A 67,895-nucleotide genomic window follows, 5' to 3' on the forward strand; every position below is an offset into this window, starting at 1 on the left:
TGTCCTAAATAATTATATTGACACTAAAGTTGTTCCGACAAAATTTGAGGACTCTAAGTGTTATATTATCTAAAATATACGGATTCAATATTTTCTTAATATTTAATTTTCTTACATGTTCACATGAATGTCAAAGTTCTTCATGTAAAATTTGAAGATTCTAGTTCTAATAGTTTCTCAGATATAGAAATTTTTATATTTAATTCATATGGGGGTGCCAAGCCCCCCTTGATGAAAATCCGCTCTTTTTTCCACAAAATGTTTAGATGAATATTAAAGCCCTACGTGAAAAATTTTAAGAATCTGGTTCTATTAATTTCCCAGATAAGCGAATTTTTGCATATAATTCATGTGGGAGGTGCCGCTCTCCCCATTGGTAGTCCGCCAATTTATTACCCAAAATGTTTATTAAGGATGTTAAGGTTCTTCGTGCAAAATTTGAAGATTCTAACCCTAATAGTTTCCAAGATAAGCGAATTTTTGTATTTAATTTATATCAATTAATTTAATTTATGTCAATTTATACTTTTTGCCCTAAAATCATATTGACACTAAAGTGGCTCCCACAAAATTTGAGGACTCTAACTGTTATATTTTCTCAGATATACTGATTTAATATTTTCTTCAAATGTAAGGTGCCACGCCCACTATAACCATTCCGCCCATTTTGTCCACAAAGTTGTTCGTAAAAGTTGTCAAAGTTGTTCGTAAAAAATTTTAGGGCTCCATCTGTTGCAGTTTCTGAGATATGCAACTTTTAAGACTAACTTGGCACTTCGCCTACTTGAAATTCGAAAACAAAAGGTAGCCTATAGTTCCTTACAGACAAACAGGAAGACACTGTGGAAATTTTAGGAAAATCGGTTCAGCCGTTTAGCAGTCTATAAAGACCAAACAAACATACAAACACACATTCATTTTTATATACATATTTATATAAATAATGTTTTATTTCTCAAATCGGACGATATGTTAGAAAATTATTTAAAAATTAGTAAAATGTCATAAATTATTCAATGCTATAGCAATGAGAATAATGTACTATTCTCAAAACGCAGTTTTTTTATTTATGTTGAGCGATATATAATTTTCTTCGGATATTATGTATACAAACTTAAAGATGTTAAAATTCACATAAAGAAAAGTAATCATCCAAAATGTTCAATGATTTTCAGTTGGCGTTTGACACATCAGTCATATGCACTTGTTGTGATGAACTAAGGAAATTAATGGTGGATAATTTCATTATGCATACACTAGTGTTGTGCCGAATCACCATAGTACATTATTAAAAATAATATTTGATATAATTTTCGATTTTTTTTTTAAATTCTTAATTTTTTCCATCTTAAAATTTTAATTTCATTTTTCCATATCCAATAACATTTCAAATATCCGAATTTAATTCCTAAATTGTTTCTACATCTAATTTTATTGTGTTTTTCTATGTAATGACAAAAAGTTTGGAATATATTTTCATAGGTTTTCGAAATTTTGCACATATCTCCGTTATTTATGGATCGATTTTGGTGAATATATCTAGAGCCTTCGGAAAAGTGATGTCAAGACACATACAAACAGACGGACAAATTGACTCCGCTATCTATAAAGATCCAAAATATATACTTTACAGGATAGAGAAATTATATTGTGAAAATTAAGTACAAACGGAATGACAAACTTGTATATACCCAAAAGCTAACCATTTTGCTTATAAAATACTATTCAGTTTTTCAATGTGATGTCATAGGAACGAGTCTGTACTCACACACTATACATCAGTTTCAGTTAACCAGAAGTTACCTCAAGATGAGTTAGCTTCTAGTGCATAAATAAAAGATCAGCTGTGAGTTACCTGTGCAATTTTCTTATATTTTTATACTATTTTTAACAAATTGTTAGTGATTATAAATGCGTTCAATATGCAGCAACATTTCCTTCCTATATACACCATTATCTATGTCTTATATTCCTGAAAATGTTAATTTAATAATAATAAATTCATTTTTCATTGCTGAAACAAATTTTCATTTTCATAATTTAATTTTTTCAATACAAATTGTTTGACAAATTTGATACGATATTTTTTTTATATTTTATTTTTTATTTCAAATTTTATTGAAATGTTTGTTCATTTCCTCGATCATTTTTGAGTTACTTTGAAGCTAGTCATAAGAAGTTATCAAATAGTTAACTTGATTTTTAGTTAACTCACAAAATCCTACAGGGTAATATTCAATCATTTCAAAGCATACATGTGTGTGCAATGAACATTAGGATGCTTCCAACTATAAATGTATTTAGCTAATGTTCAAAATTGGAGTTCTAATGTTTAACATGAGCATCATATGACAAAAAATTGATTTAAGAGTAAGTTCAACCATATTTTTAACTATCACTAATAATTAGTGGTAATTTAAATTTATTCACTACTTTTATTTATGTTTAGTGATGAATTGAAAAATATAAGCCTCACTTAATAATAGTGATAGTGATATTTAAAATTTTTAACTAAAAATATTTTAAAAATAGTTAAAATATTTACAGCCTAGTGAATTAATTTTTTCTACACTAAATTATTAGTTCAAAAAATATTCCTGCACTATTTTTTTTTTTTCAACAGAGAAATGTTTCACTCATTTGAAAGTTTAAGTTAACAGGTCAATCTAGAAATGGTTTAAGTCAACCAAAAACTCATTGGACGAATATTATTAATGAGTAAAACGTTCATTATTTACAAAGTTTCCAAGCAATTGCCTAAAAAACTTCCAGTAACCACATCATGTTGGCAACGCAGCTGAAGTGGCAATCGAGATACAAAATTGACCAATTAATTTTTTCTAAGAGGAAAGTTCATCATTCCGCTAAAGAAAAAAATCGTTATACTTGAGCAGAAGAAGGCAAAAGTTTTGGAATTTAGGTGTTTCAACCATGTCTATTTAAAGCATGAGATGTTGTTGGGGTAACTGCATACGTGGGGTCCATCATAGTGTCATCGCTAACAAAATCTGTATTTTTGCATTTTAATAGATGTATCTTTTAAAAAATTAAGTCATTTATTGTCTTACAAATTCTTTAATTTTCATAAAAAAATAGTGCAAAGAAAATTTATTGAAGCCTTTTGTTAGTGACTGTTCAAATTTTTAACTATTTGAGTGTAGGTAGTGCTTTTTTCTACACTACCACTCAATTGAGTTATAGTTAACAAAATAACATAATCACTAAAAAAATATTAGTGCTAAAAATATAAGCTTCACTGCCACTAACCTCCTGAAAATTTGTGAAAAATATATTTTTTTAATAATATTTAGTGCTAGTTAAATATTGATTTAACTCTTGTTTAAAACGAATTTAATTTAATCTCTGATTAAAACGAATGATTTTTTAATATCAGTACCGCAATTCTGTAATTTTTTAATTTTAATTACCGATATTGTAAAGTAACGACAAATATCGGTTGCATTAACGAATTTTCAATTCTGTAACTTTTTAACGAACTTAGAATATTTTAACGACAAACGTCGGAAAAATATGAGAATGTCAAAAGTTTTGTATTGAAATATTTTTAAAATAAATAAACTCCCATCGGAGCGAGACTGCTACCAACACTATGATCGGACGTGCTCGATCGCATACTTAACAAGAATATGTCGGGAACTTTGAAATACTGATCCTAGATAGAATCTCATGGCCAAGCGAACCAATGCAGCAAATACCCGTAGGAATCCGTCGCTACACGGATGGCTCTAAACTGGAGGACAAAACTTGAAGACCCATGAATAACAGAAATAGATTACCGTCTACCTATTCACAACACTAACTTCTAAGCAGGTCAGAGCAATGACGGAATGCGAAAATTGGATTAGATTAAATATCGGTTAACAGCTAAAAGCTAAAAGCAAAGCCGTTCAATACAACGAGGGCTGAATTAAAAATAGGGGGAGAGAATGCCATAAGGTCACTTAAACAATGAAACGGTGGGTAGAACCACAAAGATCCTTACGATAGCAGAACTAGAAGCCTCCTCAAAAAGAGCAGGACTGATGTAAGTATAATGATACGTATGTATTTTCCTATTCAGACGAATGTAGGCCATGTGGATAGAACAGTGAAACCCTGGAACACTTTATTTGTCACCGCCACGAACACGGATTGGAAATTTCTTAGGAATTACATCCAGGAAACTGAGTTTTTGAACAGTGGGTGGTAATACCTTAATTGATCACAATATAAGGTTTTTGTTTTTACCAACAAACATTTTTCATGAAAAGAAGCTCACAACAGGACCGATGGTGGCCTATGTGTATTTTTTCGGATTTTATATTGTATACATTCTCCTATTAACCTAACCTAAGTTTAAAGTGTCCAGAAGTCAATTTGGAAAAGTTTTATCTTATTTCACTCTAGCTCCTATATAAGGCTGCCTTCCTAAATTACTATAACTTATTAACAGAATTATATCAAACAGCTTTCCAAATATCGATTTATCGTCATTAAATAGATTACTTTTTAAATACATAATCCATCAAGACCATTAGTATCGGCATTCTGTTTTAAAGTTTATAATGTGTTCATGAGAATTCGTTCGTGAGTAATCAAACTTATATGTATACTTATGTAGATTTATTTGTTATTCACGCTTTTTCATGATCACGGCTAAGAAAATAATTTTACATGCACACCTCTAATGATAATGCGGATCTTACAGGTAATAAAATCGTACTTTACATTGTCTTCAACGCGCACCCAAAATATATCGTTTTGGTAGAATGATTTTTCATTTAATAAATTTAAAAATTACTATTAATAACAAACTCAACAATTATTTACAATGCAGTAGGAAAAATGTACATGTGTTTAAATATGTTAACGTATGTTCACACTTGTCAAATATTTGATGATAAACATAAATTATACAATACTGTGTGTATATAATTTCGAACCATATTATGAAAATATTTTAAAGTAATGTACAAATGCTACAAAGAAATAAATATTTTTGTTGTTGAAATTTTTTACAAAATATTTGACAAGTGTGAACAAACATTAAATATGTATATGTATGTACATTTGTATAAATAAATATGTACATATTTATAAATCATATTGTAATAATGAACAAAAATTACATACAAACATTGGAAGACGACAACCACTTAAATTTGTACTTCTTGGTTCAGAGTTTCTGCAAATTGTTTGTTGGTTACAAGTATCATTGTGATTTTAAATTGCTATAAATGTCTACATTATTGTTGAATGGAAATGACTTCAATTTAAGTATAAAAGGTTTAACACATCTCGCATTATTGTCAGTTAACAGCAGTTACAACAAGTGTTGAAATAAACATCCAAAAAATCAAAATACTAAAACAGAAATATTGTTAAAATTTTAAGTTTTAAATTAAAAAGTTACTAAAAGCTCTTCGAAAAAAGGATTAAATAAAATGTTTCGCATAAATTGTATATCGTTGTGTGTTTACGTTTGTACAATAAATTTTCTATACGGAAGTGTTTGCGCTGTTCCAAAGTATGACACAAGTGGAAAGTGAGTTGTCCAATAAAATGGTCTGATACATACATCCTTAAAAATAATTACAGAAAATATTTATTTATGTAAAAGAAAGTTATTACACAAAAGTGAATTTGATTTAAATAAAACTAAAAACATAATTTGATGAAAACACTTAATAGTGTGTAATAATTACAAAATAATTTCACAGTTTCAACTTGAATTAACACTACATCTTAAAACACAATAAATATTTTTAATCCATAGTTTGAAAATTCATTAATCAAAAAATATTCTGTGAGAAATTGTCAAAAAAAAAAAAAAAAAAACACAGCGTATATTATGTACTTTTTAAATTTATCCAGAATTATTATAACTTTTTCCAAATCAGTGCTATTAACTTTATTTTGAGAAAGTGATTATTTTTTAAAGAAAAGATGTAATATAATATTAACATTAACAGTATTTAAATACTATTAAGGATAGTACTGTATCAAAAAAACTAAAGCGATTTTTATTGTTTTCATAAAAAATATTTTCAAGCTTTTGTAATCTGTAGCAATGACAATAAATTCAAAAAAAAAAATAATTTCAGATCTTATAACGATAAAAATGAATGGAGTCGCTCATTCTATAATGAAAATAAAACACAACAATTCGAGCAGGACAGCTCAACAACTAAAGATCGTTTGCAAAGATTAGGATACACTACCGGATATGGAACAATAAATGTAAGTTATAAAGTTATTATATGTTTTTACTACTGTAAATAAATACCTTATAAATAATATTTGTAGGGCTACCCAGCAGGAACAGGCATTTCAGCGTATAATCCCATCAAACTTGATTTGGGAGGTGTGGTATTAGGAACATTGGTTGGGATAGGTGCTATCATTATTATACCTAAAATTTTGAGTGCATTCCACGGTGGATATGCTGGATATGGCAGAAGTATTTTACATTGACCTATCAAAGTATACAGGGGTGTCAATGGTCAATATTTCAAAAAGTCCAAAATAATTTTTTTGGGAAAGCACTTTTGAAAAGCGGTAATTTAATAAATTCAAGTTTCTAACGTAAGCAAAAGTCAGTTTAGAAAGAAGCCCATACTTATATGTATGTGTGTACATTTTCTGTCTAGTGTCACCCCTGTGTACATTGTAATAAAACCAATTCTGTATATTTTTATTGTAAAGTGCAGTAAAAATTAATTAATTCATTGTTTGTTTTAGGTGAAAATGAAAATGATTTGTCATCATTGACTAATTTTATGAATAAACTCGATGATATTTTGGGCCAAAATAATATAGATTCAACAAGTTGCATGCAACGTGCTATTTGCAGTTATGTACGTTCAACTGAATACAATATGAAGATGGGTGCATCTGATCAAATGGATGAATTTATTCACATGATGTCTGAGTAAGTTCTATAAAACAAAATAGAATACTGTGTATTAAATACTTACATATGTATGTATGTATTTGTATTTTCTTGCTCAAAAACGATACAAATTGAGGGTGTAACATTTGAAAAGTGGTTTATACAAATGAACATTAGGATGGCCCTGTTTCTTAGTGGAAAAATAAGGTGTCAATGTTCCCAACAAAAATTGAAGTTTAATTGATTCTAAGGTACCGTTTCTCAAAATTTTTGTTCTCACGTCAATATTTGGTGAGCTTGATCAAAGGATAAATAGGTCTTTTTTTGAGGTTTTTAATATATTTTCCATATATCATCCAAAGGTAAGATATGAAATTTTGGTATCATATGAAAGGTCCTTGAGAGACACTATCAATTACATATCATTGACATACAAACGGGAGCTCGCTAATGTATAGTATTAAAAATTGATTTTGACTCTGTTCTGAAAGGAATAACGATTCCCGAAATCAAAAAGTACCTTTTCCCGAAATATTACATCGCAGGTACGGTAAAACAATGAGAAGTATTGAGTGAAGTTGTTTTTCTATATTTAATGCTCATATATGTTAAACAGATTCTTTTAAATTCCTTTAATTTTTATACCCACCATCAAAAAAGATGGGGGTATATTAATTTTGTCATTTCGTTTATAACACATCGAAATATTAGACATAGACCCACAAAAGTATATATATTCTGGATCCTTATCTGTTGAAGCATGATGGGGTCCGAATGGAAAGAGGTAGAGAATTGAAAGTTTAAACAAATATTTCCTATAGATAAGGTTTGTTTGGTATTGAAAATGGGCACGTTTTCGCAAAGACCCCACACAAGTCGCCCCCCGGATAACAGTTTTAAAAACTCAATAATGTCCTTTTCAGAAAATAGCTTTAACGCTCATTGCTGGCTTCAAAATACGAGTGCAGCGATGAAATTCAACACAGACATGTTTTCGATTTTAATGCGATCGAAAAACCATCCACCAAATTTTATGATAATCGGTCCATAATGTACCTTTTAGAATAATACTTTAGCGCTCATTACTGGATTAGAAATACGAATACAGCGATAATATGCGATATAAGCTAATTTTAAACGAACGGTGATCTATCTACCAAATCTTTAGACCCCCTTTAGACAATATTTGAATGCTCATTACTGGCTTAAAATATTAGCGTAGTGATGGAAATCGGCATAAAAATGTTTCATACTAAGCGAAATCTCCCAAACTAATTGTATGAGCATCAGTCCATAACAGACTCTATCGCACATATAAGAAAATGACTTTAACTCGCATTACTGGTTTAAAAATACCCCTCTTTACCACAGGCTAAAAAATTATTAGTACATTTATGAATCTTAGAAAGAATAATTTGTTTATATTATTTCGAATTCCCCATCTCAATAGTTGCGAAATATCTTAATAATGTTAGTTGAACTCATTTATAATAAACATTTTTATAAAAAGGGTATCTCGATCAAATTTAAGCTTTTATTGCATGGAAATACCGCACTGTAGTCTGACAGATTTCATACCAATTTCAAAATTAACTTTACAAATAAGTCTATGTAATTTTTCGGAAAATTGCAATATTTCGTTTTTTTTTTTGTTTTTTAGCGGTATTTATTATACGGTTTCTTTGAAAGAAATATCAAAAATCACAAATACATATTGACGCAAAGATAAAATTTTAAGAAGCGGTTACAATAAACTTTTAATTAATTTTAGTTGGAAACATCAGAAACTTTTTTTGGGCTGCCATAATAAATGTATGTTTATATTTTTAAGCAAATACGTTTATCAATAAATAGTTCAGCATGAATCACAGGGAATATATTTAGTCTATTATAAGTTGTTTATAATTGTGAATTGATTGTTTTGAGGTTTATTTTTATAATTTTGTTTATAGAGTGGCATTCTAATAAAATATCTGTATTTTTTTGTATATTTCGCTTTTATTTTAGGAATTCGCTGGTCGATTACTTGTTGGATGGCACTGCTATTAAAGAGGCATTAGAACATGGCAAAAAAATTAATACGAAACCATGTGAAGAAGTCTATATTAATTGTCCGTTGGACAGCAAAAAGGTAACCAGCATGCTAATTAAATTGTTGCCAAAAAAGACAGCAACAACAATATCATCGACATCTACAACAAATAATAATCAATAAAATTGTACAAACGTATTTTAAAACATAAATTCCATTATTAATATTTGGCAGTATTACAGCTTTATGTACTTACATTTATTTTATTTTATGCTAAAGATGAATAAATACGAATAATATATTTAAAAAAAGCTGTGTATATATTCTGATTTAATTAATGACTCGACATACAGTGCCGGCAAAAAAATAGAAACTTGAAAATTTTTCAGTGGAAAATCTATTTTCTGCCAAACTATATGATAGAATTTTATGATCAATATCTCAAATGAAAGCTATTTATCTGTACTTTCTCCTGTTATTCAGTTATTATAGTTTTTTGGTCTCGAGAAATTTTTATTCAAATTTAACTGAAATTGGCGTTGGAAAAAATATTAGAAACATGTTATTATAATGCCTTGGGTAAGTAACAAAATATTTAAAAAATGTTTCGAAATTCGAATCAAATTAGCGTAGAAAATGATATATTTTATTTGAAATTCAGAAAACACAAATTGGAGTTGAGATTTTTCATTTCAATATCGGAAGACCCAAAATTCGGAAAGAAAACAATAGATAATCAGAAAATAATGATAATATATACACTTTATGTTCAATTTCAAATTGTTTTCCGAGTTTCATATAAAAACTTTAATTTTCACTTGTTATTTTCAAAATTTACAACGAAGAAATCTCATTTATAATTGATTTTTTTGAATATCAAATTCAATTGTTCTTTTCCGAAATCGAAATGGAAAATCTTAATTTCAATTGGATTTCTCTGAATGCAAAAATTTCAGAGTTTCAGTTATGATTTTCTGAATGCGAAATGCAATTTTAATTAAACTTCTCTGAATTCATAATTAAAAGTTCTCATTTTCAATTGTTTAAAGGTGTACGATTTTATGAATCAAATATGATTTGCTTTCTCTTAACATTGTTGTCTACTTAAATGTTTTAATATGTCCTCCTTACCACAAAGTTCATTAGAATATTTGTATCGTCGAAGCATCATTAAATTTTAAATAAACATGTAAAATAATAGAGAAACATATCGTCACTTCTCTGAATTCATAATTAAAAGTTCTCCGGCATAAGAAAGAAATTAGTCATTTTCACAAGTCAGAATGTTTTAAAAAGCATCACAATAGACAATGTCTGGAGTCACAATTATATTCAAACATGTTTCTTGATGTTTGGATATAATGCATTGAAGAGACATTTTTATAATAACAATAGTTATACCCTACACCACTTTAGTGGGGAGGGTATATTGGGTTTGTGCTAATGTTTGTAACATACAAAAATATTCGTCCTATACCCACCTTAAAGTATACCAATCGGCTTAGAATCGTTTTCTGAGTCGATAATTATACCTGTATATTGATAAAAAGGGGCACAACTAGAGATGCCAAACGGGAATTCCCGGGATTTTCGGGATTTGAAAGTACCGAAAACCGGGATTTGAAAAAATGAAATTCCGGGAAAAATTCCCGAATTTTTATGTGTTTTTCCGCTATTTTATACATTATAAAGTGTTAAATAATAGAATTTTAAAAGTTTTTAGACTTAAGATGCCTCTACTTACTTACAAGCTGAAATATCAAAAATAAAAAGGACAATAAATAGGCATAGATACTATCGGATATATAAAAATAACAAGTAAGAAATTATAGGCTGACGAGGCCGACCATATAACCCCCTACACCAGTTATGAGAGTAATATGTGATTTAGTTTTCATAATAAATCATTTAAGTTGATTTATACCTCGCCACCGATATATTTTAGCCATTTATTGTTAAAACACTATCTTTCCGAAATATGCTTGTGGGATGCCTTCATATAAGTCGATCCTCATAAAATTTGGAGGACGAATTTACAGTTACATAAAATGTGTTTATGCAGAATTTCATTGCGGCACTTCTCTTTTTAAGCGAATTGTGGACACTAAATTCTTTTTTAAAGCTGTGCTTTGTATGGGGGCTAGGATCAAAAGAAGCCCGATCATTTCAAAATTCATCAGGGTATTTAAGGCCAGTATAAAACAAAAGCACTACTCCGGAGAAACCCAATATACCCCACTAGGCTGGTGTAGGGTATAAAAAGGTCAATAAATAGGCATTGATACTATTGAATATCTAATGGGTGTATTAGAATCTATAATGGATGTCAACCTGTCAATAAGATGGCGAGATGATAATTCCCTTATTTGGGTTAGAGAACACGGGATATAACTAATAATATTGCCTTGGCAGAAGCTGGAATTACTATGGCTATAATTGATAGAAACCAGTTCTGTAGTATTTCCCTACTGACCATTAAAAACCATATATCCGATATTCAGATCAAGACGGATGGTCTCATGAGTACATAGGTGCAGTACAGGTGCACTATGTAGCCTCGTATGGATCCTCATTACACATGGGTATTATTTTATATTTATAATATATAAGAAGCTTTTGGTCAGAAGTAAGTTTTTATCCTACTATTTAGTACCTGGGATGGAAAGATTTTTATTCTAAGTACTTTGAATTAATTTGTTTTTCTTTTCACAAAATGCTTATTGGAAAGTAAGCACCTACTAAGTGTATTCATATTGCAATATGAAATAGAAAAGGTTATTTTTGTCGGTAAAATTTTAAGATCTTTTGAATTTTTTTTTAAAATTTTTCGGGATTTAAAAAAATCCCGGGATTTTTAAAAATCAGTCCCGATTGGCATCCCTAGGCACAACTAAGTTTTATACAAACCTTGATGACCTTGCCAAATTTCATAGAGATCGGGCCTCATTTGACCCTAGCTCCCATACAAAGTCCGTATTATCCAGGAATTCATATTATGCAGTGTTCACTCTATCCTGACTCCACTGTAAATGTATTTCTGAAAATTAAATAGACGTTTTGCTTAGATTTTTCATATTAAGTTGGTTTTATCAGTATTTTCTCGAGTATATGGAACCTGACAGCTGAATCGAGGGTCACTTTCAAAATATCTTAAATAACTTAAATATAAAATAAAATAAATTAGTAAAAGTATTAAAATCACCTATAAAACTATTTTTTGAAATGAGTTAGAGTTACCGATTTTTCAGAGAAATTGTTGACCATTTTTGCACTACTTAACAATTCAAACACTTTAGAATGGGCAAATGTGGAATTTAACATCAAGTATTTTGATGAAATGTTAAAAATATGCTAAAATAAGTAAAATTAAATATAAAAAGTTCAATAAGCATCGAAAATTCATGACAAATCATAACGCAATAGAGGGTTTAAAATTTGGAATTAATACCATCATTGAAACGACATATTCTATTATATAAAAATTAAAAATAAATATAAAAACCAAAATATTTGAAATAGTTTTCATTTGATTATATTTTTTAGAAATCTAATAAGCTTTTTTATAAGCAAACACCAGAGTTTGTTATTTAACCCTCGAAAATTTTACTCTTTTAGGTACTTTTTGATTGACATTTCAAGGTATTCGTTTCAATTGAATAATAAGTAACTGATTTTGGTTCTTCGATTATCTCATCATTGAACATAAATGCCAGTTTCAGTCGATCTATAGATATGACTTTGCTGGATCCGTATAATCTTTAGAGTTTTAAAGTAGGTCGCATGGTAGTCGATTTGTTGTACCATACGCTATTTCTATAGGCGTTGCATTTATATCTTATCTGATACTTGAACGAAGACCCATAAGTACATTTGGAAGTACTTCTAACCAGTTTTTGTTATTATGGCACATTAGAGAAGCTTTTAGGGAACGGTGCCATCGTTCAATCATTGCATTGGATGATGGATAATAAGCTGTTGTTCTTATTCTTTTGCAACCAAGAACAAGTGGGAGCTCTTTAAAAAGACTGGATTCGAACTGACGACCTTGATCGGTAGTTATAAATGATTCAGCAACCTTTCGTGCTGTCATATCCTCTAACGGAATGGCCTCAGGCCATCGACTAAATCTGTCGATGCAGGTTAACAAGTACTTATACCTTTAGTAGGCGGCAATGGACCAACCAAATCTATATTGATATGGGAAAACCGTTCGGAAGTTATAGGATACGTTCCAACTTAACTATGTATGTGCCGAGTTACTTTAGAACGCATTTAATAAATTCTTGGGTCCATTTGGTTTCTTCATGTTTGGTCATACAAAACGATCTTGGATTAGTTTTGTTGTTACTTTAGTGCCACCGTGTGACAATCCATGAAGTGAATTGAATACAATTTTGCGAAAATTTGACGGCACAAAGGGTCTTGCTTTATTTGTTGAGATATCATAACTGGCGGCTTATCATGTTGGACTACTATGGACTTTAAAATAAGCAAAGTTGAGTTATCATTTAGAAGCGACTGGAGTTCTGCATCATCTTCTTGAGATTTTCTTATTCTTCGAAATCTATAGATGCAGGAGCCTCAATCACAGATATACGAGAAAGTGTATCTGCAATTGTGTTTACATATCCGCTGATATGACGTATTTCAGTTGAAAACTGTGATATAAAATCAAGTTGACGAAACTGGCGAGGTGAAGCGTTTTCTGGATTTTGCCTAAAAGCTAAAGTTAAGGGCTTGTGATCTGTGAATATGATGAACTGACGGCCTTCCAGCATGTACCGAAAATATTTAACTACGGTGTAGATGGCCAAAAGTTCTGTATCGTAGGTGCTGTACCTCTTTTGGGTTTCTGTAAGCTTTCTTGAAAAAAACTAAAAGGAACCCAGCCAGCATCAGATTGTTGTAGCAACACTTCACCTATAGCATGATCGGAAGCGTCGACCATTACACAAATTGGTTGCTATCTATTGGATGGGCAAGGAGTGTAGCGTTGGCTAAATCTGTTTTACATTTGTTAAAAGCGTTTTCAGCTTCTGGAGTCCACACTATAGGAGTTTTGTCATTTTTCTTGTTGCCTTTTTTGATATTCGAGAAGCGGTATTTGAGTTTCATCAGCATGATGAATAAATCTGCGATAAAAGTTTATAATTGCAACAAAACGACGAACTTCTTTTACAGTAGATGACTTCGAGTAGTTTGTAATTGCAGCTACTTTGTCAGGTAAGGGATAAATACCACCGAGGAACTGAATTTCTGTTTGACCAAAGTGACATTTTGACAGATTAATCACTATTCCGTATTCATTGAACCGTTCAAATACTAGTTGAAGATGATTATAATGTTCCTCTACAGACTTGGATGCAATCAAGACATCGCCTAGATAGCTGAAGCAAAAGTCAAGGCCCCACAAATCTTCATATATGAATCTTTGAAAGGTTTGGCCAGCATTACATAACCCGAAGGTCCGAAGAGTCCAAACGGTGTTATAATGGCTGTTTTTGGAATATCTTTTGGCGCCACAGGGATTTGATTGTACACACGTACTAAACCAATCGAAGGAAAAATTTTCTTACCACTCAATCCAAATCCGAAATCAGCGGGAATTTGTCAGGAACAGTTATGAAATTCAATCGTCTATAATCTCCACATGGCCGCCATTGTCCATTCTTTTTAGGGACCACTTGAAGTGGACTGGACCAATTGCTTTGGATGGGCAACATATACCTTGATTCATCATTAATTCAAATTCACGTTTAGTGATTTCGAATTGTTCAGGTGAAAGACGTCGAGCCTTCGATGTTACAGGTTGACCTTTCGTCTCTATTATATGTTGCACATTGTGTTTTCGTTTGGCAGATGTTGTTGACGGATTTGTAGTATCTGGAAAAAGAGCAATTAATTCATGCTATGGAATATTATTGTTAAGGGTTTTTATTTCTAAATTACTAGTCTTTTTAATGAAAAATGATGAATTTAGTCCTGTGGAGTTGTCAATTAACTTCTCCGTTTTGAAGTCCACCAGCAAACCATAATGTTGTAAGAAATCTGCTCCAATAATGGGGTGGTTAACATCGGCTACAATAAACTTCCAAGTGAAACTTCTTCTCAGACCAAGTGTTGGGGATAGTAATAGCGTCACCATATGTGCTTATAGGTGTTCCATTAGCGGCAAACAGTTTATAGTTTTAAGGACTTTTCTTATAATTTTGATTTGACAAAGGTAAGACTGAGTTGTCAGCTAGAGTGTCAATCAAAAAACTTTTTTGAATTTGAGGGTCGAAAATAAATAGACGGTTTGTTGCTTGGCTTCGGTCACTAGTTGTGTTTAGTGACCGCTTTGGGAGTTTTCCGAATTCCTGGTAGAGTAGTAACAGGGTTGACGGCAACAGCGAGCGTTGTCACCAAACTTACGATGATAATAACATATATGTTGTGATGTGTTGCGAGGTTTTCTTGATCTACTGTGGGATTTAGAACGTGAACGGCGATTTTTAGGAATTTGGAGAGGGCGGAAATTTGTTGGCGTAACTCACTTATTACATTGAAACTTTGAACTGCAGCAATACTGGATACTTTCGTTAACCACGTTATGGTTTTCAAATTAAGCCTCCAACTGAGCAAACCAAATGGATGGATGTTTGTCCAAAGTAGTTTGGACACTTAAATTATAAATATTATAATTTTTATATTAATATTTTCTAAATTAATATAAGTATTTTGTACAGTGTACATACAACTATATTTAGTTGACATTTGAATTTGCCCTTAAAAATAAAAAAATAAAATAAGTTAACGAACACCGTTAACGGGTTTCGTTAACTGCAGCAATTGTAAAAAAGAAAACCGAGCTTTATAGCTCAATGTTTTAAAACGAGTTTTAAAAGGGCACTTGTTGTTTAGAAGCCAACCCAGCCGCATCCTTTATTTATAAATCAAACTAACATTGTACCCTAAATTTAACTACAACCTATAAACCTTTGAATTAAAATAAACCCTGAATTGTTTAAGAAAATAAATATTCTTATTACTGTGGAAAGTCTCATAAAAGGTGAGGTGTTGTTAATAATTAAGAATCAGCTACCCAAAATTAATTAAATTTTCTCTATATTTCTCTTTCTTTAATCCCACACCAAATCCCCATATTATAATTACTCTGATTATAAGGGTAATTATAATAATCATCTCTATTATAGATTGATATTATCCCGCCAAACCATCTGTAAGAGATTATAAAATACAAACCCCAATTGTATTCATGTAGTTGTAGGTGCAACATATTCTGAAGCGGTTTCTTGAGTTGCTTGCCTTGGCATCTTATAAATTTATGCCCCTATTATGGTTTACAACTCAACTCAGTTGAGTTGAAATTGAAACAACTCAACTTTAGAACAACTCAACTTATATTTGGTATTATGAATTACAACCAATTTCAGTTGTAATTGTGTTGATGTTGCCAACCTAAAAAGTGCTTTTTTGTCATAAAATTAAGTGAAAAGTTTATGAATTTCTGTTTTTCGTAAATGACAAACATCTTTTTATTGTAAATTCGCTTAAAATCAGTGATTAATGAAATTTAAGAAAATTTAAAAAAAAAACTTTACCTTGTTTTATTTTAAAAATTTATTCTAAACAATTGAGTTGTAATTTGTTACAACTGCTTTTGATAAGTTGTAATTTTTTTCAAAAAAGTTGTAATAAATTTCAACTTTAAATTTTAAGTTGTTATCGATAATACCAAAGAGCAAAATTTCAACTAAAGAAGAGTTGAGTTGTAAACCATAATAGGGGCATTATTTCTTGAATTTATATTTAAATAATATGCGCGAAGAATCCGGGGTCACCAATTATAGAATATCGTTTCCTCAATTCTTTATTTTTAAAACAACTAAAAATATTTTTTTATTTTTTCTATTTTCTACAAAAAATCTATACATAAAATCAATGCTAAAAAATTTAAAATTTATATTTTTAAGCAAGTGTTTTTATAGTGAAGTAGTATTTGCTCTAAACTGTTTGAATTGTCAAGTAGTGTAAAATTGGCCAAATTTTTTTCTGAAAATCGGTAAGTTTTCGATATCTATAAATGGGCCTCATTTCAAAAAATAGTGTTATAGGTGATTTTAATACTTTTAACAATTTATATTATTTTATATCCATGTTATTTAAGATATTTTGAAAGTGAGACCCCCGATTCATTTAACTGGGTCCATATACTCAAGAAAATAAAACCAAATTAAATGCGAAAAATCTAAACAAAAAAATCTAAAAAAAAAACAAATTTCCAGAAATAAATCACATCAGGTTTAGGACATAATAAATTTTGAAAAATTCCCGTTTTTTGCCCATTATTGGGACATTATAACAGGACTTAGGAACTTTTTTATAAAGTCTGTTATATTATCTGGAAGTCTAATCTGTTGACTTTAAAGTTTAATCTCCTTTATATCTTCTACTTCTTCAAGATATATTAACCTTAAGTTTGAATGAACAATAAATTCCCAAAAATTTCATATTACATATATTTTACAGCAAAAACTTCAACGGCCGATATCTTAGCAAAAACAAGAATTGTTGTAAATTTAATGTTGCTTCAAGCTTAAGCTTAATACATATATTTCGAAGAAGAAATAAGATGTAGCTGAGATTACATTTTTATAGATTGGAAATATGACAACCGATTTTAAATAAGGGTGCCTCAGTTCTGTTACAACGTCTCAAATATGGCCAAAAACGGGGTTTTTAATCTTTATGATACGACATCTCGAAAACCGAATTCAGATTAGGCTCTGATAATCAGCATTTAGCAGAGCTTAATCCTTTAAAAATGTATACTTCAGTCTCTGGGTTAAAAATGTGTTTGGTGGCCTGTGTAATCAAAGTAATTAGCAAACTGTACTTTACTAATTGAAACATTGTAAGAAAAAAACTAATTCACACAGGTAACTTCTAAACAATTATACTATAAAAATAACATCGGTCCACATTTGATCCTAAATATATAAAATTCTCTTCATAATATAACTTTAACACATCTTACTTAAAACTTCTAGTATATTGATGGAAATCGCCAAAAATAGTTTATATATACACAGTATTTACAATGGCGAGCATATCTGCATACATATCAATCAAATTATACATATTATAAAAACCTAATAAAATCCAGAAAATAAACAAAAAATAGATATTTGATTTAAAATAAGCAATAGAAGAATAACCCCCTTATTAACAAGCAGAATTTTTATTTTATAAACGGTTAATAAAATAGATTTTGTATGGAAATTTTGTTTTATAAGCCTTTTATAAAATAAAAATGTTGGTTGTGAATAAGGAGGTAAGACTTTTGCACGTTTAAAATTAATTAATCTAGCAACACAAATAAATTGAAAAATTGCAATGAATTTGAGTATTCCTACTTGATTCTGTAGGAAGATTTACGATCCAATAAATGTTTCTTATATCAAATTTCATAACTGTTCACGTATTTTTAAGTCAGCAATGATTGTTAAAGTAATTTTCATATGGACCAATCCTCAATACATTTGGTAGAGAGGTTTTAACTCGTATAAAACATATTTGTGTCGAATTTCATCGCTTTTCTGGCATTTTTAAGCCAGTAATGAGTTTTAAAGTAATTTTCTGAAGGGGTGCTTACAGGTAAATCATATGCAGATTCTCATAAAAGTCAGTAGAGAGGTTCTGACTCGTAGGAAACTTATTTATGTCGAATTTCATCTCCATACTCGTACTTTTAAGGCAGTAATGAGCATTAACTTAATTATCTGAAGGGGATCTTATAGGGGGTAAGATTAAGGACCGATCCACATAAAATTTGGTTAAGAGATTTTGGTTCGCAAGGAACTTACTTGGGTTGAATTTCATCGCATTACTCGTATTTTAAAGCCAGTAATGATCGTTTAAGTAATTTTTTGAAGAGGACCTTATATGGGGGGTAGGATCAATTATGGACCGAGATTTTGGCTTCATTTAAGCCAGTAATGAGCGTTAGTAATTTTCTAAAGGGGTCCTTTTATGGGGAGTAGAGTCAATTTTGGAAAAATCAACATTAAATTACGTAGAGAGGTTTTGGATCATAAAACACTTACTTATGTCAAATTTCATAGATATAGTAGCATTTTTAAGCTAGTTATGAGTGTTAAACGGTGGTAGGGTCAACTATGGACCAATCCACATAAAACTTGATAGAGAGATTTTGGCTTCATTGAAACTTATGTGTCGAATTTCGCTATACTCGTACTTTTGAAACAGATATGTCCGTCAATGCTGTTTTTCGGGGGTTCACTTGTATGGGGACTATCCGAAAACGTGGACCAATATTGCCAATTTTCAATACTAAACAAACCTTACCTATAGAGAATATTTGTAGAAAATTTCAATCCTCTAGCTCATTCCGTTCGGACTCTATCGTGCTTTCAACAGACAGACGGGCGGACAGACATGGCTAGATCGTCTTAGAATTTATTAAGGACCCAGAATATATATACTTTTGTGTGCTATGACCAATATTTCAATGTGTTACAAACGGAATGACAAAATCAATATACCCCCATATTTTTTGATGGTGGGTATAAAAATAACAAGTTTATTGGAAAACCAAACGGTCGAAATGACAAAAAATAATTACTGTGCTCGTCAAATTGCCAAGAAGTTAGGAATTTGCCACCCAACAGTGATACAAGTGCGAAAAAGAAAAAATTATAAGCACACCAGAAGTTAAAAAAGGTCGTTCGTGCTTGCTTTCGGAGAGAGATGCCAGAACTATGGAGCGTTTTTTGACATACAAACAGGTAAAAACACCAAAAACAGGCTCCTGTCGCCATAAATAAGCCCTTAAGTGAATGGACAGCCCGAAAAGCTCTTCGTAGAATTGGGCTTATATCAGAAAACACCAGAGTTATCAGAAAAAAATGTGAAGGATCGCCTTAAATTTAGCAAGAAGCTCAAAAATTGGAGTGTTGATGATTGGAAAAGGGTTATATGGTCTGATGAAACGAAGACTAATCGCTTTCAGTCTGATGACAAGGAATATTACTTGCACCGCCCTTATGATAGCTTAAAACAGCACCAAGTAAAAGAAACGGTGAAACATGGGAGTGGTAGTCTGATGGTGTGGGCTTGTTTCACTTGGTAGAATTTCGATCCTTTAGTAAAATTATATGGTATAATGAAAAAGGAAGATTATTTGAGCACTTTTAATCCAATATTCCAGATTTTGTAGAAGAATGTGCATATCCAGAGTCAGATGTTACACACCAACAGGATGGGGATCCAAAGCATACGGCAAAAATCGTAAAGAATTGGCTTTCAGCGCAAAATTTTATGGGCTTTGTTAAAAAAGTCTTCGCAATACGATAATGCACCAAAAAATCTTAATGAACTTTGGTCGAGAGTACCAACGAAGTTGACTAATATTCCGCACCGGACCATTGAGACCTTTGCCGAAAGTATGCCAAAACGCATAAAAAGTGTCACCAAAGCCAAAAGACTTTGGACAAAATATTAAAATTTAAGATTTTGTTAAACGTGCAAAAGTGGGTACTTTGACTTCTTTCATAAATATGTATTTATCTTTAAATTAATATGTAATTATAATGAATTTCATTTTGTTTTATTTCTATATTGTTTAACTGAATATTTCGAATTAAAAACTTCATTATTTTTCTTTTATTTTATGAGTTTTATTTGCTAACCTTGTGCCAGATTCGCTCGTCACTGTATATATATAATCTATTACATGTATGTATTACATACATGTATCATATGTATAATTAAATGTGGATCAGATCACAATTGACTCTACACAGAAAAAATTAATTTTAAAAAATTTTCAATTAAACGATTAATCAAAAATTTTAAAAGGGTTCAATTCATTTTGTATTTGATACATAAAAATGTATAATCAAATACGTATTTAACAACAACAAAAATAGAAAAAATAAAAATTTTGTGTACGAAATCAATTATAAGTAGTAATTGAATATACAATTTTTGTTATAGGTTGAACTTCAAAAAATAAAATAATTGAAAACGAGGTTTTGGTAATTGAAATCGTTTTTCAGTTTTTTCTGTGTAGCCTCAATCAATGCAAGAATCAACATGAATAATTTGTTGTAATACATTAATTGATCAATCAAATTCTATAGGGTTCAGTTCACAAATGTAATCTCTGGAATCCTATCCAAACCAGTCTGTCTCATGGATTAAGGAATCTATCTTACGTTAGGTCGTGCAGAAAATTGCATGTTCAATGTATGTTCAGCTAGGGCATTACATTGACAGGGAAAGTTATTGATCGGAATGTAAAGTAATGCTTGTGTGTGAACTTTGTGGGTTGTATGAAGTCCAACTTGAAAGCCATCACGTTGAGGAATGTCCAGCATTCGAGGACCAAATTTGATTTTGAGCATACATAACGTGATCACATGGTTTTTGAATAAAAGCGGGATCCGAGTGATTAAACAGCGGGATTTCGATGAAAATATTTTGAAAATTGCCATTCATTAAATCGGTATTTAATAAATCTTAATATCAGAATAATTAAGAGTGGGTTTTTGAGTTGGCAATCAAATGCCAATTAATAATCAGATTAGTTAATCTGAATACAAGATTAAACTTCGAAGTGTGCATTATTTTGTTATCAAAATAATGCATGTTTTATAAAAAAGAGGAAAATAATTGTAAATTTAATATGCAAATTAATGAATACTTAAATTTAAAACAAAAAAATATATTTTAAAGTCTCCATAATTTATACTAATCAATAAATCAAATATTTTAATGTTTATTTTTATAAAAATTGTATAATTTTTTGTTATGAGCTGTTTACACTTTTGCATTTCTTGCTCAAGTTTAAACCACCTCCATTGGGCGCTTAAACTAGCAAACAAAATTAACTGAGTACTTAAAAACAACTTTCGAGGATTAATTTAATCCTTAATCGTTCACCTAAAGATTAGCCCTAAAAGTGTTATATTCGACTAAGACAAATCTTATACAGTGACTGTCATTAATGTTCGGTTTTTTTATTGCGATATATTGATATTAAAATTTGAGCATTAATTTTAAGAAAAAAATAAATATATATATATATTTTTGTAATTAAATTAAAATGAAAAAAAGTTCGAAATACATTATTCTTGAGATATTTTTTTTTCTGATTGCTTTAAATTATCTCTCAAAATGGTTGTATGTATATAAATCTTTGTTCATGTTAATGTCGATAAAAACTAGGTTTTCGACTCCATTTGATAATATAGAGCCCCAAAGCATCACATGGCCTCCTCAGTTTTTTACTATGGGAGTAACGTTTTTTCCATTCAGCACTTAATTTGGTTTCCGCCACAATATTGTTCTTCCGACACTTCAAATATACTAAATGTGATCTTATCAAATAATATAACGTCGTCCCACCAAATTATATCATTATTGAGACTTTCATTTACAAATTTTAGTCGGTACGTTCCATCCTTATTATTTACTATCACCTTCTAAACGAGGATTTGTCTTGATCTTCCTAAGTCTGACGCTCCCCCAAAAAAGAACTTCCAAAGAAGCGAAAAAGAAGTAGAATTTACTCCATGGAAGTACTGAAAAAGGCCAGAAGAAGTGATGGTTTTAACTCAGGCTTGTCATAGGAAGGATGTCCTTTTTATTTGATTCCAAATTCACTACTTCTGAAGTCATTCTCAAGAAGTAATTTTAATGCTCTTTTTTGGAAGTTATTCGGAAGTGAAATTGTAGTATTACAGAATACAACTAATTTGACTTAAATAATATTAACATTAATTAGGGTAATAGAAACGTTTAATACAAAAGCCCAAATATAACATTTTTTATCTCATAACCCTTTTACGCACAAAACCAAACCGCTGGACTTTTTATGGATATGACTTCACCACACACTTTATTTTGACGTATATCGATCATTTTTGATGAAAAATGGAAAAAGTGTTTTTAAAGGATATCGCAAGATATTAGCATGTAGTGACATCAAATTCTATTCTAACCATTTGCTATAGCTGTGTGAAGTTATTTTATTTTATAAAAAGGTTTATTTATTATAATAACTTCTTTGTACAAAATTTATTTGTTGAATGAAAAATTATAAAGACAAGTTTGAAAATAAAAAAATATAAAACTTGATTTAAAAACATAATAACATAAAGTAAATAATACAAGTTTTTAAAAGAAATAGAAGTATGTAGTGATACACTACATTACTCCCCCACCAGTAATAGAATTAAAAGAAAAATAACTTATTATTGAATGTGGAAGGTTGTGTTAGGTTTATTATTTGATAGTTGTGTTGATTTGTCAATATGTGCTGGTTTTAGTAGATCAATTGAGTGAGTTTTAATAACATTACCACATTGGATATTAAAAGTGTTTTTATTCTTTTGAATAACTTTAAAGGGTCCTTCATAAGGGCATTCTAAACTGTTAGGTCTAAGTATTTTAACAAAAACATATTCACAATTCCAAAGATCTTTAGGTATAAAACAATTATTACTATTACTATGATGAATAACTTTGCTTTGAACTGTATTAAAATGTGATCTTAATCTTTCGAGTAGTTCATCAAAAGTTGGAATATTATTATTTTTAACTACCATATCACCAGGTAGTCTCAATGTTTGACCATAAACTAATTCAGAAGGACAACATTTGAGTTCTTCCTTTATGGTTGATCGAATTCCCATCAAAATAATGGGTAATTGTTCAGACCAATTTTTCACATTGTTACTAGATTTAAAAGCAGTTTTTAATTGTCGATGAAAGCGTTCAATCATTCCATTCGCTTGCGGGTGATAACTGGATGTATGGATTTTATGTGTTCCTAAAAGCTTCGTTAAATCGTTAAATAATTTAGATGTAAATTGTGTTCCTTGGTCAACCGTAATTTTAAGTGGAACGCCAAATCTAGGGATATAATTGTATGCGAAAGTGTTTACTATTGTTTGGGCTGTAATGTCTTTAATTGGGTATGCTTCCGGCCATCTAATGAATCTGTCAATTATTGTCAAAATATATTTATTTCCATTTGAAACTGGAAAAGGTCCGACGATGTCCATGTGTATGTGTTCGAACCTTGCTTGGGGAATATTGTTATTTAATTTATATATTTTTGCATCTATTTAATTTTTGCGTTAATTTATTTTGTTTTTAATATTGGTTCGCTATTTATATTTCATATAATTATTTGCAGGATCGCCAATGAAGTTATTTTATTTTATAACAAGTTAGAGTGCTATATTCGGCTATGCCGAATCTTAAATACCCTCCACCAGCAAGCTACTTTTTATTGAAACCCATCTAACTATCTAATTTTTAAATAAGTCGCCAAAATTGTTGTCGAACTAATTTTGATTAGGTACAGAAAAATTTAGAATGATTTTTTTATACACAGAACATACTTATGTCGAATTTTATCCGGATATAATAATTTAATAACGAATTGAGTGGTATTAAATGACTTTCAACAGTTAACCTTATATGGGAGCTAAGACATTTTATGGACCGGTCCGGAAAAAATTCCGTATAATGATTTATATACATATATACAAAATACACATTTATGTCAAATTTTATACCTACATGTGTATAAAATGTGCGTTTAAGTAATTTTCAGAAATGGCCCTTATATGGGAGTTGTGACCAAATATGGACCGATACAGAAAAAATTGCATACCTATGTATAAAACGTGCGTTCAAGTAATTTTCAGAAATGGTCCTTATATGGGAGTTGTGACCAATTATGCACCGATCAGGAAACAATTTCGTATAATGCAGAGAAAGATCAAGTATAATTTTACTCCAATAGGTACGTTTAGGTGATTTTAAGAAGTGGACTTTATATAGGAGCTATGAGCAATTAAGGGCCTATCCGGAAAAAAATTCGTAGAGTGATTTATGTAAAGAAAAAACATATAAGTCTCGAATTTTCTCAAGATAACTTTATTTGACAATGAAATATGTGCGTTTAAGTGATTCTCAGAAGTGGACCTTATATGGGAGATATGACCAATAATGGACCGATCCGAGAAAAAAGTGGTAAAATGATTTGTATGTACACAAAACTTATTCAAGTCGAATTTTATTCCTATAGCTTAAGAATTCAATGAAATATATGCGTGTAAGTGATTTTCGGAAGTGGACTTTATATGGGAACTATGACCAATTATGGGCCTATTTGGGAAAATTTCGCAGAGTGATTTATATTTGGGCATAACATGTTTGTGTCGAATTTTATCAAGATGGCTTTATTTGATAATGAAATATGTGCTTTTAAGTGATTTTCGTAAGTGGGCCTTATATGGGAGTTATGACTAATAATGGACCGATCCGTAAAAAATTTTGTAAAATGATTTGTACGTACACAAAACATATTCAAGTCGAATTTTATCCCGATAGCTTTAGAATTCAATGAAATATATGCGTTTAAGTGATTTTCGGAAGTGGACCTTATGTGGGAGCTATGACCAATTATGGGCCTATCCAGAAAAAATTTCGTAGAGTGATTTATGTTTAGGCAAAACATATTTGTGTCGAATTTTATCAAGATAGCTTTACTTGACATTGAAATATGTGCTTTTAAGTGATTTTCGGAAGTGGGCCTTATATGGGATCTATGACCAAAAATGGACCGATCCGTAAAAAATTTTGTAGAAAGATTTGTATGTATACAAAACAGATCTATGTCGAATTTTATCCCGATAGCTTTATAATTCAATGAAATATATGCGTTTAAGTGATTTTCGGAAGTCGACCTTGTATGGGACCTATGACCAATTATGGGCCTATCCGGAAAAAATTTCGTAGAGTGATTTATATTTAGACTAAACATATTTGTGTCGAATTTTATCAAAATAGCTTTATTTGACAATGAAATGTGAGCTTTTAAATGATTTTCGGAAGTGGGCCTTATATTGGAGCTATGACCAATAATGGACCGATCCGCAAAAAATTTTGTAGAATGATTTGTATGTATACAAAAGATATCCAGCCCGAATTTTATCACAATAGCTTTATTCATCAATGAAATATGTGCGTTTAGGTGATTTTCGGAAGTGGACCTTATATGGGAGCCATGACCAATAATGGACCGATCCGCAAAAAATTTTGTAGAATGATTTATATGTATACAAAAGATATCCAGCCCGAATTTTATCACAATAGCTTTATTCATCAATGAAATATGTGCGTTTTGGTGATTTTCGGAAGTCGACCTTATATGGGACCTATGACCAATTATGGGCCTATCCGGAAAAAATTTCGTAGAGTGATTTATATTTAGACTAAACATATTTGTGTCGAATTTTATCAAAATAGCTTTATTTGACAATGAAATGTGAGCTTTTAAATGATTTTCGGAAGTGGGCCTTATATTGGAGCTATGACCAATAATGGACCGATCCGCAAAAAATTTTGTAGAATGATTTGTATGTATACAAAAGATATCCAGCCCGAATTTTATCACAATAGCTTTATTCATCAATGAAATATGTGCGTTTAGGTGATTTTCGGAAGTGGAACTTATATGGGAGCTATGACCAATTGTGGACCGACTGAGATCTACGTTGACAGTATGATTTCTGTTCATATTATATTTATATGTACAAAATTTGGTGTTGATACCGATATATTTGATTGAGTTATTAACGATAAACTAATTTCCGGGAATATATACCTTTGTATGGGGGCTATGGGAAATATTGGATCGATTGTAAAGATTTTGAACATAATTGATCACTGCCCTAAAAAAATAAAGTGTGACAAAATTCATTGCAATATCTTTGGTAGTTTCTGAGAAAACTTCAAAAGAATTAGGAAAAAAACGTAATTTTTTTCGAGGTAGTCTGAAATTTTTACTCATAACTTTTTACGTTGTGAATCGATTTTGCTGATTTTCAATATGAATGAATGAATTTGGTTGATTTCCTTTACTTAGTTTTAACGTGAGCGTGTTTTACACAGACAGACAGACAGACGGACAGACGGACATAGCTAAATCGACTCAGAATTTCATAAGGACCCAGAATATATATACTTTGTTGGGTCTTAGATGAATATTTCTTGGTGTTACACACGGAACGACAAACTTATATATACCCTCTATCACCACTGATGGTGGTGGAGGGTATAAAAAGGTTTATTTATTATAATAACTTCTTTGTACAAAATTTATTTGTTGAATGAAAAATTATAAAGACAAGTTTGAAAATAAAAAAATATAAAACTTGATTTAAAAACATAATAACATAAAGTAAATAATACAAGTTTTTAAAAGAAATAGAAGTATGTAGTGATACACTACACTGTGAACTCAAAATTACGCTCTAAATCGAGAAAAAAATGTAAAAAATCTTGGGACACCGGTGTCCCGTATACGTAAAAGGGATAAAAATGTAAGAAAAAAAATATATATTTATAATTATTTTCGCTTCTTCGGAAGTCTTTATACATCACTTTCTCAGAAGGTAAAAAAATTCAATTAGTACTACTTTTGAAGTGGTAATAAATGTTATTCTTTCGGAAGTACTTCGTTTTATTTTTGCTGGGTCTTCTATATCTGTCAACTTTTTAGGCTACCACATTTTTTTCAATGAATGCGGCCTTCAATTTTATGCCTTTGTACAATATCACCGACAGTATTTGGCTTCATATGTAATATTTCACCAATATTTTTATAGGCTTTTTCATTTTCATAATGCAAAAATACTAACTTTTTCTAAAGATTATTTTTTTCCTTACGACCAATTGTTTTTTATTAAAGAAAAGCTGTTTCTATATGCTACTATATGATAGAAGCCTTGACTTAAAATATTTAAAATTTATTTTTCTATTTGTTAAAAAATTTTTGAAAATTTTTTTATTTCTTTAAGATTTTTAAATTAAAATCGATGAAATTTGCGCGTAATTTGCGGGCCTTTTTGAAGAATGGATGTTAACTATATTTGCTGATGATTTCCTGTTTTAGATTTTGTTTTTCAACATTTAAATTTCTATTTTTATTATACAAAATTCTATGCTTTTTATGTAAAACTGAAAAAATAACGAAATACTGAACAAATACAGAACACTCAATAAAATATAGAACATTTCCACGTTTTTTAACAAAGAATAATTTATACAGAACAGGGCTCTAAAATACAGTACTGTTCTGTATAATACAGAACGTCTGGTCACCGTAAGTATACATCCTCCTATCAACCTACCTACCTACCATATTTTGTTTAAGAAAAACTGTATAAACACATTATGCAGCATAAATTAATTTAAATAAAAATAAACATTTTTACATATCATTTGCCAAATAAAAAGTTAGGCGATGCACAATAGGAAATGGTAGAATAGGAGCTGATCATAAATACTTTTACAAAATGTTAAATTTTGACATAACTTTTGTTTCATAGTAAAGCTAAGATATTGTGTAATATTACATACAAATATTGGAGAAATGCTATACCAGTTGCATCCTAAAATATTAATCAAATATGAAGAATTTCTAATACAATATTTTTGTACTTTAAAATAGCTTTTATCGGAAAATATTTTAATTAATATTAGAAAGAATATTTTGTTTAGATATTTATTCAGCATAATCTTTAAAGCGAGACGGCCACACATCAAATTTGTTTGACTCAAACGGAAAGTTTTTTTTATTGTGTTTGTGAAAAAACTCACATGTATGTATATATGCGGTGTGATCACACTCGAGTTTCTTTACTAACACAATCAAAAAACTTACCGTTTGAGTCAAACAATTTCATGTGTTGCCAAGGCGCTCAAAGGAGATTATAAACTGCTCTTAATATTTGCATATTTTCTACTTGATGTTCTATTTATGAAGTATTAAGGTTTTGGTGGGGTGCACGTTTTAAGCTCCCCTTGCCACCGCGTTAAATTTGATATAAAATGAAAGCTTAATGTATTGTGTATTATATTGAATGACTTATATTTGCGGCGGTCTGCGGCTGCAGTCAGGGGAAATAAAAACCCTTTTGAATTCACAAATTTATTTTTAAAATGTAATATATAATTCATATATCGATATCTATGATATTTTAATCCCATTTAATAAAGCCAATTCAAGAAAATGTTTGTTTGGTATGCAAATGTGCAATATTGGTCCATGTTTTCTCATAGCCCCCATACAAGTACCTCCCTGGAAAACAGTTTTAACAGTCACAACTAGTTTAAAGATACCAGTATAGCGATGAAATTCCACATAAATAAGTTTTATACGAACCAAAATCTCTACCAAATTTTACGAGGATCGCGCCATAATTGATCCTACCCCCCATATAATGCCCCTTTATAAAATTACTTTAACGCTCATTATTGGCTTAAACAAGTTTTGTCCAAGCCAAAATTACTCTTCAAAATGTTATGAGGATCGGTCTATAATTGACCCTACCCCCAATACAAGGTTCCCTTCAGAAAATGACTAACGCTCATTACTGACTTAAAAAAACTCGACATAAACAAGATTTGTATGAACTGAAATCGTTCTACTTTACGAGCATCACGCCATAACTGACCCTACCTCCATATAAGGTCTTCTTCCTTACATAACCACTTACTTTACAATGAGTACTACTTACCGCCTACATTAATTTTAAGTACTCTTATAATGACTTACATTTCTGCAGTTCTATTTGCACATTTTTTTCACAGATAGTTTTTATGTAAAAACAATTATTGGACGCACAATAAAATAACTAAGCAGAGGTGTTGTGAGTAAGACAGTGAACTAACAAACAAGAAGACCGGTTCGTATTCTGTGTCAGCAATTTTTGTGTTTTTTGAAACAAAACAACTTTTTAACTTCTTATTTGTAAGTACTTATATAAGAAGTGATTTGTTAGCGAGCGTGGTGCTTGCCTTCAATGTCATGACGGTCTTAATTTTTTAGCTTTTTAACTCATTACTTTACAATGTAAGTTTCGCTGGGTAATGGTAGGTTTTTATTTATTCACTATTAATTTATATGTTTAAATTATATTTAGATAAAACTTATTTTTATATAAGTTGTTAATAATATCAATTGTTCATTAATTCATAGCATTCGAAAAGAAATATTACAACAAAACTTTTGTTCAAATTGTTGCAATAAAAATATTCAATTTCAAACATATATTACCAAGCAACCATTGAAGTTCTGAAGCTCATATTAATATACATGATCAGAAATATTGTCTATATTACACGGTGTGACAAAATTACAAAAAATCAATACACTCATCGCGAGACCTAGTGAAGAGTAGAGTAGATTACAGTACCATTTTTAGAATCTTCAATATACCCTAAAATTCGGAAGATATTGGATAAAAACGCTTTTTGTTGACTAGACAGACCAAAAAAATTATATCTCAAAATTTTCTTAACCGATTTAAACTGTTTTAGAAAGAGTTTCCTTTGTCCTTTTCAAAAAGTACACACACTTTTATATTTTTTACGGAAATGTGTAAAATATTTAGATCTAAATACAAATTTTTATATTTTTTCATTTTTTTACAATCATTTTTGACCCACACTTTATTTGAAAACATATTTTTTTAATAGTTTTTTATTTTAGCCTAAAATAAGATGTGAAACGTTGAAATCAGATAAAAACTGACAGAAATAGATTTTTTTTCGTAAAAACAAAAATTTACCAAATCTCTCTTTGCTGAAGTAAAATATCAACGTAAGATAAGATGGTATGAAAAGCCAATAATCGATTTTCGATTTTTTCGATCAACTATTTTAGTTTCCATTTTTAAGTCGATTAATCGGGCCCAATAATTGATTATTTTGACCGTTTACGACGATTTTTAAGATATTTTTATATACAAAATTTTCCAAATCTAATTAAAATATTAGATGCACCTCAAAAAAAGGTGTTTTAATTGCCCTTCTTAAAATATTTATTGTTATGGGTTTACTGTTGTCCCTTCGTAAGCTGGACAGTTTTTACATATTTAGAAGGAAAATTCCAAAACTAAAAATGTGCCCAAAAAATATTTTTATGGTGTTCCAGATGGTGTAATAGATCTAATATTTTGTTTAAAATGGCAGAAAAATATGCCAATTCACATAATTAAGAAATTTAAGTTTTAACAGAAATTTAAAATATGGAGTTATTATTTTAAACCTTTAGATATATAGTTATACATTACTATCCAACTTTAAATTTTTATTCTCCAATATTTAACGATATTTGCTAAATTTCGGAATATTTATTTTACCGAAAATCGCAAAAATTCGCAAAATATTGCCAGTTGAAATCGCACTATTTCCGACAAACAGATTAAAGTTTCATACTGGAAAGAGGTCGGAATTTTTTTTTAAAGCTTATATGAAGTTGGTGATCGCAAAGATTTAAGAAGTTATACCAAACATCCATGTTTTATGTACTCCCACATTCTTTTTGGGTCAGCTTTTTACGTTAATTATTAAAGTACTTCCTTTTATCTTTTATATCCAACATTAATACCCACAATCAAAAAGATGGGGGTATATTGTTTTTGACATTCCGTTTGTAACACATCGAAATATTCATCTAAGACCCATAAAAGTATATATTCTGGATCCTTATTAAATTCTAAGACGATCTAGTCACGTCCGTCCGTCTGTCTGTCTGTTGGTATTAAAAATGGCCAATATCCGTCCACGATTTCGACTAGCCCCCATATAAGGTCCCCTTCAGAAAATGACTTAACGCTCATAACTGTTTAAAAGAAGCTTCTATAGCGATGAAATTCGACATGAACATATTTTATAGGAACCTTAATATCCTCAAAAAAATGTATAAGGATTGGTTCATAATTGACCCTATCCCCAATATAAGGTCCTCTTCAGAAAATGATTTCAACGCTCATAACTGTCTAAAAGAGGCATCTATAGCGATGAAATTCGACATGAACATATTTTATAGGAACCTAAATCGCTTTGTAAAATTTTATAAGGATCGGTCCATAATTGACCCTATCCACCATATAAGGCAACTATCAGAAAATGACTTTAACGATCATAACTGTCTAAAAGAAGCATCTATAGCGATGAATTTCGACATGAACATATTTTATAGGAACCTAAATCGCTTTGTAAAATTTTATAAGGATCGGTCCATAATTGACCCTATCCCCCATATAAGATCCCCTTCAGAAAATGACTTTAACGCTCATAACTGTCTAAAAGAAGTGATGAAATTTGACATGAACATATTTTATAGGAACCTTAATACATCTGTTTGATTTTGTAAGGAACAATCCATAACAATAAAAAAGAAAATTGTTTTGATAATAACATCGATTCTTAAATATCAAAATTCATTTATAAGGAAGCATTCCTTTTCGACAACGATTTGATGGTGGGTATATAAGATTCGGCACAGCCGAATATAACACTCTTACTTGTTTAATTAGTTTTTTCGCTTAAGTTGAAAAAAGAATCTGCAAAAATCTGTATTCGAAATTAATTTTTTTTATGAAAGTTGATGGAAACAAAATACATTTTCTATAGCTCCGAAGTATGGCATACTACAATAAAAATTTGTTAAAATGCGACATAAAAAAATAGTTTTGGCCAAAGAAAGTGGTCGTCTGAACCATAGTGCAGTGTACAAAACTTGATAATGTTGTGCATTTTTTAATTTTTATAAAAAACTTACAATTATATATATACATATGTATTTTGTTTGGAATATGACAATTATAAGGAGGCCGTTATTTATGATTTTTCACCATTGGATGCGGCCTTACAAATGATAACCCATATATATTGTATCAAAAATATATATGGGCAATTTCGTGTCAAGTGACCCATCTCAAAAAATCAACTTAGGAGGGGGTCATGGCGAAACTCTGCCATGATGTGAACCTACTTACATATATCGCTAAAAAATTTCATTGAAACTAAAATCGCGTTAGTGTTACCCCACGAAATTGCCCATATACTAAAATTTAAAAAAAATAATTAGAAAATACCTTTTTTAAAATTGGTCCAGCTTACGAATGGTTATCGCTAGACTCAAAATACCTTTTTTAAAAATCGTTCTAAAACAAAGCAAAGTAAATTTTAAGAGGGGTAACAACACGATTTTAGTTTCCATGAAATTTATTAGAGATATACATGTGTATGTAGGTTCACATTATGGCAGAGCTATGCCATGGTTCACATAAAACTTGTTTGTGTAGACTGCCGACAAATGTGGAACGATTTTCATAATATTTAAGAGAGTTATAATTCTATTTTTGTCAGTTTTTATCAGATTTCTACGTTTCATATCTTATTTTATTCATAAAAATATGGGCTAAAATAAAAAAATATTTAAAAAAATATGTTTTCGAATAAAGTGTGGGTCAAAAATGATCTTGAATTGTAAAAAAATGAAAAAAAAATATAAAAATTTGTATTTAGATCTAAATATTTTACACATTTCCGTAAAAAATATAAAAGTGTGTGTACTTTTTAAAAAGGACAAAGGAAACTGTTTTCGTTTTTTCCAATATCTTCCGATTTTTAGGGTACATTGAAGATTCTAAAAATGGTAAAATAATCTACTCATATAGGTCTATAAAAAGCATTATATCGCGTAATGAGTGTTTTTGAGTGTCACACAGTGTTATTAGTGTCAAATTTTAGGCAAGATCTTTTTTATATGTCGCTACATACATCATTTCTAGTCCACATTTCCATTCATTAATTAAAGAACAGCATTAATTGTTGATTTAATTTTTTTTAATTTGCCTTTTTAATATTTTGATATTTATCAAAACAAATTGCTTATTTAAAAGAATTTACGATATGTCAACCAATTTTTAAAAAATGGTTATATTTAAAACTTTTTATAAATACCCAAAAAAGATTAAAAAAAAGAAATATACCTGTTATTTACCCAGCTTTTAACCAAACATCGGCTAAATACCGTTTAGAATCCCATCTATAATAATTACTGATAATATTAACTGTACAGAAAAATAGCTATTTTCCTGTAGTTTCCCAATAAACCAAAGAACGATATGATAGCGAAAATAGTATTACCTTATAAGTGCGATTATGATATCATATTTTATTACTGAAAACTATATTGTTACAATATCATTTTTTATTATTTTGTTTCCAAGAAAAACGTTTGTATGTTTGAAAAAAACTTCGAAAATAAAAATAATTTACATACATACATAAATTAAAAATTTTCAAACAACAAACAATAGCTGATAAGAAAATTCAAATGAAGACCAATAAATTAAGAATAAGTACGCGAAAATCTTCTTTAAAGCTTGTGGTAAGTTTTCTTTATATATAAGCCTTACAAATTTCATCTATTCCAACAAAATAAGAATGCAAAATATGATTTATGTACATATAACAAAATATGTATGCATGTCAGGTTTCCTTTGAATTTTTCTTTAATTTTTAACTTTACCGAAAACTATATGCTACTATAGTATCATATAGGCGAAACTGATTGTCAAAGACCTAAGTCCCCTGTCAAAGACCTAACTGGTGAGAATGTATTATTAATAAATATTTTTGTTTACATCATTTCTGCATGAATGCTGGGGGAAATTGTCAAAAACCTTATTGCTTGCCCTTTGATATAAATGTTTTATACCTCGTTTGACACATAATTTTCTCTGGATGATAAGATTTAGACGAAATGTTAAGAAAAGTTACAATTTTCGAAGAAACCAAAAAAAGTCTTATTATTTACCCAATTTTACACTTTTCAATCGATTTCTGGCACGGGTTATCGTTATCTGATTTGACTAAAATTTAACACCAGTAAGTTTTACACACTATTAAACAAAATAAGACCCATTTTAGCAATATAGATATTTTTGGACCCCTCTAATGTACATACATATATCGGTATTAATATGAGTATCTGGTCTGATTTTCCGGAGATGCTCTTTTAAATATTAAACCGAAAAAAGTTTTGAATAATAATAATATAAAAAAATGGTTGTTTCGAACAAATATCTGAAATATGGTAGACTATGTATACAGCACTAAATCCAAGACCGTATTGGATTGTATAACTGAATACTCTCCCAGAGGTAAGGTTCACATCATATGGGTACCAGCCCACTCGGGAGTAGTCGGTAACGAAAGGGCGAATGTAATAGCTTTAAAGGGAAGGGAGCTCGAGGCAGTTAACCTGACAAACGCAAAACCATTCCACGCAACAAAAGCTGAACTAAAAATATGGGTGAGAGAATCCCATAAGGCCTATTGGAATAATGAAACAGTGTGTAGAACCACGAAGATCCTATGGGGTGACCCTGATGAGAGCAAGACGAAAAATCTCCTCAAAATAAGCAAGTCTGAAGTTAGTATGTGGTACGTATTCTGAGTGGACACACAGGATTACGAGCACATCTATGCAAAAGATTCAGACGAATGTAGAGCATGTGGAGAGGACAGTGAAACTCTGGAGCACTTTCTTTGCCACTGCCAGGCATTAGTCGAAGTTAGATCCAAGTATCTCGGAGGAGATGTTATTCCAGAAATAACATTCCTGACTAACACTGATTGGAAGAATTACGTTCAGGAAACTAAGTTTCTGAACACTGAAAAATAATTTATTCAGTTCCCTTTTTTGTTTTTTTATGATAAGGAGCGGACAACAGGCCCGATAGTGGCCTAGGTGCATTCCTTCGGATTTGATGTAGTATACATCTTCCTATCAACCTAACCTAACCATGTATACAGATAAAAATATCGGTAATTTATTTTTAATTAACATGGTTTTCTTCTTCTTTAACTTTTATTTAAAAAATGTTTAATTATCATAATTATCTCATTGTTTTGATCCTATGTATACTAATTTTATTAAATTTTATTTTTAATTGTCTGAAAAAGTTTTTCGAGCCTACTTTTTTATTTTGGTTTTTTGTTTTGATATTTTCTTTTAATAATTTCTTTATTTATAATGGAAAGACTGTTTATAATTCTTAAATAGTCAATAATATTTTAGGCATAAGAAGTTGAAGTTCCATAAATATTTTAAAATTTATAAATCACTTTATTTGTTCAAATGTGACAACAAGGAGATATTTTTGAGTGTGCTTAACGCATTGTTAAAGGTAATGTAATGCAATCCTTTAAAGCTTTCATTGTTTCAATCATCGACTTAATTGATTTTTAATAAATTTTTAACAAAACTGTTTAATTCACTTGATTAATAAACTAATTAAAATGCTAGTTTTATTTTATTAAATATTTTATTTATCCAATTACTGAATTAACTAATTTTAAATTTTGAGTTTAATTACTGATGTTAATTGTATTAATTATTTTTTTAATTGGAAGAAAAATATTTTTTTACAAATTTCATAATTGATATCATCATTTTGTTGAAAGTTGCAAAACTTGCTTGATACAATTAATTTGATAATTAAAACATATTTTCAGTTTTTTTCTGTGGTATGTGATCAAAAATATATTGGTTGAACGTTAATCTGGTATAATTTAATTGGTTATAATCAGGGAAACCGTAAACATGCTCTAAAAAAGTGTTTTAAGCTCTTTAAATATGCCATAAAAAAATCAAAATATGCTCTTAAAATTTAAAAAATATGCTCCAAAAATAATTATTTTAAATTATATTTTAACATTGAAAAGCTTAAAAAGACTGAAATTGTAATGAAATAATAAATATTTAATGTCATATTTCATCCTACTAGATTTTTTATAATTGATTCATCTGATAGTTTGAAGAACTAGTTTAATAGAACTCCGTTTTACGTTCAGATAACCAATAAATAACATGAAGCCATTTGGTCCGCAAAAAAACATATTTCAAACGACAAAGTTTGACACATTTCTACCAATTGTAATCATAGCTTCTAAACTGACATTTTAATCGGTGTTGTCATAAAATCCAATAATAACACTGTAAGTAAAATTTCAACTTTCAAAAAGACACAGAAAAACGCCGAAATACGTGAACTTAATTTTCGGTCGTAGAATCTAGTGGCATACTCCGTTTTGAAAAGTTAGGTCAAAATCGGGAGATATTGGATTTTAAAGTTTACACTGTTTCTGAGGTGTTTTTTGATTACAGTGGGACCTCGATTTTCCGTGATGGTCGGGACCGGAAGTATTCTGTATAATCGATTTTCCTGGTTAATTGAGTGACAATTTTGGCTAGTTTTTTAATAGATATTTTTATTAATTAATAAATGTATATGTATATTTATATAAAAACTAAATAATTCAAGGATTTTATATTCATACATGTTTTAAAAATATAAAAAAAAATTATTTTGTCAGAAAACAGTAAACAGTGGATTTGTTCTAATTGTACATGGTTGTTAAAAAATAGAATTTTGCTTATAATCACGGATAATAGAGGTAATAACGGTTAAACGATGCAGAAAAATTTAAGTCAATCCAAAATAAAATTAAGTCGATGCAAAAAAATTTATTTTTCCATCCCGGATAATTGATGTTGCCGGATAATCGAATCACGGTTAATCAAGGTCCTATGTATTTAAATTAAAAAAACTTTCACGCATAGAAAATTATGAATTAATTATGCATATACATATTATGCATGTACATATATTTAGCTTTTTATAATTAGTTCGTATGTCTATGCGTGAAAACTTTTTTCAAAATTTTAAAAATTAAAAAATCACCTCATAAACAGTTCATACTTTAAAACACAATAATCTCACTGTAAGTATGTCTTTTTGACATACTTACAGTGTTATCAATACTAGTTTTTAAAACGATAAAAATGGATTGGTGTCATGAAATCCAAAGTAATCGGTTTTATGTCCGATTTAAAATTTAATGCTTTATTGAATAAAAAATATAACATTGGTTTTCATGAGACTAATGTATTTTTTGCAGTTTTCAAGTTCTACAAAGAAAATATTTTTTTTTTCAAAATTGTAAAATAGGCTAAAAAATTAAAAAAAAATAAAAAAAATTAAATTTGATTTTTTTAAATAAAGTTTTGAAAAGAAAATTAAAAATGTACAAAAATGAAAAAAAGCGAAAAACTTCAAAATATGCACTAAAAGAGTAAAATATACTCTAAAAACTCGAAAATATGCCTTAAATATGCTACAAAAGTCAAATCATGCAAAATTATGCTCTTATGGGTAAAATATGCAAAAATATGCAAAAATATGCTCTAACAAATCGATGCCAAAATTATTAAATTGGTCTGAAACGTGTAAATATCTTATCCATGAGTCCATACGACGCACTACAAAAAACATGCATTTGCATATTTTGGTTTCCCTGGTTATAATTAATTATATGCATAACATTCGGAACAACAATCACGAATTGATAAATTTGCATGAAAAAATATGGAAAAACACAGGACAAAAAATGTTTTGCCCTGAGACCATGGTATGCTATTCTTTAGAATTAGATTTCGATTAATAAAGATCTTTTCGCGCTATTATAACCTATCAAATATGGAAGCACATGACACAAAAACCTGATGTGATAAAAAATTCGAATGTCAGATTAGAATTTAGGGTAGTAATCCTTCCTTTCGACTATTTAAAATCTTTGTTGGTCTGTGTTATTAAACATCAGTATAAATGAAACTTTTTATACAGCATATTTCGTATGTTCCTCGAGAATTCTGACTAAAATCTAAATAGTGAGGAAACGTAGTGTATCCGGATAATTCGATAAAATCACTCTGAAAAATCAGTTAAAAAATAAAACATATCTATATGGAAACAGAAACGAAACTACTTAGTTCTGATTGTTAAATATTAATGTGTACTCACGGTTCAGATACAGTCACTTTAAGTTAGGATAAATTAAATTCTTGTAACTCACTCGACGAAAAAGCAATAGCTTTATAAATTAAATGTCACGGGTCCAAAAAGTTCATTGTCACTTAAAGTAATATGATTTTTTTAGACCATTATCTGAAAATCCAAATCGCACTGAAAAATTTTTATTTAAAAGTGGATATCTTTCAAAACTCCACTTTCTACCGAAATTTCTTAATTTAAAGTTTCAACTCGCCAAAAGCGGGATTATCCCTTTCCTTTTTTCAGAAAAATATAATTTTATGTACCAAATAGCACTCAGAAAAAATCTGCGGAAAGGCGATTTTATTATCGTTATTTATGGAAATTATTATAGCGAAAACGATATCATAATTTCTTGGATTATTTAGTACGTAAATACTATCGTTCTCGATACGTGATATCCCATCGATATCGTTATAATATCGTTTGGGTTAGAATAAATTTTGAGGTGCTTGCACCTTCTTTGGGAACCTAACAATCGACTCAGAAAACAAAAATAATAATATAAAATTTGGGACTTTCTTAAACTCACTTTTTAACAGTTTTTTAGGATTTTTTTGGAACGTTAAAAAAAAAATAATTTTCAAGAAAATTCTTTACGTTTTATTCCTGAATTAGGTATGGATCCGAATATATCATTCTCATTAATATCTTTTCCGACATCTATTCATCAAGATTTATTAAGAATATTTTAACGGAATTTTCAATATTTTTTTGTGCAACAACATTTTTGTGACTAGAAAACCACTGTTAGAGTCTTGTGAGTAACACCAATAAAATTTGTTATATAAACAATAACTAAAACTCTAAATATTAATTTTTTTCCATAAAATGGCATCTTCGAAAAATCACCCAGATGCTCAAATTAATATCGATATACATACATATGTATATAAGATCCGTCTTATGCCCGTAATTTCAACAAATAGATATCTATCAAATCAGTACCTATGGATTAAAATTACCAAATATTTTTACACCAAGGGTAACTATGCACTGATAGATACCTATTTGTTGAAATTACGGCCATTAGTCGAGTATAATGTTTTTACTTGTTTTGATATTAAGTTTTATTAAATCCAATGAATGACAATTTTCAAAATTCCGCTTTTCGAAATATTTTCATTCAAATCCCGCTTTTCAGTCACTTGGATCCCGCTTTTATTCCAAAACCATCTGGTCACTTTAGGTATACACGACTTATAGGGCTATAGCTATCATTGTATTCATATATTTCAGTATCAACATCGTATATTCGATAAAACTTGAGCCAGTTTTATAGCTGATAGTTAAGCTTGAAGAACGCATCATTGATCAGGAGGTTTGAAGAATACTACTGTTCCCGTATGTGTTATATAAACGCCACATCCATGTTTTGTTTTGAGGCCATCAGTAAAATCTTCAAAGAGCCGCTACGGTGGATTGTTAGTTGGATTGTGTGGGGTTGTAGTAGTCAATTAATTAGATCAATGGGTAACCAATTAATCATGACAGAGAGGGCCTTTCGTTCCCACGACCCGAGTCATATTCGGCCTAGGATTGTCAACCCAGCGACAGCTGTATCAAACAAAAGTTTTTTTCCCACAGTCGAACTGTTACAACAACAACAAAAGGGCCTTTGGTGAAGTGGTTCGAAGGTCCCCAGTAATTATTAATGCTTGTGTACGAAGGATTCCTTAATTTTTTTTGCGGTAGCTATCTTTTTGTGAAGACTTTGACCAAACAGGTGCATCTTACAACATTATGGTCTGGGCTTTATTACCATGTCGAAGAGTCATTTGATATTCCTAGGCTTATACCCCAGGATTTACCTATAACTCAACTACATGAGTATCAGGATGTAGCAAAATTGCTCACCCTAGATTGAGTCTTCAGATATCTTCCTAGTCTAGAATACGGGATGACGCCAGATATTTTTCACTATCAGATAGTTTTAGCTTTACCCCATTTGGACGAGATGTGCGAAGAGAACACGTTTCGTTTTCGATGGATTAACACCAAAATCACATATGATACTCCAGGTATTAGACTGATTCTTTGCGTTACGCAATAGGATTAAGTTCTACGAGAAGTGGGATTAGCGCCAGATTCCCGTGTAGTGATACGATTTACCAACTGTGTACCAATTGCTATTCCCATTTCGGATATATAAGACCATTTAAGACAGGTATTATATAATCAAAAGAGCCAAGGTATTAATTGGACAGCACTGTGTTGCAAATCTGCTGGTATCCGAATCCTGTAATTTATATGGTTCAAAACTGTTAATCGTCCAGCTAATCTTACCATTTATTGATATTTTGGTATTAACATGGCAATCTGAACACTACATATCAATTTCCATTTCTAGGGAATGGTAGCCTAGAGATTCTAGAGTTTTCTTGTTACTAGGCAGTTGGACTACAAGTACATGGTTTTTAGTATTTAACGTGTTACAAAAGGGACTTGCGCTTTGCACTTTTATCAAGTTTTGAAATATAAGGATCTTATAAGGAATCCAGTTTCGTGTTTTCTTTACCTCGTTAAATTCTCTACGAGAATCTCTGTCTTTGTAAACTTTTTGCATACATGAGTTGGAATGCACGATCTGCAGTGTCGACCGCATTTTATATTCTGATTGGCATAGTCTATACAGAACGGAGATTAAATCAGCTTGCTTAGCCCAATCCGTTAACTTCTATTTCTGAAGGGCCTTGAGTCCTCTACGTTAGATCTAGTTAAAAACCGTCAAAAAAGAAAAACTTCCTTCAAATGACAAATGAATGTAAAATTCAATGCTATTTATTTTTCATTTCTTTACTGGGATGTTGTTTGTAGGACTTTTGATTCGTGAAAATATCTAATTTGTTGTTACGCCCTTTTTAATTTTTTATAACAAAGTCGTTGTTTTTTTACAATAGAGTTCTAAACTTTGCGGCAACATGCAATGTATCATTTTCCATCAAAAATGTCAATTTAACTTTTTTAGTTGTTATAAAGGACGCTCCGAGGAGGAACAGTTCTTCCCTACGGAAGATCAGAATTAGCTCAGCAATCAGTTTGATCGCATGGAAGATATATCCCATTGATTTCCGCAATAGAAAATGTTTGCAGGGTTATTGTGTAATATTGTGAATTTATTAAAACAAACATATACTACATATGTGAAAAAGGGGTTAATATAAACAACATTTTAGATTAATTAGCTTTTAGTGGTTAAAATAAAATTAGTAACTAAATATAATAAATAAAATTACATTGAAATGAATTAAATGCTAATGCTGATTGATGTAATTCAAAGGGTTCGGTAGAAATTCTTCTAAAAACTGCAAGCCAGTTGGCAGTAAATGAATTTCTTCTCGAAAATTATGAAGTGATGGGGAAATAATATTTTTGAAGCTCAGCTTCTTCAGATTAAGCAATTCCACTTTAAATTCAGTTTTCTCCACATATCTGAAATCATTATCAGTTCTCTTGACAATTTTACGAATAATTTTACGTACGTACGTTCGCAATTCATCTCTGAAAAATATAATAGTAAATAAGAATAAATGTTGAAGTTTTCGGTAAAAAAAATTTGTACTACCTTATAATCGATGCTTGATTCGTAAAAGTTATTCGCTGCAAATAATTTCCCATTTGTATAGTATCCAAACATACTCGATCGATTGCTTGCAGCATTTTGAATACATCACCTTCATTGCTGCCTTCACACAACGACTGAAGATCAAAAGGTAAATTCAATTTTAATTGAAAATCTAAAACAAAATCAATTGCTTTCCAATTCTCTAAAAAAATACAAAAAAAATTAAAACAAAATACATGTTGAAAACAAATAACTACTTACTTTCCAATACGTGTCCTTTTTCTAGTTTCACACATTTTACATTGATGTCGTTCCCAAATAAATCTATTTCATCAAATTGCAATGATATTGCAAACGTGAACAATTGTTTATGAGTGAATAGTAATATGCCACGAGACTGCATTTGAAAGTCGAATATCCAATTAGTTGAGTTTGCACTGAAAAAATAAAAACGTAACTTTTTATGAATCCTTTTCCCAGTTTTTCAGAAAGTTCAATGTACCTTAAAAGGGCATCCAATCTTAAAACAAATGGCAGTTTATCTTTGCAAGTTTTGTTTTGTTGTTGCATCAGGAGGTCAGTTTCGAAACTAAAATAATAATAATAACATTAATACGAAATTCAGTTTTAATTTTGATTTTTACCTGCCTTAATAAATCATTTTTATAATTTCGAATACATTTTGCAACTGCACTAGACTCCTCTTCCGTTTCGTCATCTAGATCGGAAATAATTTGGCTCTCATCGTCGGAAATATTGAAAGGATTGATTATTGTTCGATCTAAGCTGACGCGCTGCCACATAATATTTACATCCGATATAATAGGTCGTTTGCGTAAACGTCTTAAACGATCTAGCCCTAAATCGGGAAGGGGCGGTAATGGAGGCAATACAAACGAATCGTATGTACTTGAAGTAGTTTCATTTAAAACCGTCTCCTGACAACGTTTACATTTTCGACATACAGCGGAGGTATTACGTAAATAATTCACACTTTGGCGCCTATTTTTCCAATCTAAATTGTTTTCAACATTCTCAGTAACAACATCATCACACGGTGGAGTCGTGTCTTCTTGTTCTTCGTAAGATATCCGTACAAGACTTAAACGTGTTTGCTCTATATCTTCTAAAGTAAGATTTAAATGATGATTCTCCAAACTCTTTTTCATTCTTTCTATAGCCTTGAGGCCGTTAACATCATTTTGTTCCACAGCTAAATTGTTCTCAGTTTGTGGAATAAGACTGTTGCTTTTCCTTTGAACTTCAAAGAAGACCGAAACATCAGAAATAGTAATGGGATTTCCTTCAAATATAGAAGGCTTTCTTGCAGCCTCATTTTCAATATCCAAATCAATTGGACCGATGGTCGTGTCTCTCCTTTGTGTAAACGTTGTAGCCCTACGCATAAATTGAATACTCTCCGCAAGATTATCGCCTTCCATGTTGATTTGATCTTCTCCTTCTCTATTATTATCGGAGGTTGTTTCAACTAAGGATTTATACGATTTCTTTCCACTACTAATCGGTATTGGAATACACGATTTTTTTTGTTTCGATGGTGGAGTGTGTAATACAGATTCATTTGAAACAATACCGGACATTTCAATTACTTGGTTATAAGTTCCGCACCTACTTAGGCGGAATGGCTCCTGCTCCTTAACCATCTCCATTTCGTAATCTAGAACTTTAGGGCTTACAAGTTTTCCAATATTTTTTTCAGTTTGTGGGGATGTGCTCGATTCATCTATTTGACAATCGTCAAAAACCAATGTTTGCCTCTTTTTTGGAATTGAAAGTACTGGCGTTAAATTGACGGGTAAACGTTTATTAGTGCCTTCATTTCGAAGCGGGCTAATATATTTCATATTCTGTAAACGTTCCTCTTCTTTGGCTTTTCTTTCCTCAGCTGTAAATTCCAAAAGAGATAGACGAGGTGTCATATAAATCAGGCGATTATTAGAATTACTACCAGTAAAGTTCACAGGTGTCATTGGAGCATTTTCTTGCGTGTTCGTTGATTTCGATTTACTAGTCATGGAATTTGACTTGGTATGCCGTGCCAACACCATTTTGGCCGCATTCAATGGTTCGCCAGGCTCTGGAAATTGATAATTTTCTGCGGGCGTAAATGATTGATCGATTGACATATCATATTTGTCTTTAAAATCACTGATTTGATCATCTTTAGCATATTCAGATGTATTTTCAATCTGCTGGTCAACATCTAAATCCATCATACGGTTATCTCCGCTCGGCACTTGTTGTTCAGTTACAAGTAAATTTGTTTCTTGTTCATCTCCGTCAAATGTCAAATCCATATGCTCAGCTGTATAAATACTTTTTCTACGAGGCACCACTTGTTGTTTATTCTCATTGTCATTATTGCTACTTATTGCATCCAAAGTAAAATCCATCAGCTTATCCTGCCTTGGACAGCGATCAAAGGAGGACTTTTCATTATTGTCTTTAAAATCACTTATTTTATCATCTTTAGCAAATTCAGATGTATTTTTAATCTGCTGGTCAATATCTAAATTCAAATCCATCATACGATTATCTTTGCTGGGCACTTGTGGTTCGGTTACAATTCCATTTTTTTCTTGTTCATCTGTGTCAAAAGTTAAATCCATATTCTCAGTTGTATAAACACTTTTTCTACGAGGCACCACTTGTTTATTCTCATTGACATTATTGCTATATATTGTATCCATCATCTTACCCTGCTCTGGACAGCAAAAATCTGATTTGTCTTTAACTTTTGTTATTACTTCGTTGAGCGTTACATCCATATCTTGTGATATATGTATGCTTTTTCGAGACTGAGATACACGATTACACAACAGCTGATCTGTCGTTTGTGATTTGGATTGATCCAATTCGCAAACTTCAATATTTTTAATCGAAACATTTTCGACAGAAATTCCATTATCGAAATAAAAATTTTTCGCAGAATTTGAATCGCAAATACCAGTTTTAATTATTTCTGTTCCATAATGGTTTACGCTTTCAATTTGTTCATTTTCTGTTGGAATTTCACTATTGAAAAAAGCCGTCTTTCTCAATGGTTTGGAATTAAAAACACCTGTATCAACTATTTCAACATCAATATTTTGAATCGGGTTTTCAATCGGAATTTCATTATTGAAGTACAGAGTTGTCACCAAAGATTTCGAATTAAAAGAGCCTACATCAGCATTTTCAGCATCAATATTATTCTTAGTTCTCAACGCATCCTTTTCAACCTGAATTTCATTGTTGAAATACAAGGTTTTTCTCGTTGATTTTAAACTGTCGGTTTTAGTGATTTCCAGCATTTGAATTGATGCTAATGATGGGGCTGGGTTTTCAAGAGTTTCATCAAAGTTAATCTCCGAATTGTACATTAAAGTTATACCATTTTTATCGATTTCAGATTTATCACATTCTTTTGATGTTGTTTGATTATCTTCAATTATATTATCATTGTCGAAGTATATGGTATTTCTTCGGGGGATTTTACTTTCTTCTGATACGTTTTGATTATTTTGCGGAATAATAGTTTTTTTTTCATGGTCGAATAATATTTCGTCTCCGATATAATCGTTTGGGTACAATGTTTGTCTTTTACTGCTAATGGTATCAGTACATTGTGTGTTTATATTTTCGTCTTTAACATCCACATTAAGATGAAAATCTTTAAAATCATCATTAACGTTAGTGGATTTGGTAGATTTTTCCATATTGGTATTTTCTTTGGCTTCAGAGTTGAATGATACATCGATATCATTGTTAAGATATATTGTTTGTATTGTACATTTTTCGACTAAATTATGAATTTGTCTAGTATTCATATCTGCTTCATCCTTATTTGTTGTTTCTAAGTGAATATTATTTTCATCATTTAAGCCTGTATCTACAGTATTAGTTAATCCTTTGTCCAATTGCTGTTGTGCTATCGATACATCCAGTTCACAAAATTCATTATTGAAATGCAATGTTTTCCTTATTGGCTTTGAATTATAAGAAAAATTACCATCATTTTCAACTTCGATATTTTCCTCCTTATGAATCGATTCATTTTTGTTTTTTTGACTTGGGGCTCCATCTTCATTTAGGTGTTCTATTTTGTTAATTTTCTCAACTGATTTTTGTTGTGATTTTTCAATATCAATGCCATATTGGTCATCAATTTCCAATTGGGTATTTGAACAAATACCTGCCTGAGCATTTCTATCACTTTTCATAACACGAATTTCATTTGAGTCCCTATTGTTGATATAGTTACTAGTATATACCTCACAAGGTTCAATGTTTTGATTTAAAAGTATAGTCTGGCGCGGATTGTGAAAACTGCTGTCATATTTATTTTCTTGTTTTTTAAATTTAGAATAATCTACTGCAGTTGATATGTCCATTATATCGTAGGCATCTATATAGTTATTACATTCTTTAATATTTGTAATTGCTTGTGTAAATATTGGTTTGGCATTTTGAAACATAGAACTAAGCGTATCATTTTCTTTATTGCTGAAAAAAGTAAAAAAAAAAAAAAATAGTAGATTTATACGGGCTTTTAAAACTGCACCTTTTAAAATTATCTTAAAAGTGAAGAAATTTTTACTCTAAAAAAAATTTTAAACCTGTAGCAATGCTAAATGTTTATATAGGACACCGCAGTATATTTATTTTTTAACATAACCCTTAAATGCATGAGGGGACAAAGAAACAAAAAAAGCAATATAAAAATAGGTTAATGGTAAAAAGTTTTGACTTTGAAATACATATATAAATATCGGCGTTCGGCGGTGTACATATAATACAGCGTCAATGTGTACATTATAGTCTTTAATGATTTATGGGCCGTTATTACTTCATTGAGCTTTTTAATCCATATATGTATTATCAGTAGAGAGAGAGGAGATAAGCTCTTTATAGGTTTTCTTGAACTTCCATAAAATAAGGTCAATAACAATTTCTTTTTTTTTAATTTGATATAAGAGCATTTCCATAAGATGGTCTACCGAGACTGAACAAATTGTTCCACTGTTTATATAATATACAACACTTAGATAATTGCATAAATACAATTGCAAAAATATACGACATCGTGAATTGGACTTCTATTATACTAAAGACGACGTCCCATACAACAAAATAACGCTTTAAAGCTCATAATTTTGTTAAATATACTAGTATGTATTTCTACAAATATCCTTAACCGTACTGACGATTTTTGTAATCATTGGACCTCATTTGACCCTAGCCTCCATACAAAGTAACTTTTCTGCAAATTACATAGCCCAGCAAACAAATTTTGTTCAAGAAGAAGGGATATTTTATATTTGAAATACATGTCTAAATTCTAATAAATTTGTCATAAGTGATGGCATGAAAAATAGCACCTTATTCACTCATGTTATTCTACTATAGGAATTATAATATTTCACTATTATTTAGTATTCTCTTAGGAAAGGAAGCGTGCATTTCATATAAAAAATATTAAAAATAACATTAATTTTATTAGATTTTTGTATATAATATTTGTTAAAATTAGTAGTATTAAGTACATTTTAACATCTTACTTAATAAGAGAAGCAAAAACCCGAGTTGACTGACTGTTTGAGAATCATCGAATGTTTATTGAACCCACTACTTTTTTATGCACGTCTTTTTTTTTTGCTGGGAGGCCATAACTATGTTATAAACACTAATATTGTGTTAAAATTAGTCATAAGTAAGTTTTATATAAACGTAAATCCCACCAGAAAATGAGGGTCGGCCATATTTTTATCAACAAATTGCTTAAATCTGTTCGTATATCGGTCGACCATGCCCGACAGTACTTTCTTACTTCTTTTGTATTTGTTTAAGTCTTTGTATATACAGTTAATCACAAAAATAATTATACAAAAATACATACAATTGGTTTTACAGTACTTTCTTACTTCTTTTGTATTTGTTTAAGTCTTTGTATATACAGTTAATCACAAAAATAATTATACAGAAATACAGACAATTGGTTTTATTTAAAAAGGTATATTATTTTTCCAAAAAAAAAAGTAACACAATTATTTATTAAAAACAATTATGATAATTATTATTCACTAATTTTTTCTGGATATTTTGGTTATTTGAGTTCTCATTCAAGGTGAAGTTAAATAGGTGCAAAATTTACGTCACAAAAGTAAGTATACAGATAATTTCAATTTGTATTTGGTTTAATTATATTAACAAAATTTTTGAACATTTTACCTGGTTGAGTACAATTACTTTATAATAAGATATTTTTCACACAATAACTTAAAAAAAATCACGAATATTCGTCATAGGAGCATTAGTTTCCTATTTAAGGGCAGTTTTCTATTAAAACCCCCGGAATTTTGCATCGCGTATTCAATAAGATCCCTTGTTTGTTCATTGTGATGCATTACAAGATGATATTCTGACTTCTAAAGTAATTATTTCTTTACAATAATTGCAATTCTTTTCGGACCATTACTGTTTTTAACAAGGTACAGCATTCGTAATCGATATTTAATTGCGATTTAATAAAATTTATTTCTTAAAATGCGAAATTAATAATATTTGTCCTAGTATCGATTAATTAAAACAAGTTTTTTTATTCCAATCATCCATTACACACTACTAAATACTACAAATAATCGTCAAATGGTGACCATGTCAATAACTTACTCTACATATCGGTTCAGAAATTGGTTATTGTCTAAAATAATAAGTTTTTTATATTAAATCAGACTTAATTAGTGGTATAAATACGAATTGAACAATTTTGAACACGGATACGTCTTAATTTGTTGGTAGAACAAATAAAATGTCCGATCCATAAAACATGGTTATTGTCTCGAGCATATCAAGATATGATTGGTAGCATTTTTGTATTCTTTGGAAATCGGAGGATGTGAAAAACATGTTCAAATTAATGAAAATATACACAATTATCGAAGTCTTCAACAATATGAAGTAAGACTTAATAAATCGGAGTTAAATTCGGATTGGAAGAACGTACTGTGTTCAAAATATTCGAAATCCCAGCATATTGCATTGATTGCAAAATAGTAACTCTTTTCAAAAGTTAAAAATTCAACTTCTAAAACATCATCCAAATCCGGGATATAAAGTGTAAAAATAGTTCGTAAAAATTAGAAAAGCTGTTCCACTAATCATATCAGAAGCCAATCGACTCAAATTTCAAAATTTCGGAACAAAAAGTGTTTTTTTTTTTCAAGTTATTGTGTAAAAAATATTTAATTATAAAGTTAACTTCACCTTAAGGTGATTTCTTTTCTGGCATAAACCTGAAAAACCTGAAAATATGCTACGTGTTTCACCCTGAATTTAATCAAAGGGTTGGAAGTGCAGCACTATTGAAACAGCTGTTCTTGTTATTGTAGCTATATCGAAATAATCTAAAAAAATTACTAAAGCCCATGGTAAAAATATTATTATTTTTTTTTTCTTTAAAACATTCTTCGTAAAGTTAGCTTTCCGATAATAATAAATAATTTTATTGGAAATTATTTGGATAATTAAAAAAAATAGATTTTCATTTTGTATATAATCATTAGTTTTAAAATCGTTAATTACTTAAAAAAAACGCTAAATGGATAAAAAACAACCTAAATAATTGCATAAAGGGCTATGATTTTTGTTCTTTTATGATCGTTTAAAATGCAACACATTATGAGGGTTTGTGTAACCTCTAATAAGTGCTACAAAACATGTTGGCAACATTTTTTATCAGAAAAGAGATCACCATTAAATTAGAACTCAAATAACCAAAATATCAAGAAAAAAAGTAGTTAGAATAACACTGTGTGACACTCAAAAACACTCATTACGCGATATAATGTTTTTTATAGACCTAGATGAGTAGATCATTTTACCATTTTTAGAATTTTCAATATACCCTAAAAATCGGAAGATATTAGAAAAAACGCCTTTTGTTGACTAGAACGACCAAAAAAATTATATCTCATAATTTTCTTAACCGATTTAATATTTTTCAACTGTTTTGAAAATAGTTTTTGTTGTCCTTTTTAAAAAGTATACACACTTTTATATTTTTTACGGAAATGTGTAAAATGTTTAGATCTAAATACAAATTTTTATATTTTTTTAATTTTTTTACAATTCAAGATCATTTTTGACCCACACTTTAATTGACCACACTCAATTCGAATAATAAAGCTTAAATTTGTGTTGCATATTTTACGTTGATATTTTACTTCAGCAAAAGATAGATTTGGTGATTTTTTTTTTTTTGTGTCAGTTTTTCACGTTTCAACGTTTGATACATAGAAAAGGTATACATAGAACTGAAACTGAGTATGACAAAACCTAAGTCTGCTGTCAAAAACCTAAGTCGTGAGAATGTATTAGTTGAAAAATATGTAACCCAACAAACACAAACTCTTTCGTTTAAAAAGTTTTTATATTTTTGTTTGATATTATATTTCGATATTTTATGAAATAATGGTTTGAATTAGCCATTTTTATTCAATATCAGTTGACCAATGTAAGAAAGATCTTCATTAAAAATTATTTTTAATTTTAAATAAACTCTTTGTGGTTGCTGGGTTGAGTCAATATTGACACTTGAAAATAATATTAAAAAATAAAAACGATTGAAAAATTTGTTTTTTTTTCTGAAAATGTTTTCAATAATTTTATGGGAAAACATAACTTTTAGCAGTGTTTATTGCAGCAGCAGGGGCTATTTTGCCAAAGGAATTGTGCTAATGCTAAAATTAACGCTTGATATGAACGATTATTGTTAATTTCAAAGCAGCCCAAATGCAGTCAAAATACACCCTACACCACACTAATGGGAACGGTATTTTGTTTACGTCTTAAAGTTTGTAACACCTGCGTCGATGTAATGATGTAATCCGCCCATAAATTAGCCTATTGAACTTTTTTGTAAGCGGTACATGCTATACAAGAATAGAGTATTTATAAAATTCGACTCAACAAATTTTATATATACGAAATTTTGACTATATATTGTTATAATGAGTAGTACATTCATTAATTAAGCAAACATCAATCTCTTGAATATAACTTCTACATTAAAAAATACTAAATAACTTATTGCTACTTACTCGCAATGTGGTAGGGTATGGTGTATTCGGATACATTTTGTACTTTCATATTTTTGTTATTTTATGTAAACAAACATAAAAATACTCATACAATTGTATGAAATTCACACAGAACCTGTACATGTGAGAGAGTAATATTTCTTATTCTCAGTTTCAGTTCTATTTATTTTTCTATGGTTTGATATCTTATTTTATTCACAAAAATATGGGCTAAAATAAAAAATATTTTAAAAATATGTTTTTTAATAAAGTGTGGGTAATAGGGATGCCAAACGGGACTGGCTTTTACAAATCCCGGGATTCGGGATTTTGAAAATTGCAATCCCGGGATCCCGGGATATTTCGGGATCCCGGGATTTTTCGGGATCCCGGGATTTTTCGGTATTTCGGAATTTTACGGGATTTCGGGATTACATGAATTTAATTATTTTATATATCAAAATCTTTAAATCATCATATTTGTAAAGAAAATTGTTTAATTTTGTGGAAATTTAACAGACAGAAGATATATTTAAATTAAAACAATCCAATTAATTCCAATTTTTAAATAAAAACTTTCAGAATTGAATAATTTCTGAAACTTTTTAAATACATACTTACTTCCTAAATAAAAATAAATATCAAGTTCCGAAATTAGACATAAGCACTTTTTAAAACCTCATACTGTTCCATGTGAACTAATAATTATAACAGATACCAATTCAATTATTCGAACATCAATTTAGAACCTATTCTTTGAAAAATATTTGGAATTTTACTCAAAATACATATTAGTTTTGGAACATATTATTATATTCGTAGTATTAATTTAAAATTTTAGGTGCATTCAGAACAAGGTAATTTACCTTTACCGGTATCATTCAGATTTGTAGAAAGTTAGAAATGTAAAATCCTCTAGTATTGAAAAATAAAGTTTGTATTCGACTGTGCCGAAATTAAATACCCACCATCAAAATATTGTAATGTATTGATATTAATATCAGCATCAATGTGATTTTCAGAGGAGGTCCAATTAGGTTTTTTTGTGTCAATTTTGTTCCAAATTTGCAGCCCAAATAGAATGAGTCTTCTAACTCGTGTTTTCAGCTTACAGACACAGAATGTGTATACTTTTTGGGTCGGTCTACGACCAACATTGCAATGTGCTAACAAGTAAAAAGTTATAGTTGGGCGAAGCCTACCATACCCTACACAAGTTATAAAAATAAAATGTGATTTATTGTTCATAATAAAGCATCTAAGTTGAATTGTACCTTGCCTCAGATATAATTTAGCTATTTTTTGTTGAATAAAATTGTGTACATTTAAGTCATATTTCGAAGGGGGCTTTGCATAGGGGCTAGGGTCAAATGAGGCCGCATCATCAAAAAATACATCAGGGTCATGAAGGCTAGTATAGAACTTGGTTTTGCAGCTTTTTGTCGAGTTACGAGTATATTGAACATAATTATGAACTTAAAACCCCTATTTGGGGGGTTCAGTTGTATGGGGGCTAGGTCAAATATTGGACCGATGTTATCCATTTTCAATAGGATCCGTCTCTAGTACAATAGAAGATCATGCAAAATTTCATTGAATTATCTTCAAAATTGCTGTAGTTTGATTACAAGGTTTACACGGACGGACGGACAGACGGACGGACATAGCTAAATCGACTCAGAAAATGATTCTGAGCCGATTGGTATACTTTAAGGTATAGGACCAATATTATTGTGTGTAACAAACATCAGCACAAACCCAATATACCCTCCCCACTAAAGTGGTGTAAGGTATAAAAACGAAGTGAATAAATAAATTTATATGTGCTATGTGTATGGACTCATACCACTTTAAAAAATAAAAGGTTCAAATATGTATAAAATTAGCTCTGCGGAATTTTGTTTTGCATGAGTCAAAAATAAAATAAGATCGTAATTTTCAAATTAATGAAAATTATGGCTCAAAAAAAGAAAATAAAAACAGTTTTTTGAAACAAATCCTAATCCCGAAAAAATCCCGGGATTTATTTTCCAAATCCCGGGATTTATTTTCCAAATCCCGGGATTTATTTTCCAAATCCCGGGATTCGGGATTTGCCAATCCCGAAAAATCCCGGGATTTTCGGGATCGGGATTTCGGGATTGGCATCCCTAGTGGGTAAACATTATCCTGAATTGTAAAAAAAAAATTAAAAAAATATAAAAAGTTGTATTTAAATCTAAATATTTTACACATTTCCTTAAAAAATATAAAAGTGTGTGTAATTTTTGAAAAGTACAAAGGAAACTCTTTCCAAAACAGTTGAAAAATATTAAATCGGTTAGAAAATTTTGAGATATATTTTTTTTTTTGGTCTGTCTAATCAACAAAAAGCGTTTTTTTCAAATATCTTCCGATTTAGGGTATATTGAAGATTCTAAAAATGGTACTGTAATCTACTCTACTAGACCTACCAACTTCACTAGGTCTCGCGATGAGTGTACTGTTTTTTTGTAATTTTGTCACACCGTGTAATTGTTATAATTAGTTTTAATAAATAAATGTGCTACTTTTTGTTTTTTCAAAACGTAATATAGCTTTTTAAATAAAATCAATTGTCGGTATTTCTTTATACATACTTATTTTTGTGAATAACTGTATGTATATTTTTTAAAGAAGCAACAAGAACAACATAAATATCATGATGGAAACAAGAAGCGTTCAACATGTACTTGTACATGTACATGACTTGGTAATCTATTAGGATGAAGATTATTTATATGTGCATTAGGGTGTCCCGTGGACCACTTATTAGGAGGAATACCTCTAAAACGATGCGTTTCAATGTACTAAATACGGGAAAAATAAAAAACAATTTTTATGAAAAGGTCCTCAGTTCCCTACCTGCGATTGAAAATCTTATTTTTCCCGCGACAAGCGGGATTTTTGATAGTGTATTTTGGTAAATAAATTTCAACAATTCAAAAATGGATTAAACCAAGTGCTAAATTATTCATTAAATATTTTTCTGTATGAGCTAAAAATTACGACAATTTTGACACACATTTCGATAAAAAGCGAAAACAATATTTCAATCGCTGATAGGGAACTGAGGACCATTCCAAAAAAAAAAATATTTTTATTTTTCTCGTGTTCTCGTACAATAAATCGCATCGATTGAGTGGTATTCATACATGAAATACTTTAAAAGACTGTTCCTCGGGACACTCTAATGTACATATACATATACTTAAAGTGTTCATTAAATGACAACTTACCATGATTTTTTAGCCTTCACACATGAACCTAATAAACCTCCGTCAAGTTTACTCGCGGCATCCCTTAATGATTCATCAAATAAGTCCATGATGCCATTTAGTTGCGTTACTTCCCTCTTTGAAGTGCTCCGACATATAGTCTCATCGCTCAATTTGGCTCTCGTTAGGAAACTAGTATTATCCAGCATTATATCATCGGCTTGTGAGTAACGACACTTAGCATTATTTTTCTTGTTTTGTGAAATGCCATCTTGAGTACAATTAAAATCGAAAAAATTATTTGATTTTGCAGTTTTTTGGTCCTTATTCAAGGTGTCGTCAGACGATGTCGGTATATCTACATCATCAAAAACAAGAGTTCTCCTTTGTTTGGTTAATGGTTGAGAAGATGACTGAAAATGCTTTGAAGAAAAGTTAGATGCGATATTTCGGTTCTTACGATCAGTACTGGGAGTTTTTGGTGCATTTGCAAAAACGTTTATTTTACCACGTTCAAGTTCGTCATTTAACTGCTTAAAGTTTAAAGCTTTAAATTCGGATGGAATTAAGGGAGACGACGATTCAGGCGACAAAGACATATTTTTTACACTACTCAACGAAAAGTTTAAGGACTTCTCTGCATTTGACCCTTTTCCTTTTTCTATTCCAACAGCAGCCACATTTTCAGCGTAACCAGACGCTACATTTTGTTCTTGTTTCTTTTTGTATCGCAACATTCTTTGTTGCTCCAAGTCGATTGGATTTTTATTTTTATTTACAAGTGGTGTGCATATTTTCCGAACAACTAACTTTGGTAACTGACCAGGTTTACGAATACTTTCTGGAACATTCAAGTTATTGGTCGTAACAGGTTTTTGTGTTAGCTTTACGGGAGAATCAGAAATATCTTCATTAAAATTAATCGTTTGTCTTGGCAAATTGGTTTTCACTTTGGGTGGACTGGTTTCAATGGGTTGATGGAAATTTATAGTAGGACGAGATCTTACTTTGGGTATAGTTCCCTGTTGATTATTGCTTTCTGCAACAATTGCATTTTTGGAATCAATTTCCATCGACTGGTTAAAATTTAAAGTTTGCCGAGACTTATCTTTAGGGAAAAAATTATACCCTGTTTTTACATCAACATTCTTCGGAGAAAATTCAATAGTTTTATTAAAGTTAATACTCTGTCGTAGGTTTACTTTTTTAATCGGTATTATAATTTGAGAACTTTCACTTTTGCCTTTTTGTGGTGATATTTCAATAGGTTGATTACAATTAATTGTTTCACGAGAATTTTTTTTATTTTTGACTAATGTCTCTTTTGGAGACATTTCCATAGCTTCATTAAAGTTGATAGTTGACCTCGCTTTAATATTTGGCTCTGCAATACGGTTTTCTAAACTATTATCGATATTCATATTATCATCAGAATCTTGTAAAAAAGACAAACGATTTAGTTTTTCTTGAAATGCAAGCGTTTCTTTTTGAACATTTACATCATTTGTTTGCGATGGTATTTTGAGTTCATCGTTAATTTCCATTTCGCAAGTTTCATTTTGAGTTCCGTTCACATTTGGTAGTGATGTTGGATTTATATTCTCTTTGTCATACTGTATGGCCATATTGGGGGAAAGATTCATTGCTGTTGCTTGTTGTATTGTTCTTCTATTATTTTTTATTGTCTTCTCATTGCCTGACATTGACAGGGAATCGTTCATATAAATTGTTATTGGCTCCTTAGAACTTTTAACTGTGGTACATGTAACATCAACATATTGGTCCTAAATTTACAGAAAAAGCAATATGTATAAAATTTAAATAATGCAAGGTTATAAAGTCGTATAAATAACTGGACACCATAAATACTGACAGTATTTTACTAAAATATTTATTAACATGTAATTTAATGAATTTTAACACAATTTTGTAAAACTTTTAAACATTTTTGGCCCATAAGGGCTCTGTTAAATATATAAAAAATAAATAAATAAAAATGTAAATGAAACAGAACTTAATATATTTGTAATGCCTATGGGCAATTTCGTGTCAAGTGACCCAAATTTAAAAATCGATGTCTTCCGATTTGAATCAAATCTGCACCAAGGTTAGTACTTTTGGATAGTAGGTCAGACAAAAATTGGTCCTAGCAATAATTGTCCAAATGAGTTTAGATTTCTTCACTGTTTCCAAAAAAATTTAATTTTTCTTAATAAATTTTTTTTAAATACTCCCTTTTTTGCACAAAGAAAGCTTATTAAATTTCCATTAAGGGCTTTATTGTCGTTTAATGGGATGCGAGTGTGATATCTATTACAAAAAATATTTTAGAACTCAAGAATATTTTTCTCAATATTTAGCACTTAATTCTCCCGTATTTTTTTTTTTAAAGGACGTTTAAATATGGTTTAAATATGTTAGAAAAATTAAATTTCTTAAAAAATGTTTCCCTAAAGTGAACCCAAATGCATTTTCAAATGCAACCAAAAAATGTAATGTTTTGCATTTTACCCAAAAATGTCATGTTCCCAAGACTAAGAAATGAAAACAAAAAATAAATAATAAATACCTCATCCATATATTCACTGAAATCTGTAACGCATTTGCCATCCTTTAAATTGTTTGTTTTTGTATCATCTCTGATATTTGACGAATCTACTCTTAATTCGCTCATATAGTCAACTGTTCTATCAGCAAATATAATTGATCGCGCTTCCTTTTCATTATCATTCAATGAAAAACTGAACAAATTATTTGTTGTATGTTCCCGATCTTTGTTTTGTTCATTTTTAAAATTTTGTATTTCACTTTCGTTGAGTGTGATATCGACGCTATTCTCAATGTGAAACTTTTTACTATTTTGATGTTGATATGAATTATTTATCAAATCTTTAGTTGTACTAAAAATTGATTGATTGTTGCTAACAGACATATTCTTCTGATGGTAACTTAATTCCATTTGCATCTCCTGTTGCGTATTAGATTGACCAACATTTTCCTTATTATTGTGTTTATTTTTTAAAGCGCTTCGTGGTATTTCATTTTTAATAGGTGCACCTAAATTTGATGCAGTTTCGTTTCCATTTAAATGATCCGAAATTTCATACGAATTGTTCCATGTTTTTGGTTCTTCTTCGCCATGAAATACCCTTAAAAATGAAAGGTAGAAGAGATGAATTATGCAAAATTTCACACATATGCCCCCGGTTCTGTTCGAATAGGTCATAACTAATAACAATTCAGTTTTTTTTTTCTTTTTTCATTCGAAATACCGAACATCTGGGGATAAGCATAGTAATAAACATTAATTACCTTACTGAATTTTTACCACTAAAACTAATACGTCTCTTTATCTGAGTTTTAATGATATCAACATCAGTTGATATGGATTTTCGTAGCTAAAATAAAAAAAATGGTTTCGCATTTAATGTAATAATTAACAGAAAAAGTAAAATAAAATGTTTTTTGCAAAAATAAAGCTAAGATAACCCTAAAACAAACAAAATTTGATAAAAGTCAAAACTCAGAGGATAAAATATACATTTCTAAAGGATTTAACATCTCTAAGTCCAAATCACTTCTTAGATATCGTGTCCCAAAAATTGAAAAAACTCAGAGACCTTATGAAAGCGGGAAGACCCTTCATTTATAAAATTAGTTATATCTCTGAAAGGCACATCTGTCAACTTTAAAATAAATGTTTAATATCAGTCTTATCTGCATCATTATTAGAGATATCTTAGGTTAAATTTGGAAAAAATATAAATCCCAACAAAAAATGTATGTATGTACCTATGTATATTGCAATAATATCATTGAACGATATCTTCGGAAGTACAAGACATTTTTAAACAATTTAAACCGATTTTTATGATAATAATTATAACGAATTGAGCTATTTAAGTCTGTCATAGTTACGGTTGCAGATATGAATGAGATTAAACCTTCATTTTAAAGTATGCGATTGGACGTAACAAATTTTATCAGCACGCTATTCAAATATATTTAAAAGCGGGGATTTTTCAGTTTTTACGGCACGATATCTCAAAACCAGATACTCAATCGTTTAGAAAAAGTATACTTTGGTCTCTGGGTTAAACATTTGTTGGCCTATGTAATTCAATTTCATTTCACCTAGTTTCATTCCGATATATTATTTGATTTTTCCAAAATAACTTTTATATGTAGGTACCCAGCTACAAATAAATTTTGTGTACTTACATTTTTATGAGTTAAAAAAGCATTTTTGAGGTTTTATGTTAAATATGTGAAATTCCCCAATTTATGTTAATGTTATTTAAGTCATATTAACTGTTTCTATTATATGTAAAACAATATCAATCACAAAAAACATTAACAAAGAAACCTGAATTACTTCATAAGAATGACTTTAGCATTGATTTTGGAATCCACTAAAAATAACATCCCTCCTATGACAAGCCTGTGTTAAAATCATCACTCTGTAGGTACTCTTCAGTATTCCCATGGAATAAATTCTTTTAATCTTCTTTTAAAGTTATTTTTTGCTAGGTACCTAGACAAACTACGCTTTATTACTTTCTTTAGTAGCAATTTGGAGCAATCAAGATATAAAACATTTGCTTTATGCAGTTTAAAAAACTTCTTAGATGCGATGGTATCTAAAGGAGATAAAATAACTACACTTTTACGTTAGCTGGAGACCAAATATATCCAATGGATAACATTTGTATCATACGGTACACACTCAACTGTATTTTAATGGAATAGAAATAATATCACTTTATTGAACTCACCGTGCTCCTGCGTTTTTTTGAATCCATTTTTATTATATTAATTGCTTGATTATATTATTATTATTATTAATTTATTTAAAACTTATAAAAACATAATTTGATTAAAAAGACGCTTTAAAAATATTTTGAAATGTTGTTTTTGCCAATAATTGTTGGCTGCACTGAAGCAGTGCAGCCAATATTAACGGCGGCAGCTAAATATAAAAATATCGGCGGCGGCTTAAAAACGACTTTAAGCCGGCTAAGTTTTCAACTAGTTTTAAATTATCAACGATTTTAAATGAAAACGGAATCTGAGAGATTAAAAAGTGGGATTTTTGAAGCAAATATTTTAAAAATCGGGATTGTCGACCAGAGTAGGAAATTTTTGCATACGTGAATACTATTTTAAACTCTCGAGAACTATTTTTATTTCATCTCTTCATTTTTACACCATTCACCTTCGTGCGAAGGGTATATATAAGTTTGTCATTCCGTTTGTAATTTCTATAATATAATTTTTCGACCCTATAAAGCATATATATTCTGAATCCTTATAAATAGAGGTGACGATTGAGCCATGTCCTTCAATTGAAATAAATTTTTTGAAGACATCAGATATCTTCGGGATCCAAATTTCCAATAATTCTGTTAGACATATTTTCGAGAAGTTTCAGCAAAATCGGTTCATAAATAACAGAAGATATGAGCAAAAAACCGAGTATTTGTGGGCATCCATATCCAAAAAAACAGCAACATGCAGCTTAAAATGGTATACATTGTTCTGTTTTATGGTATACATTGTTCTGGTTTACATGTTTATAACCAAAGAATATACATATTTATAACAACAAAACAGAGAAAACACAAAAATTGTATGGAAAATTATGCTGGGATGAAAAAAATGTATGTATTTGACCCTATCCCCCATATAAAACATCTTGCAGAAAATCAGTTTCTGAACAATTTTGCATTAAGAAAAAGATCAATAACGTAAAAACAAAGTTGCATTTTACCCATGATAATAGATATAGTTTTCTATTGCATTTATAAATATTACAGTTTATAGGTATATAAAATACTTTGTAAAAGCATCCCCAAACTTGGAAGACAGTGCAAAACTAAAATAAGCAAGTAAAAGTGCTACATTCGGCTGTGCCGAATCTTATACACCCTTCACCATAGTGTTCAAGATTTTTTCTTTAATTTGTCTAAAAAATCGCATTACTCATATGCAAATGCTTTCCCATCTCTGCAACTAAGAAATAAATTCAAAACAACAACAAACACTGTTTACTGTTTATTATAAAAAAGCAAACACAACATACACACCAGAGAACAGAATGAAACCATTCACGTTTACTGACCATTCGCAAATTCATTGCTTTTGAATTGCCTTTACTCGACAATAATATAAATGTGCATTGCCTTTATTACAATCTCTTTTTATATGAGTTCATACATCAAGCAACGAAATAATTCAATGACACATGAAAAAACTAAAAACATTCACACCATTCGTCCAGTATTCGTTGCAGAGTATGAAAGCAATCTCATTTAAATGAGACCTTTCGCAAACGTTTATATAATGTACAATACTAATACTAATGTACATGAGCAAAACTAAAACAAATACTTTTGAAGTAGGAAAACAAAAGCAGAAACGTATTTAATGAAAAATTTATTTAGTGCGTTTGATTTCAAATAATTTTTTATTGTTTAATTTGAAATATATTAAGCTTTTAAAAATTTTTTAAAATCTATTTCTTTACAAAATATACTCCTCGCCACTTGAATAGCACATATATCAAGCTTTTTTTACAAAGCTTATATTTTTGGATCAGGAATTTTTGGAAACTTGTTTTTTCCCCTCATTGTAATATTTTTTGTTCTGAATAAAATGTGATGCGAATGGTTGTCATATCTGTAATATTTGATTTTATATATTTTTTTTTTTTTTGTAAATTAACCGAAAAAACCTACTGTTAAAAATTCGCCACTTGAATAGAACATCCCCCAGAAAAAGTAATTTTATAGCAACTTTTGTAATTAAAACTTATTGATTTAGATTATTTACAACGATATAAATTAAACTAAGCTATTTTAGCAATGTGTTAAACCTCCTTGGTTGACTAACACTTCACAAACCCTGTTTAAAAGTGATTCATATAGCTTGGCCATGTAATTTAGTTGTACTGAGCTCCAGACTTCTTTAATTGCATAGATTAGTTCAGGAATTGTTGAATACTGTTCAGACTCATAAACCTTTCGGGCAACCCATTCCCACAAGTTTTCTATAATGTTTAAGTCTGGTGAATATGGAGGGCAGCTCAACAATTCAACATTTTGGAACTCTATATAAGATTTTACGATTCCGGTAGTGTGGATCAAGGCGTTATCTTCTTGTAGGATCCAAGGGCTAGGTCCATAGAGATAATTGAAAACCGAAAAAAGCCTTTTTTATTAACCCAATGTAGTTCTTAGCATTTATTCTTCACCTTAAAAACTGATGCTCGAAGGTGCCATAATAGGAAATTGCTCCCCATACCATGAAACCACCAACACTGCTATGTAGATGATCCATATAATGTGGTTCCTTCCGAAGGTCATGAAAAAAAAAAATTATATAAAATCAAATATTACAGATATGACAACCATTCGCATCACATTTTATTCAGAACAAAAAATATTACAATGAGGGGAAAAACAAGTTTCCAAAAATTCCTGATCCAAAAATATAAGCTTTGAAAAGAAAACTTGATATATGTGCTATTGAAGTGGCGAGGAGTGTACACAATTTATTTATAGTTTTCTTTTGGATTTTAATTTGTAAATTTTCTTTTATTTTACATCAAATATTGAAAATAAGCCAAAAAAAAATAGGTTTCATAACACCGCCCGACACTCAAAATTAGACACGAACCGGATGATATACGTCTGAAACTATAAATTTAATGGAGAAAAACTCCGTTTTTCATTTCGTGGTCCTGTGTCCTTTTTAAAGGACTTCAAAGTTTTAAAAAGTGCATTTTAAACAATACCAAATTTGATGTCAAGCGAACAAGAAGAGTTGTAAAATGTTTTGTGTTATTATACCCTTCACCTTCGTGAGAAGGGTATATATAAGTTTGTCATTCCGTTTGTAATTTCTATAATATAATTTTCCGACTCCATAAAGTATATATATTCTGGACCCTTATAGGTAGGGGAGTTGATTAAGCTATGTCCGCATGTCTGTCCGTCTGTGTGTTTGTTGAAATCAGTTTTTAGAGGACCCCAGATATCGGCGAGATCCAAATATTCAATAATTCTGTTAGACATGCTTTCGAGAAGATCGCTTTTTAAAATCAGCAAAATCGGTCCATAAATACCGGAGATATGAGCAAAAATCCGAGACAACATCTGAAAATTTCATAAAAAAAAACTATTTTTTTCATGCTTTGATATAAGCAACAACAACAACACTGCTTATTCATTGAGTATTCGTTTCATATGTTTGGATGGCTGTGTGTTTCATTGCCTTGTGTATATTGTTTTTGTTTCTTGGTGCATTCAGTTTCGTATGTTTGGATGTCTGTTGGTTTCATTGAGTTGTGTATTTTGTTTTTGTTTTTTTGTGCATTTCGTTTCGTATGTAAAAAATACCTTTAATTTTTTAAGGGATAAAAATTTTAAAATACATTTTTGACATCTTTTTATCCTGACATTATAAAATAAAAATAATACAAAATATTCCCCAACTCTTCTTGTTCGATTGACATCAAATTTGATATTGTTTGATCAGTAGAAGTATTTTTAAATATATTTCCGGTTCGTGTCTAGCGAATTGTCGGACGGTGTAATACATGAATGAAAATTGTTCAACACAGTTTGACAACAAATTTGATTTTGTATTAAAGACAATGAAACTCTGATATTATTACAAAGTATTGCAATGTAAAATCCCCTTTAGAGTTTATAAAAAAATGACTTTTGGAGAAACCGGTTTGTCGGTTATCCAAAAATTGGCTATTTGTGCAAAATTGCATAAAATCGTATAGAAAATTGCTGGAGAAATTTAAACCTATTTAAATCGAAACTGACAAGAAATATTTCTACAGAAAGTTTGTTCCACATACAGCAGTCTACTGACAAAAAACGGGTTCGCTCTTAATAAATATCGTTGTGTAAAAATAATTGAACAACTAACCTAATTTCAGAAATATAAATTCCATTGCACTGAACACCAAGTAATGAAACTGTGACGTTTTTTTACAACAATAACGTTACGCTCTTCTCACAGACGAGTTCTGTGTAACTCCAACACACATGTAAGAATGTCACTCTCTCTCAAAACTTCAAAACTTTAAAGTATATTTTATCACTTAAAGTTATATTTTATTATTTTTTTGCACAATTTAAATACATTTTTGTTGTTGAAATTTAAACTGAAAAAAGACAATGTTGTAAATTTTCGTATGGTGGAAATTATTACCTCCATTAACTTCTTAACTTATTGAACAAACTTTGTTTGTTTGATAGATAGATAGATAGATAGATAGATAGATAGATAGATAGATAGATAGATAGATAGATAGATAGATAGATAGATAGATAGATAGATAGATAGATAGATAGATAGATAGATAGATAGATAGATAGATAGATAGATAGATAGATAGATAGATAGATAGATAGATAGATAGATAGATAGATAGATAGATAGATAGATAGATAGATAGATAGATAGATAGATAGATAGATAGATAGATAGATAGATAGATAGATAGATAGATAGATAGATAGATAGATAGATAGATAGATAGATAGATAGATAGATAGATAGATAGATAGATAGATAGATAGACAGATAGATAGATAGATAGATAAATAGATAAATGTATACTACATCAAATCCGAACAAATACACCTAGGCCACAGTCGGGCCTGTTGTGCGCTCCTTATCAAAAAAAACTGAAAGAATGATTTTTCAGTGTTCAGAAACTCAGTTTCCTGAACGTTATTCCTAAGAATCTTCCAATCACTGTAAGTCAGGAATGTTATTTCCGGAATAACATCACTTCCAAGATACTTGGATCTAACTTCGACGAATGCCTGGCAGTGGCAAATAAATTGCTCCAGAGTTTCACTGTCCTCTCCACATGCTCTACATTCGTCTGAATCCGCACGTCCAATTTTGCATAGATGTGCTCGTAGTCCTGTGTGTCCACTCAGAATACGTACCATCATACTAACTTCAGACTTGCTCATTTTGAGAAGATTTTTCGTCTTGCTCTCATCAGGGTCACCCCATAGGATCTTCGTGGTTCTACCCACTGTTTCATTATTCCAAGAGGCCTTATGGGATTCTCTCACCCATAATTTTAGTTCAGCTTTTGTTGCGTCGAATGGTTTTGCGTTTGTCAGGTTAACTGCCTCGAGCTCCCTTCCCTTTAAAGCTAATACATTCGCCCTTTCGTTACCGACTACTCCCGAGTGGGCTGGTACCCATATGATGTGAAGCTTACCTCTGGGAGAGTATTCAGTTAAAGCTTTCTTACAATCCAATACGGTCTTAGATTTAGTTCTATCGCCTGGTATCGCCCTAATTGCCTTCTGGCTATCGGTAAATATATTAAGCGCTGTGGGTGCCATATGTATTCTTATCCAATTTACGCATTCCGTTATTGCTCGTACTTCTGCCTGGAAGCTTGTGTTATAATTTGGTAAACGGTGGTATATTTCTGTTTCTGAGTCTTCAATATAGAAACCCAGCCCCACTTTGCTCTAATGTTCCGCTTGACCAAGACATTCTATCTGGGATCAGCGTTTCAAAGTTTCCGACATATTCTGTGTCTGGTATACGATCAGGCACGTCCGATGATTGTGTATAACCTTCCAATGTGTCCAGTATACATTGATGGCGTGTCCTATAACCGCTTTTGGCCAATTCGCCTAAAGTAAAGAGCCGTTCGGCTGTAAGCGCCGCCTCATATCTATGTTACGCCTCATATATATGTTTCAATGGGTGGAATATCTAGCAACGTTTCCAGAGCCTTGGTTGAAGTAGTTCACATGGCACCACTTATACCCAAGCAGCATGTACGCTGAACTCCCTGTAGTAGTTTGATATTGCATTTTTTGTCTAAAGCAGTCCACCAGATTATTGAAGCATAAGCTAGAATTGGTCTAATTACACTTTTATAAAGCCAATTTGTCATAGTAGGACTAAGACCCCCAGCACCGATGTGCCTTGTTGATCCTATCCTCTATGTGGTGTCTCCATTTTAATTTCCGGTCGAGGATTACACCTAAGTACTTAACTTTGTCTGTCACTGGTATCTTCTTGCCCAGGAGGCAAGGTTCAGTATACGTAGAAATTTTTGTCTTTCTTGTGAAAAGACAGATTTCCGTTTTTGCCGGGTTAACATTGAGGCCTCTCAGTTGAGCCCAGCTCAAGGCCGTATTCAGAGCCACCTCAGCTCGTCTACACAAGTAGTTTGGATCCTTTCCCTTTAAAAGTATTACGTCATAGCAGACAGGTCTATGTCCTTTCTCAGTTAGGGTCCTTAGGAGGCTATTAATCGTGGTAACCCAGAGTAAAGGTGACAAAATGCCACCCTGTGGTATACCGCGAAAAACCTTTTTCCTGATAGTTATATCGTACATCTCGCAGCTTATCCATCTGTTCCTTAGCATGTGGTTGATCCAGTTACGGAGCACCCGGTCAACTAGGGACTGGATAAGAATATCAGTGTGCACGTTATTGAAGGCGCCTTCGATGTCAATGCATACAGCCAGTGTATACAGTTTGCTATCAAAGGATGCACCTATGTAGTGGACAACTTCGTTTAAAGCGGTTTCCACCGATCGTCCCTTTACATAAGCATGCTGCTTAAATTTTAGGTCTTTGTCGGGTATACTGCTTTTTATCATACTATCAACTATCCGTTCCAAGGTTTTAAGTAGGAAGGACGTAAGACTTATCGGTCGATAAGACTTAGGTGTCGAATGGCTAGGTTTCCCTGGTTTAGGTATAAATATTACCCTTGCATCCTGCCATTTAATGGGGGTATATGTGAATTTCAAGCATGCAGTAAATATCTGAGACAGATGTACGGAAACCAGTCCCGCCTCCATCTGTAAGAGTGCCGGGAAAATGCTATCCGGCCCTGCAGCTTTATAGGGAGCGAAGCTCTTGATTGCCTCTTTAACCATAACAAATTCCGTGTTAGCCTCCCCTTCCTCCAATATTGGTTCATCTATGTTATTCGATATACCGGGTGGAAAATGAGAGTCCATTAGGAGTTTCATTGTCTCCTCCATATCCTCCAGCCTCCTGCCCGTATCATCGACCATAGATTCTGGTTGGATAGGAATTTTTTTATCTTCGATACGTCATTTACGCTGTCTACCTGTTTACAGAAAAGTCTCCAGGAGTCTCGTTTGGCTTTACGAACAATTTTTTTATATTCACCAAGTTTACTACGATACTCATCCCAGTATACTGCGTTCTTTTTACGCCGTGCCCGGTTAAATAGTTTGCGAAGAGTCTTACCAAGGTTCCGGATCTCCCCGGTTACCCAGGGTTTCTCCTGGGCAGATCTCCGCTCTCGCAGAGGGCAGCTGTCCTCTAACGATTCAACCAAGGCACTTGTGAGCATTTCTACTTTGGCGTCTATGTCCTCTTTATATCGACATTGAAAAGTGTTCTGACATAAACGGTTCTTTAGTAAGGAACCGAACATTGTCCAATTAGTTTTAGACTTATTCCGAAACTTTATCGGCTTTGGTGGCGGCCGTAGTATTTTGAATATTATGTACCGATGGTCAGAAAAGGAGTGCTCGTCCGAAACTCTCCAATCCTGAATTTCGTTTATAAGCTCTTCTGAACATATAGTTATATCTAATACTTCTTCTCTGATTCTATTGACGAAGGTAGCTTTATTACCTAAGTTCGATGTGATCAAGTCTTTAGTATTAAGGAAATCCATAAGGGCTTGTCCCCTGCGATGGGTGTTTGTACTACCCCAAGCTACATGGTGGGAGTTGGCATCACAACCTATTACAATTTTCTTATTTTGCCTTTGGGCCTCTTCGACCAGTTTCATCAGTTCCGACGTTGGTGGTAGTGTCGGAGAATCGAAAGGCAGGTAAACAGATGCGAGGTATATGTTGCCACGACCTTGCTTCAGTACCGTTGCATCCGATGTGGATAATCCTGTTGAGAAGAGAAAACATAAATTCTTGTGACATAAGATACATGTTCTCGGTCGAGACCCTGTATCAGCGTAGAAAAGAAACCTTGTTGCGAATCGCAACAGCACTGCTGTTCTGTCTTCTGGCGAGTGAGTGATTTCCTCCTCGCTTTTAGGATTTGACTCCTCAAAATTACCAGTACTTGCTAATGGTGCTTTGGGTACCGTCTTAGGTGTTTTAGTGTCCTTATCGGGGCCGGTTTTGACATCCCTTTCAATCGGCCCCTCCCCAATTTTGGAAAGGGCAGCTGCACCTTCTTTTGGTGAGTTAGTGGTATCTTCCTCGCTTTTAGGA

The 67,895-nt window shown here is 30.7% G+C and overlaps 2 protein-coding genes across 4 annotated transcripts; one reads left to right on the plus strand and one right to left on the minus strand.

The window, feature by feature from the left end:
* The first annotated feature begins 5,253 nt into the window (after positions 1-5,253).
* On the plus strand, positions 5,254-9,431 carry LOC119601040. 2 transcript variants are annotated; one of them, XM_037951726.1, is made up of 6 exons: positions 5,254-5,545; positions 6,105-6,240; positions 6,307-6,460; positions 6,742-6,931; positions 8,900-9,023; positions 9,408-9,431. In XM_037951726.1, the coding sequence occupies exons 1-6, from the start codon at positions 5,445-5,447 to the stop codon at positions 9,414-9,416; spliced, it is 714 nt and encodes a 237-aa protein (XP_037807654.1). In that variant the 5' UTR covers positions 5,254-5,444; the 3' UTR covers positions 9,417-9,431. The 2 variants fall into 2 exon arrangements, with proteins under 2 accessions (XP_037807654.1, XP_037807653.1); XM_037951725.1 differs by lacking the exon at positions 9,408-9,431 and having other exon boundaries at positions 8,900-9,305.
* Positions 9,432-41,829: 32,398 nt separating this feature from the next.
* Positions 41,830-59,547, minus strand: LOC119601036. Of its 2 annotated transcripts, XM_037951719.1 has the most exons (9): positions 59,385-59,544; positions 57,922-58,007; positions 57,179-57,758; positions 54,631-56,393; positions 42,942-46,799; positions 42,796-42,882; positions 42,555-42,730; positions 42,294-42,495; positions 41,830-42,229 (listed from the first exon to the last, which is right to left on the minus strand). In XM_037951719.1, the coding sequence occupies exons 1-9, from the start codon at positions 59,409-59,411 to the stop codon at positions 41,983-41,985; spliced, it is 7,026 nt and encodes a 2,341-aa protein (XP_037807647.1). In that variant the 5' UTR covers positions 59,412-59,544; the 3' UTR covers positions 41,830-41,982. The 2 variants fall into 2 exon arrangements, 1 of the variants encoding a protein (XP_037807647.1); XR_005231177.1 differs by lacking the exons at positions 41,830-42,229; positions 42,294-42,495 and having other exon boundaries at positions 42,593-42,730; positions 42,938-46,799; positions 59,385-59,547.
* Between the last annotated feature and the right edge of the window lie 8,348 nt (positions 59,548-67,895).

This window comes from Lucilia sericata, unplaced genomic scaffold (assembly GCF_015586225.1).
Source record: "Lucilia sericata isolate MDLA Ls3-8-SP2 unplaced genomic scaffold, ASM1558622v1 Contig000138F_arrow, whole genome shotgun sequence".
In the NCBI taxonomy this organism is placed as follows: Eukaryota; Metazoa; Arthropoda; class Insecta; order Diptera; family Calliphoridae; genus Lucilia; species Lucilia sericata.

What these genes read in the sequence shown, in the direction of transcription:
- LOC119601040 (XM_037951725.1), top strand. Translation starts at nt 5,445, where the DNA reads ATGTTTCGCATAAATTGTATATCGTTGTGTGTTTACGTTTGTACAATA. An exon ending in AAGTATGACACAAGTGGAAA is followed by an intron (nt 5,546 to 6,104) that starts GTGAGTTGTCCA and finishes AAATAATTTCAG; the next exon opens with ATCTTATAACGATAAAAATG. An exon ending in ATATGCTGGATATGGCAGAA is followed by an intron (nt 6,461 to 6,741) that starts GTATTTTACATT and finishes TGTTTGTTTTAG; the next exon opens with GTGAAAATGAAAATGATTTG.
- LOC119601036 (XM_037951719.1), bottom strand. Translation starts at nt 59,411, where the DNA reads ATGGATTCAAAAAAACGCAGGAGCACG. An exon ending in CAAAAAAACGCAGGAGCACG is followed by an intron (nt 58,008 to 59,384) that starts GTGAGTTCAATA and finishes TTTTTATTTTAG; the next exon opens with CTACGAAAATCCATATCAAC. An exon ending in TCAGTGAATATATGGATGAG is followed by an intron (nt 56,394 to 57,178) that starts GTATTTATTATT and finishes CTGTAAATTTAG; the next exon opens with GACCAATATGTTGATGTTAC.